This window comes from Stomoxys calcitrans, chromosome 1 (genome assembly GCF_963082655.1).
Source record: "Stomoxys calcitrans chromosome 1, idStoCalc2.1, whole genome shotgun sequence".
Classification (NCBI taxonomy): Eukaryota; Metazoa; Arthropoda; class Insecta; order Diptera; family Muscidae; genus Stomoxys; species Stomoxys calcitrans.
The window spans coordinates 73,095,027-73,167,115 of NC_081552.1; the positions used below are offsets into that span (position 1 = coordinate 73,095,027).

Sequence of the window (72,089 nt, forward strand, 5' to 3'; positions counted from 1 at the left end):
TCCACCAGCGTACAAACCACACCAAACAGTGCATTTTTCGGGATGCATGGGCAGTTCTTGAACGGCTTCTGGTTGCTCTTCACTCCAAATGCGGCAATTTTGCTTATTTACGTAGCCATTCAACCAGAAATGAGCCTCATCGCTGAACAAAATTTGTCAAAATTTGAACACATTTTGTGCTGGACGATTGTCCAATATTGTTTCGAATATCGTGATCTACAATCAGTGGAGACTTACTTACATTGGTGTAGGAATGTTTGCTGGGTAAGGAAGTTCTGCTTTAGTAATCATTCTAACTCTTATACACAATTGTTTTTTTTTTTTGCTCTTATCTCATGTCTATTGAGATGTATCTACGTGAATGCATTCCCAAGTGTAGGTGTCAAGTGATGAAACTCTATTATAGCTGTCGTTTAAGCCAGGCTGGCGATGGGTCAGTGGGGATTGCGGCGGACTACCAGCCAGTGGACTCAGGTTCGAGCCCAGTTAAGGCCATTATTTTTCTGGATTTTTTCCCTTTCTCGAGTTTTTTTTTTTTTTCTGTTCGTCGACAGACAAATGGTTTAATGAAAAGGAATTGTTTTATGTGCGGAAAAGAGATCGACCATGAACAACCGTTGGCATATTTGTTGCTTTTAAGTAATATGCTAGACTTGTTCAAGGTGAACTTGTTTGGGCTCCCGATGGATGTTCATGGATTTAATTAGCCAATCGGATTCTTTTAACGGTTTATGCACTGGATCTTCCAGTATCTCTCATTTTCGTCAAGTTTTTTTGGTTGGAGTCAGTTTCTTTTTTCCATTGGCTTCAGTTATGGTGTCAAGACTTCGAGTTTTATTAATTCTTTCCATCTTGAACATCATCTAAATCACATCGCTCCTGTGGTAAAGTTTTTAAGTAAATTGTCGAAAAGGCGTACAGACAGCCAAACAGAGCCTTTTAAAGCAGTGGAGTCCTTATTTAAGGAGATATAAAAGTGAATCTTGTATCAAACCCTAAAGGTAACGAATTTTATACGTGGTAACCAATGAAGTTTTATTTTGATCAAGGGTTTTATTTAGGTGCAATTGCCATCATTCCCGTATAGTGTCGTTATAAGGGAATCTATATTGACTCCTTCGAATTTGTGGTGGAGTTTTTTCTTAACTTGTTCGCAATTTGGGGGAAATCCCAAGAAAAAAGACGAAAACCAACCGTGATACTAGGTCTTATCCTGGTAAATCATAGGCCTTGTTGCGAGTTAACGTGTGGATCCACCTCCTTGCTAGAGTTTGGTGAGAATTTCATGAGTTAAGGGCAAACCTTTTGGTGAAAAAATTCAGCCAAGGGGCCTGAAGGAGCGGAGTAGTTTTCTATTGCTTGAGGTACTACAGCCAGTCTGGTTGCTTGACTAAACACTTACCATAATTCGAGGAGAAATTACGAAAGTTCCATACAAAGCTGTCCTTGCCTATAAAGTGCTGACTTACCCCTTTTTGAAGACATTATTTAATTGTGGTCATTATTATCTAAGTCGACAGCGAACTGCCGCCACCCATTTATTAGCAGCGCCAACTCATCGACATAACCCCTCTTGCTCACCCAATTACAACACCCACACACGACAGAGCTAAGTCTATAAATAGACGCATGGGAACGTGGAGCCCAGCTTAATCATCTCCGCATAACAGACTCCACACACGAATAACGTCATCAACAAGACGCCCTCAATTGTATCTGGCTAGTGGCTGAGTGAGCTAGCAGATACCTACTTACCGCATCAGTTATCTAAGGTCTCCGGTTCAATTCCCGAGCCGGCCAGGATGAATAATTTTTAATTAAATTAGATTAGCAGATAAGTGTAATTATTATCATATGCAAAGTTTATCATCCTATCTCATTCCTAAACAGCTAAAAGCCCAATAGAATCCACGTCCAGCGTAAAATGCTCATCGAGGCCTCGGCGATCATCGTGCTAACCTGGCTAATGGAAATGGTTAAAAAGTAAAGCCAAAAGGCTTAAAAACAAAAGTGAGTTAAAAAAATCAATTTTCATTTAAATTTTGCATATGAAAGGTTAATGTAGTAAAAAGTTAATTTTAGTCCATTATAATTATAAACTTAAAAGAAATCAATTTTGGGTCATGTCAAGGAAAATTCAATGAACTATTAATTATTACATTTCCTTCCTTTTGAACTATTTCGTCTCAGTTTGCCTGCTTGCATAAATATATATTTTTTTTTGACCGTTGAGTTTTCCCTGAGCTGACATATTTAGAATTTGAACGCGTTTGAATAATTATCCGCTTAAATTAAATAGTACGAGATTAACCCTTAGATCGTTAAATATGAACTGGAATTATAAACTTTTGGTTGTTCGTTCCAAATATTTCATATTTTATTTATATAATACTAGTTATTAAGATTTTGGCTTATATGGCATCATCTTCATGAATTTTCTTAAATATAGATATATAATCTGAAATGGATTTCTAAATTCTTTTACCTTTCCTTGGTAGTGATATAGAGATGGAGTAGATATTGCGTTTGGGGCACTGGCAATTGTTAAGGCCGCTGGTGCCATGGTAGGGTAGGGTTTGGAGGCCATGGTTCCCAGAACATCAGGGAATCGAACTAGCTTGTCGCCTATGTTTCTTTACTATAGATTACAATACCAAATTAATGGGGGAATTTCATTCTGATTTGGTTTGGTCCATTAAGTTTTCAAAGTCTAGATCCATAGTGCTTTTGTTTACTGGGAGTCTAAAATAATATTTTGTTTGTGTCCGAGATTGTGGAAATCAGGTGAATAAAGGAGGTCCGAACCCCCCCCCCCGACTGTCTTGCTAGCCTTTTTTAATGGCTCCCAGTCCTCTTTGTTTGCATAGAATTATAATTGGAAATTAAGTCAACATCTTCCACCACAATCTATTTTGTCGAAAGGCGAGTTTTAGCGACCTTCTGGGTAGTAGAAATCTTATAACGTCTTTGTGACCACAATCCGAACCCCTTTTGGACATTACATAAATAAATGGCGCCCAACGTGGGGCCGAAGTTTTTGTCTTTTTAGAATAAATTTTGCTTAATAGGGCAGAGGAATTCTATTAAGTCTGAATATAGGCCCATTTGCTTAATCAGAAATAAATTATACGATTAGAGTTCATTGTTTTAGAGGTATTGGAGACACCGTTTTATTTGGATGATTTACTGCACTCGAATACTTAATAAGACTCTCTGGATTTTCATAGATCTGCTTGTTGCGAGTCCTATGACCGAGAATCAACTTATTATCACTTTCAGTGTGTTTTTAGTGTGAATAGAAAGGTGCTGATAATATCTGGTGAAGGATCTTATTGATATTCTTGGTAAAGGATGTGGCTGGATTCTGGCATCCTGTAGGTTATAGGATATACTTTAAGGTGCTGCAGGCGTTTTAAAGTCCATGAATTACAGTTCGTGACGTTTAAGAAGTATGCTAGTTTGCTTATCTTTTACTATAGAACCTAAGGCGACTTCACGCCATAGCCCTGTTTTTTTTATTAGACGACAAGATATTGTTTTTTTTTTTTCAACTCCATTCTCGAAATCACTTACCGAAACAAGGAATGTGTTAGTATTATATTATTGAACTCATCTATTGTTTTTTTGTACCGGTTTTTAATCTGGCTCCGAGATCAGGCTTTATTTTTTCTTTACTTTTAAGCGAATATATGGTTAGAATAGACACACATTGATAGGTAGTTGACGGAATTTAAACCAGAACTGTATAAATTTCCGAATTTCGGATTTGTAATGGCGACGGCTCGTAGTCCACCACCACGACAGGACCCTTCAATGGCAGGTTTGGTAAATTCTAGTCTGACCGAGCTGAAATGTTCTATATGTGAGGAGTTTATGAATTTTGTAGTTCAAGAATGCTATAAGCTTTCGACATGTGGTCATATTTTTCATAGAGTCTGTATTGAGACGACTTTGTCGACTTCGTCGAACTGTCCGGCATGCAAATTATCATGTGAGCTTTCAGATTTGAGAAAGTATGGTACGGATCTTCCTATGAGGCCTGAGGCATTAGTGAACTCGACAGGGGCGGTCAAGAAAAAGACGGCAGGTCGCGGTAAGCCTAGGGGAGTGGCAGGAAATCGCATGGGTACGCGAAGTATAACTAGGGCTTTATTTCCTAACATGGGCCTTGGTGCTTCCGGTGTGCCTGATATGACCAATGGTGATTCTCCGGGTGATGATATCCAGGGTTCAGATCGTATGGGACGGAATCAGTTGGATGAACCTTCGGGTTCACCCATGCCAATGGTGAATAACAGACATGAGGTGGATTATGACCGGATCGGGCAGATGATTGAAGATAGACTTTCTCGAATGATGCGGAACTTGAGTGTTACACGATCTTCAGGACCAGTGCAGCAGTCTGGTCTTGGACAGTCTCCCTTGGGTTTGGATCCTTCTTCTTTGAGAGTTCCTAATTCAAATCCCAATCATTATGATCAAGGGACACATCGTAGACAGGCCAGTCTTCGTCCTCAGCCTATTCCAAATGCGGAAAAGGTGACTTCTATCATCCAGAACTGGAACGTAAAGTTCGACGGTTCCAAAGATGGTCTCACGGTTGACGAGTTTCTCTATCGGATAAGATCTCTTACAGCTTTGCATTTTGAGGGTAATTTCGATATGATATGCAGGAACCTGAATATTCTTTTAGTGGGCAAGGCTCACGAGTGGTTCTGGCGCTACCACAAGAAGGTAGACCAGATTGAGTGGACTGAATTTTGTGGCGCGTTGAAGTCACAATACAAGGATATGCGGTCCGTATATGACAGAAAGGAGGAGGTCAGGAATAGGAAGATGCGACCAGGTGAATCCTTTGATTCATACTATGACTCGATATGTTCAATCATGGATAGATTGGAGCATCCAATGGAGGAGGAGGAGCTGGTCGAGATCCTGGTACGGAATTTACGTCCGGACATCCGCCACGAGTTGCTGTATTTCCCTATCTATTCCATTGCCCAATTGAGGAAGCTCGTACAAATGCGAGAGAGCCTTCTGAGCGATGACAATTTTAGAAGAGGCCTTTCCTCAAAGACTTCTATGACTCCTCAGTTACCAGCCCGTAGGAATGTCGCTGAGGTTGATTGTGAAGAGAGGGACTTGGATATGTCGACAACCAGTGAGATGCTGGATGCCATCAACTACAGCTCTACAGTTTATAAGTGTTGGAATTGTGATGAGGTGGGGCATTTTTGGGATGACTGTGTTCGAGAGAGAAAAGTCTTTTGCTACGGTTGTGGGGCAAAGGGGGTGTATAAGCCCCAATGCGAGAAATGCGCCGCCAAGAAAGTGCTTGGTTCAAAAAACTCCCAGCGCCCGAATCCAAAGACCAATTATCCCTAGGTGCTGACTTAGGTATTCCACACAACCCTGATTTGACAACTAAAATTTCAATTCTCAGGAGAAATTCTTCTGAAAGTGATAACCGGCCTAGACTTTTACATCCAATTCGTCCATACCACCAGCGATATTTTGACTATATCCAGAGACGTAACCAGATATTTTTGGATAGATACGTTTATATTCGTACTGAGTTTTATAGCGGAAATGAGGATCAAGAGGCCAATTCCTGGAAGCTCTGGGTTCCACGGAATCTGAGAGATTCCCTCATATCACGTTTTCATGACTCGGCTATTACCGCACACGGAGGAATGTCAAAGACTCTCGACCTTATACGACGGAACTTTTATTGGCCAGGGATGGTTTCCGATACTAGGGACTTTGTTCGCAAGTGCGAGATCTGTAAAGGGACGAAACACCCCAATTTTGTTTTACGACCGGAAATGGGGAAACAAGTTATTACGACGCGACCTTTTCAGCGATTTTATATCGATATCTTGGGCCCCTATCCAAGATCGAAAGGCGGCCACATTGGGCTCTTAATAGTACTTGATCATTTGACCAAGTTTCATTGGTTATGCCCAATGAAAAAGTTCACGGCGCAGGTCATTGGAAAATTTCTTTTGTCAGACATATTCCATGTCTATGGAGTACCCGAAGTTATCGTTAGCGATAATGGTTCGCAGTTTAGGTCAAATGACTTTAATGCATTTTTGACTAAATTGGGCATTCAGCATACCTACACGGCTCTTTATTCCCCTCAGGCCAATGCATCTGAACGGGTGAATAGGTCTATGATTGCAGGAATCAGAGCATTTTTGAAGAAGGATCATAAAATGTGGGATGAACACCTTAGTTCCATAAGTTGTGCTTTACGCAACTCTGTTCATCACACCATCAAATGCTCTCCTTATTTTGCCACCTTTGGCTTCGATATGGTGACCCATGGCGATTCTTATCGATTACTGCGTAATGTCCATATGTTAGATGAATCTCATTCTACATTGAAGAGGGAAGATCAGCTGGCTTTGCTGAGGAAAGACTTGCGAGAGAATATTGCGAAGGCTCATGCCACTAATCGAGATCGGTACAACTTGAGAACTCGTCCTGTTTCCTATTCTGTAGGGCAAACCGTTTTCCGCAGGAACTTTTCACAGAGCAGTGCAGAGAAGCAGTACAGTGCGAAGTTCGCACCGGTATTTGTAAAGGCGGTAGTGAAATCCAAACTTGGGACTAATTACTATGTGTTACAAGATGTAGATGGTAATTCAAGCGGAACGTATCACGCGAAAGATATGCGTCCTTAAGTATAATTCCTGGTAATCTCCTGACCGATACGATCGAGATTACCCGGTTTGTGCTGGACGATTGTCCAATATTGTTTCGAATATCGTGATCTACAATCAGTGGAGACTTACTTACATTGGTGTAGGAATGTTTGCTGGGTAAGGAAGTTCTGCTTTAGTAATCATTCTAACTCTTATACACAATTGTTTTTTTTTTTTGCTCTTATCTCATGTCTATTGAGATGTATCTACGTGAATGCATTCCCAAGTGTAGGTGTCAAGTGATGAAACTCTATTATAGCTGTCGTTTAAGCCAGGCTGGCGATGGGTCAGTGGGGATTGCGGCGGACTACCAGCCAGTGGACTCAGGTTCGAGCCCAGTTAAGGCCATTATTTTTCTGGATTTTTTCCCTTTCTCGAGTTTTTTTTTTTTTTCTGTTCGTCGACAGACAAATGGTTTAATGAAAAGGAATTGTTTTATGTGCGGAAAAGAGATCGACCATGAACAACCGTTGGCATATTTGTTGCTTTTAAGTAATATGCTAGACTTGTTCAAGGTGAACTTGTTTGGGCTCCCGATGGATGTTCATGGATTTAATTAGCCAATCGGATTCTTTTAACGGTTTATGCACTGGATCTTCCAGTATCTCTCATTTTCGTCAAGTTTTTTTGGTTGGAGTCAGTTTCTTTTTTCCATTGGCTTCAGTTATGGTGTCAAGACTTCGAGTTTTATTAATTCTTTCCATCTTGAACATCATCTAAATCACATCGCTCCTGTGGTAAAGTTTTTAAGTAAATTGTCGAAAAGGCGTACAGACAGCCAAACAGAGCCTTTTAAAGCAGTGGAGTCCTTATTTAAGGAGATATAAAAGTGAATCTTGTATCAAACCCTAAAGGTAACGAATTTTATACGTGGTAACCAATGAAGTTTTATTTTGATCAAGGGTTTTATTTAGGTGCAATTGCCATCATTCCCGTATAGTGTCGTTATAAGGGAATCTATATTGACTCCTTCGAATTTGTGGTGGAGTTTTTTCTTAACTTGTTCGCAATTTGGGGGAAATCCCAAGAAAAAAGACGAAAACCAACCGTGATACTAGGTCTTATCCTGGTAAATCATAGGCCTTGTTGCGAGTTAACGTGTGGATCCACCTCCTTGCTAGAGTTTGGTGAGAATTTCATGAGTTAAGGGCAAACCTTTTGGTGAAAAAATTCAGCCAAGGGGCCTGAAGGAGCGGAGTAGTTTTCTATTGCTTGAGGTACTACAGCCAGTCTGGTTGCTTGACTAAACACTTACCATAATTCGAGGAGAAATTACGAAAGTTCCATACAAAGCTGTCCTTGCCTATAAAGTGCTGACTTACCCCTTTTTGAAGACATTATTTAATTGTGGTCATTATTATCTAAGTCGACAGCGAACTGCCGCCACCCATTTATTAGCAGCGCCAACTCATCGACATAACCCCTCTTGCTCACCCAATTACAACACCCACACACGACAGAGCTAAGTCTATAAATAGACGCATGGGAACGTGGAGCCCAGCTTAATCATCTCCGCATAACAGACTCCACACACGAATAACGTCATCAACAAGACGCCCTCAATTGTATCTGGCTAGTGGCTGAGTGAGCTAGCAGATACCTACTTACCGCATCAGTTATCTAAGGTCTCCGGTTCAATTCCCGAGCCGGCCAGGATGAATAATTTTTAATTAAATTAGATTAGCAGATAAGTGTAATTATTATCATATGCAAAGTTTATCATCCTATCTCATTCCTAAACAGCTAAAAGCCCAATAGAATCCACGTCCAGCGTAAAATGCTCATCGAGGCCTCGGCGATCATCGTGCTAACCTGGCTAATGGAAATGGTTAAAAAGTAAAGCCAAAAGGCTTAAAAACAAAAGTGAGTTAAAAAAATCAATTTTCATTTAAATTTTGCATATGAAAGGTTAATGTAGTAAAAAGTTAATTTTAGTCCATTATAATTATAAACTTAAAAGAAATCAATTTTGGGTCATGTCAAGGAAAATTCAATGAACTATTAATTATTACATTTCCTTCCTTTTGAACTATTTCGTCTCAGTTTGCCTGCTTGCATAAATATATATTTTTTTTTGACCGTTGAGTTTTCCCTGAGCTGACATATTTAGAATTTGAACGCGTTTGAATAATTATCCGCTTAAATTAAATAGTACGAGATTAACCCTTAGATCGTTAAATATGAACTGGAATTATAAACTTTTGGTTGTTCGTTCCAAATATTTCATATTTTATTTATATAATACTAGTTATTAAGATTTTGGCTTATATGGCATCATCTTCATGAATTTTCTTAAATATAGATATATAATCTGAAATGGATTTCTAAATTCTTTTACCTTTCCTTGGTAGTGATATAGAGATGGAGTAGATATTGCGTTTGGGGCACTGGCAATTGTTAAGGCCGCTGGTGCCATGGTAGGGTAGGGTTTGGAGGCCATGGTTCCCAGAACATCAGGGAATCGAACTAGCTTGTCGCCTATGTTTCTTTACTATAGATTACAATACCAAATTAATGGGGGAATTTCATTCTGATTTGGTTTGGTCCATTAAGTTTTCAAAGTCTAGATCCATAGTGCTTTTGTTTACTGGGAGTCTAAAATAATATTTTGTTTGTGTCCGAGATTGTGGAAATCAGGTGAATAAAGGAGGTCCGAACCCCCCCCCCCGACTGTCTTGCTAGCCCTTTTTAATGGCTCCCAGTCCTCTTTGTTTGCATAGAATTATAATTGGAAATTAAGTCAACATCTTCCACCACAATCTATTTTGTCGAAAGGCGAGTTTTAGCGACCTTCTGGGTAGTAGAAATCTTATAACGTCTTTGTGACCACAATCCGAACCCCTTTTGGACATTACAATTTCGAACCGAACACTGATTTTGGTAATAAAATTCAATGATTTGCAAGCGTTGCTCGTTGACACCATGTCTGAAATCCCACGTGATCTGTCAAATACTAATGCATGAAAATCCTAACCTCAAAAAAATCACCCTTTATTAAAGATATTGTTCTAATTTTTCACTAATTTGTGGATGAATATCTCTTTAAAATATGTGTATAAATTTTGGCCATATTTCTTGATGAAAAGACTTAAAATCCCCACACTGTAAAGATGTTTGCAAAATTTAGATTTTTAAGTAAAATGTTCGTAGAGGCCTCAATGAACCTCAAAAGTGGCGGACCCTCTCCCTTACCCAAATTTTCAGAAACGTCAGAATCTGATATCCAAATAGGTGATCAAGTGTTTGGGGGCCGCCTCTCTTCAAAAACCTCCCCCAAAGGGGACAAATTTACGACCATAGCCACATGGAGCTCATATGAAAGGTCTTTGGGAGTAAAGCACGAATCTAATATCAACATTAGGGGCCAACTGTCAAGCGGTCGTCCCACTACCATAACAAGCCCCAAATAGGACGTATTTGCTCACCAAGACAATTTGGGTCTTAAAGAAAGTGGAACTAAATATTCATAGTTTTTAAAGCCAATACCCCGACCGGACATATTTGCTGACTTTTGCAATAAGGTGTTTAAATGAGATTAGAAAACGAATTAGATATCCAATTTTGAGGCCAATGACAATATGGGTTTCGAATAAATGATATACAGATATATGAGAATAGGACCACCCCATTCCCCAAGACACCCCTAAATCGTGCATAGTTACCGATCATTACAATGTGTGGCTTAAATGAAAGGTATTGGGGGGTAGAGCAAGATTTGTACCCATTTTCGGGACCAATTTTCTGGGGTCTGCCCCTTTCGCAAAGTACCCCATTAACAGCAATTTTTTAGTGACCATCGCAATATGGGGCTCAAATAAAGGTATTTGGGAGTAGAATACGAATTTGATATCCAAATGTAGGACCCCTTTCCCAGAACACCCCCAAAGGGAAAAAATTTTTCGACCATGCCAATATGTGGCTCAAATGAAAGGTATTTGAGATTAGAAGATGAATTTGATAACCAATTTTGGGGCCATGTGTTTGGGGGACGCCTCATCCTGTAAACTCCTCTTCAGCCAATGGCAATATAGGGTTTAAATAAATGGTATTTGAGACAAGAGCACAGTGCTGATATTTTTTCAGGGCCAAGTGTCTGGGGACCACCTTACCCCCGGAAACACCCCTAAATCAGATATCATGAGATTAGCGGGCTGAAATAAAGTATTTTGAGAATGGAGTACACATTACATCCAAACTTAAGTTCGTTGACCAATAAAGATCATCGGGATTCAGATAAAGGCACTTATACTGTTAAACTGTTAGTCAAACGATATACTATTTTCGTAGCATGGTATTTCACTAAAAGATTTTTAATCGTCGAAAATAAATATTCCAAGGAAACTTTTGTTCCATATAAAGTAATTACACTTAAAATGCTAAAAATAACTCTCTAAATTAAGTCTTCTTTACAGAACAGTACGCAAAATTGATAGTGCTGGGCCAAGTTTTCTGTAGAGACAAAACAATAAAATTATTTTTTTACGAAAAAATGCCAAAAATTTACTTTTTTCACATTTTTTGATTTGTAACTCGCATAATTTTTGACTGAAGAATCGGACCTCAGCATATGTGTTGTTGTTATAGCAGTTTATTGTGTTCTATCTTTCGTCTGCTTGATTCTGTTGAGTGTCAAAAACCAGGAACTCTGCGACTAAGATGGGGTGCGTCCACAGGGATCTGTGTTTGAGTCGAGTGGGTCTGGCCGGGCAGTTAAACAGGTGACGTGTATCGTGCACGTCGGCATCAATCCTAGCTCTGTGGGAATTGAGGCAGCTGCATCTGCCGGAAATGACGATTTGGATGGTTTCTGCGATAACAGCCCACAAGGTATTGCATGGACAGCATGTAGTTATGTCTTCGCACTGGTAGGATCTCTGTATCCTGATGAAGGTGGTCCACATGAGAATTGAGGAGACAGCCCGTCGCAGTTCGGAGGGCGGCATTCTGACAGATCTGAATATTATTCCACTGCGTGTCACAAAGTTGACGAGACCACACTGGCGCTGCATAACTTACCACAGACCGGCCAATTGCTTTGTACATGGTCAACGAGGTTTCTTTGTCTGCACCCCAAGTGCCGCCAGCAAGTGACTTGAGGACCTTGTTTCTCCTTTTGACTCTATCGCAGATTGCTGTGGCATGTGGGGAGAATGTGTAAGAGCTGTCAAATGTGACGCCAAGTATTTTGGGACACTTGATGGTCGGAATCATTTCTTCATCGACCATCACAGTCAGCTCAGTATTCATCTTACGCGTATTTGTAGTGTACAATGTGGCTGAAGATTTGGTGGCGGATATCTTCAGATTTCTTGTAGCGAAATATGAGGCAAGTTCGTTGAGGTAGACGTTCAACCTAATGCCATGTTCGTACAATCGTCCGCATATGATACGATCTCTATGCCGTCTGGAGGAGGTGGGATGGAGGATAGGCAGAGGTTAAACAGAGCCGGAGATATCACCCCACCTTGGGGAACCCCCTGTTTCACTCTACGGCGTTTTGACTGCTTATCCCTAAATTCCACAAATGACTGGCGGCCACACAGATAATTCGCGACCCAACGTTTCAGGCCTGGCTGGAGGGACGTGTTGGCGATGTCCTCGAATAATTTGGCATGGCTGACCGTGTCGAATGCCTTCGATAAGTCCAGTGCCATGAGGACCGTCCTATCACATGGCCTGGGCTGATTGAAGCCATGGCAAATGTGTGCGGTGATGGTATGCAAAGCTGTTGTTGTACTGTAGCTGTTGACTGTACTGTTGTGCAGTCTTCGAAATCCATGTTGATGCGAATGGAAATTCTCCTACGAGGCTCGGGAGGAGTAATGCCTCAAGCGTCTTTGCCACTGGTGAGAGAAGGGAGATCGGTCTGTACGACTCCCCCAAACTCGGGTCTTTTCCAGGCTTCAGTAGCGGGATCACTCTGCCCATTTTCCAGACATCGGGAACTAAAAGAGTGTTCAAAGACAGGTTGAGGACAGTGGTAAGGTACTCAACTCCAGGTGAATTCAGATTCTTCAACATCAATGTGGAGATTTCGTCGGGGCCCAACGCCTTAGATGATTTGGCGCCACGGATGACATTCGTAACTTCGCCCACTGTAAATTGTGATGGCTGTTCATCGGCTCGGAGACCACGAATACGGCGAATGGCTCTCCTTGCCCTGTCTCTCTCGGGATGCACAATAAATTGACGGTTGAACAACCTGGAGCATCTCTTCGGATCAGTCACGGTTATTTCGCCAAAGGTGTCTGAGGTGCTGTCATCCCGTCTACCGGGGTTCGAGAGTGACTGAACAGTAGACCATAGTTTGCCTACACCGGTGCCTTAGTTACATTGCTCCAAGTGTTCCAGCCACAAATTCCGCTTATGTTCGTTGACTACCCTGTTTATTTCCAGATTCAGCTTGCTGATTCTGTGGTTAGCAGGGTCCATATCACGATTCCCACCACGCTCGTCTGCGAGTATCACTGCTTGCGCCGGGAAATTGTGCCGCACTTGGGGTAATCGACCGGCTGGTATAAAGCGAGCGGCTGCTGCGTTAATGATGTCTCGGAATTTCCTCTCGGCCACAAGGACATCAGAGGGGGTGGCAGTTCACTGAAGCGGCGATTGGTATACTCTCTGAAGCCAGTCCAATCGGCCTTCTTATAATTGATAAACGTCCGGCGCTCAGAGGTTATGAAGTCGGGTGGTCGGTCGATGGTGAGAATTATGGGGAGGTGGTCTGACCCCAAAGAGATGACGGCTTGCCAGGATACGTCACTCAGGAGATCAGGGGATGCAATGGAGATGTCTGGTGAGCTGCTGCACCTCCTCGTAATCCTAGTGGTGGCATTCTCATTCATCGTGCAAAACGTGGAGCTATCAATCTGCTCTGCCAAAGCTATGCCATGCTGGTCGTTACCTAGGGGAGAATGCCATGACGTGTTATGGCCAGATATCAACCCACTTATGTCGGGGTTGTAAGCCTCGCCATTAATCGGGACACAGCTACCAACCGGCAGTATATACACGTTGTATATCTCTATCTCGGCAGTATCAGACCTGACTGCTATCCCCATGCATTCCATGTAGGGGTCACTAGCGTCAAGCGCAGGCGAGATAGGTCTATACTGCACGGAATGGTGTATTACAAAGGCCAATCCCCCACCTCCATTCCTTGAGCGATCCTTACGTAGCACATTGTAACCGTGACAACTGTGCAAGCTGCAGGTGTTGGTCAGCTTTGTCTCCTGGATCGCTGCGACCAATATGCTCTTCCGACTCATAAAGTCCACGATCTCATCGATCTTGCCACGAAGTCTGTTGCAGTTTAACTGCAAGAACGATACACTTCCCGGCACTGGCGTAGCAATATTTGGGCTAGGATGCTGTCGTTGCGTAAATTGCCGTACGGTAGAGGTCGGTGGGTCACATAGTCCGACGACGAAGACGCCGAAGGCGACGACGCTTGTGACCCACTGCAGGCAATGTTCGCACAGCACCTTGCGACATAGCCAGTATGACTATACTTCCGTAGTAAAGTGAGGCCAGAGCAAGATCGGAAATGTACCCACTCCATGCACCGGTTACACCTCACCGACACCGACCGATGATGAAGGCGGTTCTGGCAAACCGAACAGAACCAGGGTCCGGGGTGCGGAGAAGGTACTCCGGGATGTGCCTCTCCCATGACGAAAAAAGACGAACACGTACACTGAGGCGGCAGCCCTTGCCGATGAGGATTCCATCGGGTCAATCCAGTGAGTACTGCTGGCTGCCATGGGATTGACAAAAAAATGGTAAATTAAATCAAATCATTTAAATCGGTTCAGAAATGTTTCCCACACATTTAGCGCTGTTTTTATACCCTCCACCATAAGATGGGGGGTATACTAATTTCGTCATTCTGTTTGTAACTACTCGAAATATTCGTCTGATACCCCATAAAGTATATATATTCTTGATCGTCGCGACATTTTATGTCGATCTAGTCATGTCCGTCCGTCCGTCTGTCTGTTGAAAGCACGCTAACTTCAATTTTTGCACAAATACTTTTTATTAGTGTAGGTCGGTGGTATTGTAAATGGGCCATATCGCTCCATGTTTTGATATAGCTGCCACATAAACCGATCTTGGGTCTTGACTTCTTGAGCCTCTTGAATGCGCAATTCTTATCCGATTGGAATGAAATTTTGCACGACGTGTTTTGTTATGATATCCAACAACTTTGCAAAGTATGTTTCAAATCGGTCCATTTTTTGATATAGCTGCCATATAAACCCATCTTGGGTCTTGACTTCTTGAGCCTCTAGAGTGCGCAATTCTTATCCGATTGGAATGAAATTTTGCAACAACTGTGCCAAGTATAGTTCAAATCGGTCTATAACCTGATATAGCTGCCATATCAACCGATCTTGGGTCTTGACTTCTTGAGCCTCTAGAGTGCGCAATTCTTATCCGACTGGAATGAAATTTTGCACGACGTGTTTTGTTATGATATCCAACAAAGTGCCGAGTGCGGTTCAAATCGGTCCATAACCTGATATAGCTGCCATATAAACCGATCTTGGGTCTTGACTTCTTGAGCCTCTAGAGTGCGCAATTCTTATCCGACTGGAATGCAATTTTGCACGACGTGTTTTGTTATGATATCCAATAATTGTGCCAAGTATGCTTCAAATCGGTCCATAACCTGATATAGCTGCCATATAAACCGATCTGGGATCTTGACTTCTTGAAATTATGTACTACGGATCTTCTCATGACCATCAACATACGTGTTTATTATGATCTGAATCGGTCTATAGCCTGATACAGCTCCCATATAAATCAATCTCTCTATTTTACTTCTTGAGTCCCCAAAGGGCGCAATTCTTATTCGAATTGGCTGACATTTTACACAGGTCTCCAACATGTAATAATATAATAATAGCAGAGCAAATCTTTTCTTATATCCTTTTTTGCCTAAAAGAGATGCCGGGAGAAGAACTCGGCAAATGCGATCCATGGTGGAGGGTATGTAAGATTCGGCCCGGCCGAACTTAGCACGCTTTTACTAGCTGATTTTTAAGCACTTCCTAGCAAAAAAAAAAAAAATTTGAAAATCGGGCCATAAATGCGCTTTTGACAGCCCGAATAAAATTTTGTAGGGCCGAGGTGACCAACTTTGAATATAAACTGGATAACACCTCAGCTATAACCATGTAAAATTTCATAAAGACATCTCTATCAGTTCCAAAATGGCAGACTTATTTTTTCCCATCCCACTGTGCGTCGTCGGCTTTTTGGCATAGACCAATGACAACGAAAATAATCTAGAGGCGTCAAATCGCACGAACAAGGCGTCCAATCGACTGGGCCATTTCTGGAGATAGCACGCTCATTGAACGAATTCTTCAATAAGTTGATTGTAACGTGTGCTGTGTAGCTTGTGGCACCGTCCTGTTGAAGACCACATGTCGTCCAGGTCCATATTTTCCAATTAAGGCCAGAAAAAGTCTGTGAGTATGGTGCAAGAGCGTTGTCCATTCACAGTTACTTTTTGTGGATGAAGTGTTGAATCGTAAAGTACATGTGGATTTTTACCTAATAAAAGCCAAAAGTGAGCATCGTCACTGAAAATTGTTTTGCTCTTAAAGTAGCGGTCACCCACTCCGAATTTCGATCGTTAATTTTTATTATGATTTGCAGACGATGTTTATTTGTGCCCTCTACCATGATAAAAACGTTGAGTTTACTCAATTAATTGACAGTAACAGTTCGATAATTAGTGTAGGAGTGTGTTCACAAATTAAATTCAAAGTTCCTATTGGAAAACCCTTTATATCCTACAATAAATCTCTACTTCTTCTTCTGTAATTGGCTATGACAGAATATTTGTTCCACTAGCCGAACGTAGAATAGCGTTCCAAGCGCCTCGATCTTCTGCGCTCATTCTAAGATCCCTGACAGCAAGTTTCGAGGTGTCTCCCACCACTTGATCTTTCCATCGGGGTTTTGGTCTTCCCGATTTGCGTGTACCACCGTCTTAGCCTTGAAAAGACTTCTTTGCTGGAGCTTCTTCATCCATTCTGACAACATGACCAAGCCAACGCAGCCGTTGTATTTTGATGCGTGTAACTATGCTATCGTCGTCATACAGCTCATACAGCTCGTGGTTCATACTTCGCCTATATTCTCCACTATCGCAAACTGGTCCATATATTTTTCGAAGAATCTTTCTCTCAAATACTCCAAGTACTGCCTCATCTGCTTTCACAAGTACCCATGCTTCAGAACCATATAACAGCACGGGAAGTATCAGTGTCTTGTAAAGTGTAATCTTCGTCTGTCGAGAGGTGGCCTTGTTTCTAAACTGCTTACTTAGTCCAAAGTAGCATCTGTTTGCCAGAATTATTCTTCGCTTAATCTCAAAACTAGTGTCATTCGTTTCGGTTACGGCGGTGCCGAGGTAGATAAAGTTACTGACTGTCTCAAAGTTGTGGTTCCCAACTTTCTCCATTTTCTTTATCTGTGCTACGTAGTCAATTTGTGCTCCAAGTTTTTCCATTAAATTTCTAAATAAGACATCTCGGTAACAACTTCATTTTGCTAACTTAATTTATTTAAGGCAAGAATTCCGATTTTTATAAATTTAGAAACGATTGTCAAAAAGATTAAATTTTATTTATGTTTTCAACTTTTCCGCTCAAATTTATATACCAACTGCTGTTGCATTGTTTTTCCGTTACAAATGTTTTCTTTGCCTTAACGGATGTTTTCAATTTCAATTGCCAAAGTAAATTGCCTGGCCAGTGGCCAAAGTTTTCGAAATATTTGCTGTAAAAAGAAAAGGAATATGATGTCATTCCAAAAAAATGGCGCAAAATCAAAATGATGCAGAGGACTTTAACAAATTGATTGGTGCAATAAACAATCAGGATTTTAGCAACCATCATTAAATGTCCCTGTAGCATCCGTCCGTCTTTCCCCCCAGTTGTTCTACACGGACCATTAAAGTTTCTTTCGTTTTAATTCCACTTACAATTTGGGGGAGTTTTTAAAAGTTTTTCTTGGACTCAATGTCCAGCATCACCAGATTTTATTGTTAAAACAATTAGCGAAGAAAAGAAGTTTTCCCTTATTCTCCCTGCCTTTTTGGGATTTTTGTTGAGTTGGGTTGCCAATTGTGTAAGGGTTTTAACTTCACTTTGGCCATGCTGCCAATTTATGACACTTGTACTTTATTGGCTTTGTTGTTTCCCTTTCTCCCGCACCCTCTTCCCAACCTATTGTAACATAGCAAAATGGTTTAAGAAAATTATAAAGTGGACAATAGAATTTACCCTTGTTTTTAGATTGTTGACTTAAAAGTTTTTTTTTTTGTTATTGGTTTGTTTTGAGAACTCCATTGTTAGTCCAACAATAACTGACAATGAGCGGGCCAAGAAATGAAATTTCCAAAGAAAGGAAAACAAGATGTAGCGGCGTAAATTCATTGCAAATCTTTTATCATTTAACACAATGAAATATAATACGACTGCTTGTGAGCTCCCTGAATTTATCGAGATATTCATCGCGGTGAGCAGCCACAAATGACCACCATAAATTTATGAACAAAAGACTTAAGCGAAAACTGTAACAGAAATCCCATAATGGGGTACTCTATAAGCGGCGTTAGTTGATTTGGTTAAAGGCGAGAATAATTATTTGGTAAAAAAAGTAGTTTGAAACATAGCGGAGGCCTAATTTCGGAGGCTTGAAGTCACTTTTGAAATCCTAGTGTAAAGTATGAATTTATAGTGAAAGCAAAGGATCAAGTGCCTTCATCATTGATCATAAATTTCGCACCATCGTTATATTAGGCTTAGCATAGCTTGGACAGCGCCGAATCCGATAAGCTGCTGAAGTAGGATGAAAAAACCGGACAAAACTCGGATGGCTACTCGAAGCAAGACTTATGTAGGAGACTTTGGATTGCCCAAACAAAGAATACATTGACGACAATGTCAATAGGATTACACCATTAGTGGTGTCTTTCGAAGATAGTTGTCCGCTTCGAGAAAATAAATTTTTATGCTACTTTAATTGGCTATGACAGAACATTTGTTCCACTAATCGAACTCAGAAAAGTTTCCAAATGCCTCGATCTTCTGTGCTTAGAAAAAATCTTGAAAATCGGACCGAACAAAATTTTGTAGGTTCGAGATGATATCTTTATCCGTTCAAAAATGGCAGAATTATTTCCACTAATTTTTTCCCATCCAACTGTGTGTCGTCATACAGCTCATGTAGTTCGTGGTTCATACTAGAGATGTGCGCGTGAATTTCGACCCAGGCTCTCGCACGCTCACGTTAAAAAAATTTACTCACTCACGACTTTTTATGTCGACTCACGTTTACGCACGCTCACAAGACGAAAACTTTACGCGCACACGACTCACGAGACAATCATGATTCAAGAGGGTCTAACGACTCATGGGACAATCACGAGTCACGGTTAAACAAATATTTTTCTATGAAGCGAATAATAATTGTTTTCCATGCCTCTCATATCATACAGCATTTGTATGTACGAAAATTAATCCGGCGTGACTTTGGTTTCGCCAAAAATAGTTTTCCCTTTTCACATTCGTTTCACCAAAAAAAATATTTAGGTGACCGCCAATTCACATAAATAATTTTTGCGAAGTCACATTTCGAAAAATTTAAACATATGTTTTGTCTGCAAAATCATGCAATTTGCAAAAATAAAGGTAAACAAAATATAGAAAGAAGAAGAAACCTTGGACTTGTAATTTGTTTAAGCATTTTTGGAAATTTCGAAATACCTCCGGCTTTCTTGTTGAGACCAAATTATAGATGTTTTTAATTTAAATCTCAATTTAGCGCACACTGAAGTGATTTTTTTTATCCAAAAACTAATGACACAAATAAAAATCAACCCAAAAGTGGTTATTCAGTGGTTATTGTGTGATTTTAAGGTGTATTTTCAGTATAAGGAGGAATTCACATTGCTTTCACCATGAAATTTTTAGTGAAATGGTTTCACAGTTTGTTTTGGTGAAATCTATCATACGGGTCACCTCATTTCACATTAGCCAAGTTCATACCCGAATGTATAAAATGTAACAGCCCTGCGTAACCAGTTATTTGATCTTTTCAGTTTTAGAAAACAGATTCGCATGTTAAAATACCGTAAGATTTGAGAGCATGCAGAAACTTTAGTTGTTCGTTTTTTTTTAAACCTTGGTCGTGATTTTCTCGTGAGTTGTGAATTTCGCTTGAGTTGTGAGTGTCGTGTGAGTCGTGGGTGTCGCGTGAGTGTCTCGTGTGTCGTGATTTTCTCGTAAGTCGTGAGCATGATTTCACTCACCCACGCACGAAGAATTGTAATTAAATCACGGTCACGCACGATCACATGATTGGATTTGGATCTGACTCACGAATCACGTGACACACTCATGACACGACAACTTACGTGCACACCTCTAGTTCATGCGACACCGATATTTTCCATTAATTCCGACTGGCCCATAAATTTTACGAAGCATCTCATGAAAGGAAATCAGCTCAACAAAAGTTCTGGATGAACAGGGAGCTTTGAAACAATAAGAACTGCGGACTCTACTACAAGGAAAGTCGTAAAAGTGCGACAGTTTATTGAGATGTGAGTTAAGAGTACATTGGAAAGATTGGCTAATCGTAACTCCTGGAACATTTTCTGCGAACAGGTCAACAGCCAAGAAGAAAAAGTTTCTCTTAAAACTGTGACGTTAGTAGACGACTTCGGAGTGAGAGCATAGTCAACGGAGGCCATGTTGTGGATTTTGATGAAGAGGCATTTTCCGTTGGATACGACGGGGCACTTGAAATATCGGTATTTAGCATCAAAGAGCTACGGACATTGTGGTAAAGAAAGCCAGCAGCCATTTAGTTGAACACAAGTTTGCGGAATATTACCGTCATTACTACAGAAGAGGGCAGATTACCTGGCGCCCCATTTTGCCGCTTTATTCACAGCGTGCCTAGGACTCGTCTATACTTCGACGGCAAGTTATGCGGTACCAAAGCCTTTCTACAAATTTACCCATGAACATTCCATTAAGGAACAGGGATGAACTTCTCACATACCAATGAGTGCTGTCCGATTAAAGTTTAAGTTCAATGATAAGGGTTCTCCTTTTTATAGCCTAGTCTGAACGGCGTGGCTCAGTGCGACACCTCTTAAGTGAATAGTTTTTAAATGTCATAATTTGCTCCTGTTCCTTAATGGTATGTTAATGGGCAAATTTGCATTACATTTGCATAGTACCTCACAAATGCCTCCAGCATTAGGAGGGGATAACCACCGTTGAAAAATATAGCGTATAGTGAATACCATGATAAAGAGTACGATACGAGCAGTGTCTGGTGATTGAGATTGCCCTGCATAAGCTAGTGCATAACCAGTAACCAGAGCAGTATTTTAGGGGCCGGGTCCTTATAGACTCGATAAGCCTTATACTAAGGAACAGGTGAATAAATTGCGAGAACAAGTAAAAACACGCTAAATTCAGCTGAGCCGAATCTTGGTTACCCACCACAATGGATATCGCGAATTATTTTGGAACAATCAAATCAGTTGTTGAGGCTTCAATGCTCTCAAGAAGTAATGAAGGGGTATCAGTTTTTAAGGGGATTTGGTGTAGTTATTGGAAAGCATAGGTGTACCTCACGTAAAAAAATTCAACCAATCGAATTGAAATTTTGGCTTCTAAGGGCGCAAGAAGTCAAATCTGTTCATCGGTTGATATGAAGGCTATATCAGATTATAAACCGATTCGAATCATTCTTGGCACGGATGTTTGATGTTGCTACATCTCAGCCTAATCGGATGAAAACTGAGGCTGCTAAAGGCTCAAGACGTCACATACAGGGATCGGATTATACGAGAGCCACCGACGTCGACAGGATTTCATTTCATTGCACATTTTTGCAGAACGAAATTTTTTAATATCCTTCTGTAACTGTGAAATGGATAAGATAGTTAAATTTTTTTTTTTTTTGGAAATTTGTGGACACTGCTTCCAGAAACTGACCAATCGGCGATGATATTTGGTCATAGGTTAGGTTAGGTTGGGTTGAAAACAGGGTGCAGATATTAATCCGCCCCATGCCACTATGGACATACACCAAAGCCAGTAATTGGCTTGTTGTGCGTTCTAAAAACTATAAAGTAACCTCTGAAAAGAAAATTTTAAGTTAGGAATTCCGTGTTACCTACAAAATTCTTAATTGTTTTCAATACCACTCCCCTAAGTTGGTTCATGTCCACCTAAGTGCTGGTATCTGTTAGACGCGAAAGCCGGGCAATGACAAAGGAAATGCTCCAACGTCTCACCATCTTCCCCGCATGCCCCACACATGGTATCCCTTGCCGCACAATGTTGCATGCGCATTCGTCGCCCACTCCCTTAACTCGGACTGCGTCGACCCGAAAGGCTTCGGGTTAACAAAGTTTATTGACGGCAGTCCTCTGGCCTTCACCGCCAAATCGTCTGCTCTTGCATTTCCCCTTACTCGTTACGGCCCGGCACCCAAACGATGCGGATTTTGCCATCCTCAGAGAAGGCGTTAATCTCCTTCTTACACTACAAGACTGTTCGTGACCTTACCGTACTGGTTGTTATTGCCCTTATGGCCTGTTTACTGTTCACACTCGACGTCCTCGCATTAGCACCACACTTCACGCATTCCGTTATCGCCCGGATCACATTTGGTCTTAAAGTGAGAGCTAAACTTTGTACTGATTGCCTAAAAAACTATTTATAGGCGAATTAGATCCTCCAAAATGTGTTTATTTAGGCGGATGTCTTAGTTTTATAGTACTAAGATATGGTATGAACTGTATGACGACGATGGCATAGTTACACGTATCAAAATACAACGGCTGCTTGGCTAGGTCCAGTTGTCCGAATGGATGAAGAGGCTCCAGCAAAGGAGTCCTTTGAAGGCAAACTCAGTGGTACATGCAAACCGAGACGACCAAAAGCCCGATGGAAAGATCAAGTGGTGGGAGACACCTCGAAACTTGGTGTCAGAGATTTTCGAAGGGGTGTAGAAGACCGAGGCGCTTGGAACGCTATTCTACGTTCGGCTAGTGGAACAAAAGTTCTGTCAATTTGTTTGCAGAGTTGAATTTCTAATGCGTGCACATAGTATGTAACTCCACCTTTAGTACTTTGATTTAATTATTCTGAATATTTTATTATGCGCTTATTTTTATACCCACTGACACTTTAAAGTATATATATATATATTCTTGATCGTTGTAAAAATCTAAGACCATATAGAAATGTCCGTCCGTCTGACCATCTATCTGTTGAAATCACGCTACAGTTTTTAAAAATTGAGATATTGAACTTTGCACAGGTTCTTTTTTGACCATAGGCATGTTATGTTCGAAAATGGGCTATATCGGACTATATCTTGATATAGCACCCATATAGACTGATCAGCCGATTTAAGATCTTAATCCCATAAAAACCACATGTATTATCCGATTTTGCTGAAATTTGGGACAGTGAGTTATGTTGGGCTACTCGACATCCTCCTTCAACTTGGCGCCGATCGGTCCAGCTTTGGATATAGCTACCATATAGACCGATCTCTCGATTTAAGGCCTTGGGCCCATAAAAGGCGCATTAATTGTCCGATTTTGCCTAAATTTGGGACAGTGAGTTGTGTTAGGCCCTTCAAGATCCTTCTTCAATTCGACCCAGATCGGTCCAGATTTGTTTATAGATGCCATATAGACCGATCTCTCGATGCCATATTTAAGGTTTTGAGCCAATAAAAGACGGATTTATTGTCTGATTACGCCGACATTTTGGGACAGTGAGTTGTGTTAAGCTCTTCAAGATTCTTCTTCAAGTTGATCAAAATCAGACCAGATTAGGATATATATGCCACATAGACCGAATTCTCGATTTAAGGTTTTGTGCCAATAATAGACGGATTTATTGTCCGATTACGCCGAAATTTGGGACAGTGAGTTGTGTTAAGCTCTTCAAGATTCTTCTTCAAGTTGATCCAGATCGGACCAGATTTGGATATAGCTGGCATATAGACCGATCTCTCGATTTAAAGTCTTGGCCCTATAAAAGGCGCATTTATAATCAGATTTCATTGAAATTTGAAACAGTGCCTTACGTTAGGCTTTTCGGCATCCATGTTGTATATGGTTCAAATCGGTCTATATTTGGATATAGCTACCAAAAAGACCAATTTTTTGATCTACAAAGTTGAACAATGGCTTGTACTTATTATACCAATCAAAGTCCGTAGCGAATTTTATCCATAGATGTGGGGCCATAAATGAAGCATTTTTCACCAGATTATTACGAGGGGTGGTTTACATATATACCCCAGGTAGTGGGTATTTAAAGTTCGGCCCGGCCGAACATAACGCCTTTTTACTTGTTTGATTCAATCTCATATTTTTTGTATTGTATTATTGGATATGTGGATATTGTCCAATTTTAGAAATTTAAATGCCTTTTATTCGCAAATATAATTTTTAGATATTTCAAATAAATTATTTTTGACATTTTTTTACGTAAAATAATCTTCATTTTGCCTTAATGACTTCTTTAAATTTTCCTTTGAACGTTATTAAAATCAATCGAAAATCCTTTTTTGCTGGAAATGAAACTTGATAAATATTTAATCCAATTAATGCTCAATATGCCCATATTTTCCACCATGTTCTTATAAGTTCTAAATTTTTTTAATGAAAGAGTGTTCTAAGAAAATGAAAAAATTCAGGCAAGGATCGCAGAACAAATGTTCACCTCCTAGTGCTGGCGACACTCGTGAGGTTATTACCATACGTAACCAGCTGAGTAAACTTCTCTAAGTGGCAAGCTTGATATGAGAGACTGACTGATATGAGAGAAGTATTTCCGCTGTTCCATAGGCGAATTTGCATTTTTACTAATTCGGTTGATAAAAATCTCGCCCATTTTAATGGGGGATATTCGACTTTTAATATTTACTTTTTGAAATTTGGGCACAGTCTGCATTTTTTCGACCAAAAAACCGTTTTCGTTAATTAGTCTTTATTGAAGAAACTTGCTTAAATTCCTTTATTTTGTCTTTTTTATACCCACCACCATAGGATGAGTGTATACTAATCTAGTCATTCCGTTTGTAACACCTCGAAATATTGATCTAGGACTTCATAAAGTATATATATTTTTGATCGTCTCGCCATTCTGAGTTGAACTAGCGATGTCCGTCCGTCTGTCGAACTCACGATAGCGGTCGAACGCTTAAAGCTAGCCGCTTGAATTTTGCACAGATACTTAATACTGATGTAGATCATTGGGGATTGCAAATAGGCAATATCGGTACAGATTTGGATATAGCCCCCATATAAACCGATCTCCCGACTTCACTTCTTGAGCGCCTGGAACTTTGCATGTAGTGTTCTGTTATGATTTCCAATGTTAAATACGGTCTAAATCGGTCACGAACATGATATAGCTCCCATATAAACCGATCTCCCGATTTGACTTCTTACAAGCCGCGATTTTTATCCGATTTAGCTGAAATTTTACATATAGTGTTCTGTTACGACTCTCAACACCTGTGCCAAGTACGGTCCAAATCGGTCAATAACCAGATAAAGCTCCCATATTTTAGCAGTATACATGGCGGTGGTTTCCCAAAATTCGGCTAGGCCGAACTTAGCACGCTTTTACTTGTCTTTTTTGAAGAGAACATACTGTAGATGCGTTTTAAGTGAAGTTTGAACAAAATATTTCAATAAAACGTGCTTCAAAATAGGCAATTTAAGAAAAATGCAAAGACCCCCTGAGTTCTCAAAATACAAAGTACAAAATGTTTGTTTTTTATACCCTCCACCATAGTACGGGGGTATACTAATTTCGTCATTCTGTTTGTAATTACTCGAAATATTCGTTTGAGACCCCATTAGGTATATATATTCTTGATCGCGGTGACATTTTATGTCGATCTAGCCATGTCCGTCCGTCCGTCTGTCTGTCTATCGAAAGCACGCTAACTTTCGAAGGAGTAAAGCAACTTCTAACAACTGTGTCAAATATGGTTCAAATCGATCCATAACCTGATAAAACTGTCATATAAGCCGATCTGGGATCTTGACTTCTTGAGCTTTCAGAGGTCGTAATTCTTATCTGATTTGGTTAATTTTGTACAACGGCTTTTGGCATGACCTTCAACATACATGTTTAATATGGTCCAAATCGGTGTATAGCCTGATATAGCTCCCATATAAAACGATATCTCTATTTTATTTCTTGAGCCCCTAAGGGGCGCAATTCTTACTTGACTTCTACTATAGTCTCCAACATTTAACTCAATTATGGTTCCAATCGGACTATAACTCGATATAGCTCTAATATAAAATCAATTCTTTCTTTTATCCTTTGTTTGCCTAAGAAGAGATATCGGGAAAAGAACTCGACAAATGCGATCTATGGTGGAGGGTATATAAGATTCGGCCCTGCCGAACTTAGCACGCCTTTACTTGTTTTACTTAATAAATCATAGCATAACTTAGATTGAAAAATAATTTTTATATGTGTATATCACTACTATGGCTCATGCATTCGGCGGTAAAAAAAATGTATTTATTTAAATAATGAACGGTAATTTTGGCACCTATATCATTTTCGCTGTCACATGAATGACTTAGCTTTAAGTAATCTAGAGATAAGAGCAATTAACCCCATTGTTTGAAAGTAGGCTGGGAGTCTCAAATTAAGTCCGATTTGAATGCAATTTGGAACATAAGAGTCATATTACACACCTACACATTTGTGTATAATTTCGTTCATACCCGACCATATTTGGATATAGCTGCCATATAGATCAATCTCCCGACTTGTGATCTGAAGCTCAAGTCATTTATTATCCGATTCCTCTAAATTTTGGAACAGTGAATTGTATAAAGCCTCGTGACATCCAAACCGAATATGGTCCAAATAAGATCTTATTTAGATATAGATGCCATATAGACCGGGACCATAATGGGTGCATTTGTTATCCGATTTCGGTGAAATTTAGATAAGAAATTTGTGTAGCGTCCTTTACACACTTTCGGAATATGGTCCAAATCAAAATTTTTTTTATATAGCTGCAGTTAGACTGATCTGCCATTTAAAGTAGACCCAAATTGTAATTACTACCCAATATCAACGAAATTTGAATGATATAGTCTAGATCGTAATATAGCTGTATAAATATATTGTATAACGATTTCTCAAGCTGAAGTGGTTGAAACTGGGACGCTTCGCTCCCTTCGTCCCAAATACATCGAAGTAGCTTAATTTAAATCATATATTTTCCAGTCGACCCATAATTCCGTCTAGGTGAGCTTCTCTGGGTGTCCCCAAATTTGGATATAACCTTCGTACTTAACTTCCAAAAACCTTTTATTTGCGTCCCATATTGACTCGGATGGCCAATATGGGTTAATTGGTGACCCCAAAATATTAGATTCCCACTTTCCAAAGACTTTCAATTTGAATCCAAAATTAAATTTGAGTTTAATATTGTCTCGATCGGCCATCCCTTTGGCGGTTTGCTTGAGGGTGGGCGCCCCTTAGCCCTACTTTTAAACATCCGATTCGTACTCCACTTCCAAATATAAAACGTTTTATTATGAAAACTGACATATTTTTTGCAGGAACTTGTGTCTAGCGTAAATAATGAAAGTGCCCTTGGCTGTCACAGAATTTATCTGCAAATATTAAAATTGCAATTGTTTTTGTTGTAAAATCATAACGGCTTGGATTATCGACACAAAGTTTAAACAGTAGTTAAAATAAAAGAAAAAATATTTATTAATAACTGAAAATCTGATGGCTTCGCCAGGATTCTAACCCAGGCGTTCAGCGTCAAAGGCGGACATGATAACCGCTGCGCTACGGTGGCCTCCCTAAGTATAGAAGAGCAAGTGGATTTTTTGTAGGTTCGTTCATTAGACCACAGCACAATATAGAATTATAGGTTTGACAACATCAATATACGAGGGTTGTCTTTTATAATTCGGGATTAAAGAACAAAAAAAAACAAATATTAAACATCGAAAATAGCTTTATTGTTTTTCAAAATATTCCCATTAAGAGTTTTAAACACCTTTCCTCTTTATTTTGTACGTACGGGAATAAAAAGAAGTCATTAGGTGCCAAGTCAGGACTATACGGCTGATGACTCATCAAATCGATGTTTTGAGTGCTTCAAAATGCAGTTATTTCGCATTTTTGGAGTATTTCTTTCGACCAATCGACACGAGCCTTTTATTGAGCGATTGACAAATTTATGTGGGAACCAAAGCGAACAAATGTTTTTGACGGTCAAACGTTCATGCAATATTGAGTATATACTGGTCCCACTAATGCCGAAATTCGTCTTGGAGTGAACTACAATACGACCTCGGTTGAATAAACCATACCATTTATAAACGCTGGTCCTTGATGGAGTTTCATAGCCAACAATTGAATAAAGTTCCTCGATGCACTGTTGTTGAGTTAGTTCACATCGAAAGGTTTAAAAAATAATCGCACGAAAATGGTCACGATTTAATTCCATTTTTTGGGCGAGATGAATTTTTTAAGTTACTGTAAACAACATAAATAGCGCTCGTATGCCAAAACGTTCTGAGTACGTATGACCTCAAAAATATCAAGCTTTGTGATAGAGCTGTCAGTTGGCAGATTGCAACACAAGGGTTGTACAATCCCGATATATAAAAGGCAACTCTCGTACAGACAATGCATGACGCGCTGTTTCTGCTCGCAAATCTTGGCAATAGCCCTCCTGCTTCTTATTACTTTGAAGCTTGCGGATGTAAATATTTACTAGCTGCTTCGAAGATGGGCACTAGAAGGCACCTTCCTTCTCCTGTCCTATGGTATCCTATTGGACTAGAGTGTCGGCAGGTTTAATTGCAGACTTCCGGCAAAACCTAAACTAAAGCATAAGTCACAAACTTTATGCTTAACTAAAGGCACCCTAAAAAATGTAATGATGTCCAAAGCACGGCGGCATTTAAAGTCGTGGACTTGTATCTCTTTAAAACAAGCAGCCAATCTCAAAAAATTAATAAAAAAAAAAATATACAACTAAACACCAAACTCAACTTTTAAAGCTTCTTGTCTTTAACCTTGATTCCAAAAAAAAAAAAAAACGAGAACATATAATGGTACAACATTCGTACATACTGAGACATAGCAAGACAAACCAAGAACAACAGCTCGATGAGACCCCACGACATAACAAACTATTCACATTATTCCCGACAATGTTGTTGCAACATTTTGTTGAATGCCACAACGACAATGGCAGCACATATGAACAACAGAAAGAAGTAATAGCAACCCAGCTACCAATGCAGTTCGAAAACCCTGAATAAAGACAGAATTAGTTGATTGTAAGCACACGCTAAATACGCTTACTCTACATTTAAGAAGAAATCGAATGGCGAAGCTCGAAAGACAACAACAATGGCATAGTTGAGCGAGTTTTTGGAAGGAATTAGTACACTCAAAAAATTATGGGTGGGTCAATCGAAGGCAGACAGATCATGTTACACGGATAGATCAAAGCTAGAGTACAGAGTGGGCCTGGGGGTTTACATTGAGAACCCAGGGACTGAGATCTGTTTTAGACTGCCTGACCATAATACTGTCCTGCAGGCGGAGATCCGGGCGATGACGGAATGCGTGAAGTGGGGTGGTGCTAATGCGAAGACGTCGAGGGTGGACATCTTTACCGACAGTAAAATTGCCGTAAGGGCAATAACAACCAGGACGGTAAGGTCACAACAGTCTTGCAGTGTAAGAAGGAGATTAATGCCTTCTCTGAGGATGGCAAAATCAACATCGTTTGGGTGCTGGGCCATAACGGAGTAAGGGGAAATGAAAGGGCAGACGATTTGACGGTGAAGGCCAGAGGACTGCCGTCAATAAACTTGGTTAACATGAAGCCTATCGGGTCAACGCAGTCCGAGTTAAGGGAGTGGGCGACGAATGCGCATGCAACATTGTGGAACAGCGAAGCGGTCGGTAGGACGGTGAAAATCCCAGATCGTGAGAAGACGAGGCTATTACTGAAAGGAAGCAAGAAGGAGGTCAGCATAACTATTGGTATCATAACGGGACACATAGGACTACGAGCTCACTTATGTAAAATCGGTGAGCCAAGTGATATCATGTGTGCGGCATGCGGGGAAGATGATGAGACGTTGGAGCATTTTCTTTGTCATTGCCCGGCTTTCGCGCCGAACAGATACCGGTACTTAGGTGGAGAAACAATATCAAGCATGAACCAATTTAGGGGAGTGGTATTGAAAACAATTAGGGATTTTGTAAGTAACACGGAATTCCTAACTTAAAATTTTTGTTTTAGAGGTTACTTTATAATTTTTAGAGCGCACAACAAGTCGATTACTGGCTTAGGTGTATGTTCATAGTGGCATGGGGCGGATTAATATCTGCACCCACTTTTCAACCTAACCTTCTTCCTGCCAATAATTTTGTTATAAAATTTGTTCCGAAAGAAAAGCATTACAAAAAATTTTCTCTGAATTCTCGTATTATAATTTTAATTAAGCCATTGCCTTTGTTTAGCGCTCAAAGCCTTTAATACAACTTCCAAAAGATGCACACAAATGACATGTGTGTGTCATGGATGCTAAGAAGTCGTATAGAAAAAAGACTATCACTACAAGGAAAATACATGCGGTGGAAAAGAACAGCTAATGTGAATGGTGTCAGACTTGTGTTAGTGTCGTGCTTACATCGTAGACATGTTTTGCTCGGTATATTTGGTATAAGTACAACCTTCCAATGTATGGCCCTTGAGTCCTCCACACCTAATACGGCCTATAAGTTATTCTAACCAAATGATGGTGTGTGTTGTAATCTCTGGCTTTCCTTTTCCATTGCAGAAATCTTCGATCATTGAGCTCGTCTCGAACAAAACGAAAAATTGTGAAATTATATGACCTTCGCCTTAACAGACAAAAAAAAAAAAAAATTACATCAGAAATGAAATGAAAATTTTTAAGGACTCGGAAACACAAACTTAAAATCCCAAAAATCACCAAGATTTATTTACATGTTTAAATAAGTATTTTAAATAAAACCATTTCGTTCTTTTTCTTGGAATTTCATAATTACAATACAGTATTTAAGACAATTGATACGAAGCTCATGGTGATTAAAGGACGAAAACTCTTGAACAAATTCGATAGTTCTGTTGACTTTGACCGTAGATTTGAGCACTGTGAAATATTATTAAAAACATTTTAAAATTTACGTTTTTATTTCTTCCAAGAAAACCTTTTTACAATGAAAAAATTTTGCGAATAGTGATTTCCTTATGTGATATACGAAAAACTTTAATGAAATACGACGAGTTGAATTGCAAAAGGTGGGTGTTAAGTTCTCGGTTCACAGTGAAATATCCATGTTTTTCACGATTGCCTTTTTGAAAAGCTTCCAAAATATTGCTGATAACAAAAGTACTTTTATTAAAATTTTATCATAAATATTGGGAATGCCCAAATGAATCAGGAACTCGTTTCGCTTCAAAATCTATTATCTACAAAAGGAATAGCAAGTAATATAACACACTTACATTTGCCGCTAGGTAATTTGACATCAATTAGTGGGCAAAGAAATAAAAAGTTTGCAACTGCAATAACATAGAGAACTCTTCGTGTTTCTGATTTTTAGTTCTACCACCTTTTCTTATTATATCTCCAACAAATTAGGAAAACTTAGGACTTATAAAGACATGATGCTAATTAAAAGCCTATACAACAATAATTGGTTTGCGATTTTTATCGGATATCTTTTCCATCAAAAACCGATTGTCCAACGATTTTAATTAGGTTCGAAGAAAGATATAAGTGACATCATTTAGGCAGAATGTAGATGGTTCCTCATAAAAATGGATTAAAATGATTTTTTTTGAAATACTTAACAATTGTTGTTGCTTAATGTTTTCAGTTTGTTTGGGTAAAATGTAATGGGAAATAAAAAGTCTTTTAAAATCAATAGACCGACACAAACAATAACCTGTTGAAATCATAAAACTTGTTTGAGGAAAAAAATGGACGCAAATGATAAAATTTCATCAAAATTTTGTTGCTGATTCGCCGAAACTTTCACTATAAAACTAAGATATTCGCAAAGACAACCTGACATTGGAGGCTTTGAAAGATTAGGATCGGCCTATAAATAGTGTGTTGGCAATCGGAGAAAAATTCAGCTCTGACTTTAAGACCAAATGTCACCACCGATTGGACAGTTCCTGATCCCAACAGCAAGCAAATTTTTGAGTTATTTTTACAAATTTCACAGTAACCTAAGAATTTTGGCAATTTTCAGTTGTGAAAAAATTTGGGGTGCCACCCCCCCAATAAAATCCTGGCTACGTCCCTGGCTCCCATATATATGTTTCGCCCAATTTGCACTGAAATGGCCATAGTAACTATAATTTTCAGCCGATCTGCACAAAATTTGGCACGGCTTGTTTTGTTCCTGATTTTAACATATCGGCAAGATTTCATTAAAATCGGTTCAGATTTGGATATAGCTCCCATACACACTAATCGCCGGATTTGCACTTATGTGGCCGTAGTAACAACAATTTTTAAATGAACTGTTCGAAAGAGTTGATTCAGAATTAGATATAGCTCTCATATACATATAACTATTGCCTGATTTTATAATTGTAGGATAGTGTATAGCCGGTTCCGCCCGACTTTTGCCTTTTCTTAAATATTTTTTTTCGAGTGTAAAATAAAATACGCAGTCTAACAAACAGAAGTAAAATCGCGTAAAGATAAAAAGGGAACAATTTGGTATGTGCAACAATACCAACTATAATACAATGAATACCTAGTTACCATTTCTTTGCCATTTAGTGGCAACAGCAGTAGTGACGACGACAACATTACCACCAAATCTGGTTGGTTTGCGTAAAAAATAAGCTCCACGAGCAAACGAACAGCGCCAACCCACGCTAAACAATCATGTTGTCGTAGAACTTGTTGTCTTATGGTTGTGTACAACAAATGTTAAAAGAGCAACAAATGAGTCAAGAGTGGTTAGATGGTTGTTGGCTTGCATTATGCCTTTGCCAATGTAAGGTAGAACAACAACATAGAACAGCAGCAGCAGCAGCACCAACAGCAGTAGTTCTGTCAGATAGGCAGATAAACAACTAGAGGCAAGCCAACGGCAAAAACATAAGTAGGAAAGGATCGAGGGAAGGACGGACAGATAGTTATACCGCCAATCAAAGGAACATGCAACATTTATTTCCACTTCTATTTATAGGTTATGTACAGCATGATTCCGCCAAATAATATGAAATAGTTTTTCCTACAAAATTTTCTAATGTCTTGGTACGCCCTTTACTCTCTAGCCTTCTTTTGGGTAAAGGTGATATGTACGCTTTTATTATACCCCCCACCATAGGGTGGGGGGTATACTAATTTCGTCATTCTCTTTGTAACTATTCGAAATATTTGTCTGAGACCCCATATATTATATATATATTCTTGATCGTCGCGACATTTTATTCTGTCCGTTCGTCCGTCTGTCTGTCGAAAGCAGGCTAACTTAAAAAGCTAGCCGCTTGAAATTTTGCACAAATACTTCTTATTAGTGTAGGTCGGTTAGTATTATAAATGGGCCATATCGGTCCATGTTTTGATATAGCTGCCATATTAACCGATCTTGAGACTTGATTTCTTGAGCCTCTAGAGTGCGCAATTCTTATCCGATTGGGATGAAAATTTGCACGACGTGTTTTGTTATGATATACAACAACTGTGCCAAGTGTGGTTCAAATTGGTTTATAACCTGATATAGCTGCCATATAAACCGATCTTGACTTCTTGAGCCTCCAGAGTGCGCAATTCTTATCCGATTGGAAAGAAATTTTGCACATAGTATATCCAACACCTGTGCCAAGTATGGTTCAAATCGGTTAATAACCTGATATAGCTGTCATGTAAACAGATCTGGGGACTTGACTTCTTGAGCTCCTATCCGATTTGGCAGAAATTTTGCAAGACTTATTTTATTCTTCTTTCAACAACTGTCAAATAAGGTTCAAATCGGTTCATAACCTGATATAGCTGCCATATAAACCGATCTGGGAACTTGACTTCTTGAGCCTCTAGAGGTCGCAATTATTATCCGATTTGCCTGAAATTTTGTACGACGGATTTCCTCATGACCATCAACATATGTGTTTATTATGGTCTGAATCGGTCTATAGCCCGATACAGCTCCCATATAAATCGATCTCTCTATTTTACTTCTTGAGCCCCCAAAGGGCGCAATTCTTATTCGAATTGGCTGACATGGGTCAGGAGACACAGGTCTCCAACATATAATTTAATTGTGGTCCAAACCGGACCATATCTTTATATCGCTCTAATAGCAGAGCAAATCTTTTCTTATATCCTTTTTTTGCCTAAGAAGAGATGTCGGGAAAAGAACTCGACAAATGCGATCCATGGTGGAGGGTAGATAAGATTCGGCGCGGCCAAACTTAGCACGCTTTTACTTGTTTTTTTTTCGTTTTGCTCAATCTCAGTCTAAGCTTCTTTTGGCTGTTTTTTCCAAGTTTAAGTCATTTTATTTTCGCAGCCTTACTGTGTATGAGCTTTGCGTTTGCCCATAGAATTCCTTAATGGCAAATAGTCGTCAATAAATTGCCATGATTTTGTGCTAATGAAGTAATTTAATGGCTTAGTTGGTTTTGTTGTTGCGGTATCAACCAACAATCGTAGACCAAGAACATCGAGTGGCAGGAGCACGATCTAAGCAACGCCCATAGCGAGTGCAACTGACCTTAAAATATTGGCAAATATTCACAATTGAATTCAATCGAAAATTCATTGCTAGCAGACAATTGTTAATTTTCCCATTAAACACAAACGATCCAAACCGTACCGTAGCGTAGAGAAAAAACGTCGGTATTTTCGAATTGATATTGGTTAAAGAACTGAGCAATAATAATAGCAAGCCCAAAGCATTATATATTCTCTTTATTGCTATCTTTTCATTTGGGGTTTAGAGCTTCATGTAACATTTCCCACTGACCCTCTCTATGTTTTTGAGTTGGATATTCCGAAAGCATTATTCTCCAAAGAAATGTTTTCAACATAAAGAGAGTATTACAACCTAAACTCTATGATTTTGGATGAGCTTTAAGTCATTGAACTTTATATCCTTCCCTTGTTTGTGCCCTATAGATAAAAGGGGTTCTGCTGTCTTATAAATAGACAGGTTGGAACAGTAATTTCAGCGAGTTCCTGAAACTTGTGGTTCCAACTGTACTTCATTCCTGTTTGACCTCTTGAGCAAGACTAGTCTCATTTTAAGCATTAACCAGTTGGGAAGTAATGGTCTCTACAAAAATTCCCAAGTGACTTCAACATTGGTAAGATGTGCTGGACAAGATTTGAATCCAAAGGATTAATGACACTATGACGCATAGGTTGGGATATTCACATATAATATTGCAGGGTTTGAACCCTAGCTAGAATGTAGAACACATTTGCATGCGTTGGTTATCTTAGCCATGCTTGTGGGTATTTTAGCCTTGTATAACTGTATAAAGAGGTGTCGCTCTGCTGAAAGCCGAATTTGAGGACTCAATGGTAGGGGTTCAGTTGACGTTAGCAAGAATTTTACTTAACGAAGTGTAATCGTAATTGGTAATCAAGTAATAATCCTCCACCATAGGATGGGAGTATACTAGCTTCGTCATTCCATTTGTAACACATCGAAATATTGGTCTAAGACCCCATAAAGTCCGTCTGTTCGTCCGTCCATCTGTCCGTCTGCGGAGAGAACGCTAACTTTAGAAGCAGTAAAGCTATGCGTTTGAAATTTTGCAGATACTTCTTATTGAATTAATACTAAAACAATGTCATATGGTATGGATGATGTAAAGTCTCATAAGGCCTTTTAATTTGTTTCAAAATTTTTATACGACTGCAACAGGATATTGTCCCGATTTTCACAATCTGTTTCAAATGCTATTAATTTCCATTAAATATTACGCAAACAAACTGAAACAAATAAAAAATATAGATATTTCGAGAAAATATATTCTGACAAATTTTTATAAATGATAACCAGCATACTGCTGAAAGGACGTGCTGAAGTTCTTCTTCGAATTTCATTAAAATCAAGCGAAAATCCTGTTTTGACCGATAGGTAACGTAAAGTTAGCATACAACTATTGCTACCACAGTTTGTTAATTTTTGGCGAAAAAACAAAGAACCAATGTTAGAACCAACAAGTAGAAACGTGCTAAGTTCGGCCGGGCCGAATCTTGGCAACTCATCACCATGGATTCTGCTAAAATTTGGGAGTTATATCTGGTTATTGACCGATTTGGACCGTACTTGGCACAGGTGTTGAGAGTCGTAACAGAACACTATATGTTAAATTTCAGCTAAATCGGATAAAAATCGCGGCTCAAGCAGTCAAATCGGGAGGGCTTAAGAAGTCAAATCGGGAGATCGGTTTATATGGGAGCTATATCATGTTCGTGACCGATTAAGACCTTACTTAACACAGTTGTTGGAAATCATAACAGAACACTACATGCAAAATTTCAGCTAAATCGGATGAAAATTGAGGCTTCCAGGCGCTCAAGAAGTGAAGTCGGGAGATCGTTTTATATGGGGGCTATATCCAAATCTGTACCGATATGGCCCATTTGCAATCCCCAACGATATACATCAATATAAAGTATCTGTGAAAAATTTCAAGCGGCTAGCTTTAAGTTAGAGTTAAATAAAAAACAACAACATTTAAATGCAAAATAAATAAAAGACTGAGCACATATTTTTGTTATTTAAGACATTCTAAAAATGTCTGTTCGACAGGTTTCCGGGAAATGTATATCAACGAGTAGTTCTAGTGTTTCCTCGCTAGACATTGTCCATACATTCTCTGAGTTCTGAATAATCGTAATAGGTTTCTAGGATGGGATGGCGCCACAATATGGGATAGGATGGAGACGAATAGAAACACGACGAAAATGAACGACGTATGAAGTCCAAATATATTCTAAACTGAAGGCCTCTACAGCCATCAGATCTGTTTTTGAGGACCTTATTAAAGATTTTCTTATAATATATTGCAAGTCTCGCTGTATTTTTGGAAATGATATACTTTTAGCTGTTTCCTGATTGCTGAAAATAGTCTTCCAATTGAAGTTTTGATTATTTATTTTACTTACCTTTCGATTGTTTTTCTAAATGAATTCCGAATTGTACTTATTGAGCTATTGCCTCCACTTGATATTCCAGCGGAAATTTGGCACTCGTCTTTAATTGCTTGTAGAGCCCTAAGCTCCTTATAAAAACCTTCCTCATTTTCGTGGTTGAGCTCCGAAAATTTTTTAGCTTAAACACACTTGCTCTCAGGTAGAAAATTCACCCTGGCATTGCAAGATTTCAATCTGCACTCATATGAAACCACATCTTTATAGGAAGACTTGCTTTGATAGATCATTTTTCGATTCAGTGGGCTAGTCGACATGTTTCTCATCGACCCATTTACCAAGACAACATATTCTCAGAACCTGTTGTATTATCCCTATGTTGCACCATTTCCACCGCAGTCCACTCAACTACTAAGGCGTAAGTAGGTATTGGTCTAAATCACGCTCCTCTGGAGCCAGTTGACCAACGTAATCACTGAAAAAAATTCCGACCATTTTACATGGAACCTACCGAACAATACCTCCCAGCCGGCCAAAATTGTAAACTTAATCAAAATACAACCGATCTTTTTATGATATTTGTTATCTACTAGCTGACCCGAGCCAGCTCCGCTGCGCCATCTTTAAACTTATATGGGACAAAAGTTTCCTTGGAATATTTGTTTTCGACAATTAAAGATCTTTTAGTAAAACACCATACTACGAAAATAGTATATCGCTTGACTAACAGTTTAACAATAAAAGTGCCTTTATCTGAATCCCATATGATCTTTATTGGTCTACGAATTTTAGTTTGGATGTAAGGTGTACTCCATTCTAAAAATACTTCATTTCAGCCCGATATTCCCATGATGTCTGATTTAGTGGTGTTTTCGGGGGAGAGGTGGTCCCCCAGATACTTGGCCCTGAAAAAACATCAGCATCGTGCTCTTCTCTCAAATACTATTTATTTTAACCCCATATTGTCATTGGCTTAAGAGGAATTTACGGGATGAGGCGTCCTCAAAACTCATGGCCCCAAAATAGGTTATCAAATTCGTTTTCTAATCTCAAATACCTTTCATTTGAGCCACATATTGGCATGGTCCAAAAATTTTTTTTGGGGGTGTTTTGGGAAACGGGTGATGCCCTAAATACATGGTCCTACATTTGGATATCAAATTCGTATTCTACTCCGAAATACTTTTATTTGAGTCCTATATTGAGATGGTCAGTAACAAATTGCTGTTTGTGGGGTATTTTGGGAAAGGGGTAGACCCTAAGAAAATTGGTTCCGAAAATGGGTATCAATTCTTGTTCTACCTTCCAATACCTTTCATTTAAGCTCCACATTGACATGGTCGGTAAATATGCCTGATTTAGTGGTGTTTTGGGGTGGTCCCCCCAAACACTAAGCCCGGAAAATATATCATATATTCTCATATATCTATATATCATTTATTTGAACCCCATATTGCCATTGCCCTCAAAATTGGATATCAAATTCGTTTTCTAATCTCATTTAAATTCCCTATTGCAAAAGTCAGCAAATTTGACCGGCTTGGGGTATTGACCTTAAAAACTATGAATATTTAGATAACCTCTCTTTAAGACCCAAATGGTCTTGGTGAGCAAATACGTCCTATTTGGGTGTTGTTATGGTGGTGGGACGTCCACAGTTGGCCCCTAATGCTGATATCAGATACGTGGTCTACACCCACATACCTTTAATTTGAGCCCCATATTTCCATAGTCGGCAAATATGACCGGCTTAGGGGGTGTTTTGGAGGATAGGCGGCCACTCAGTGAGTTGGCCTTGAAAATATATATTGGATTCGTGTTCCACTTTAAAAACTCTCTTATTTGAGCCTCATATTGCAGTAGGCAGAAAATAATTACTATTTGAGTGGTGTTGTGGGGGTGGCGTGGCCCCGTAAACACTTTTTCCGAATATTGATATCAAATTCGTGCTTTACTCCCAAAGACCTTTCATTTGAGCCCTATATTGCTATGGTTGTAAATTTGTCCCCTTTGGGGGATGTTTTTGGTGAGAGGCGGCTCCCCAAACACTTGGTCCCATATTTGGATATTAGATTCGTATTCTACATTCAAATACCTTTTATTTAAGCCCCATATTCCCATGGTCAGTAAATAAGTCCTGTTTGGGGGGTGTTTTGGGTTGGATCCCCAGAAATGTGGTCCCATATTTGAATATCAGATCGTATTCTGCTCGCAAATACCTTTCAGTTGAGTCTCATATGGCCATGATGGAGAAATTTTTCCGATTTAGGGGTGTTTTGGGGCTTGGGGTGGTCCCCCTAGCACTTGGTCCGACAATTGGATATCAGATTCGTTTCTTATCCTAAATACCTTTCTTTTGAGTCCTTTGGATACCAAATTTTTATTTTTAGGGTGCTATATGAAGCACACAAAATTTCGCTTAAATCGCACCACCCATCTCCGAGTTCTGACGTTTCTGAAAATTAGGGAAAGGGGAGGTTCCGCCCCCCTTCACATATTTAAAAATGTAGTACCTTATTATCACCACGGGGTCATTATGCACCATCTGTGAAAATTTCAAGAAAATCGTTAGCTGTTTCTGAGTCTATAAGGAACACACAAACATACAAACAAACAAACCTACAATTAAACACAAATTGATTTTTATATATAAGATTTAACAATATATAATCCTAGTGTGCTTCGCTACACCCATAAGTGTTTGCGGCCCATTTTTGACATGGTCCAAATTTGAAAATTATTTATGTGCGTTTTTAGCTCTCAAATAACTTTCATTATAATCCCATACATGTCAAATTTTTGTATAATTTTTGAATTCTACTCTTAAATATCTTTCGTTTGAGTCCCATCATGTCCCGTTCAGTGCACATGTCCATTTTGTGCATAATTATATGGTTGGCGACCCGCCTGGGAATAGATTCTAAGCTTTTATACAAGTTTCGTATTCTACTCTCTATTACCTCGATCGGCCTACATATCCGTCTGGGAGTGATTTTTGGGGTGGTGGGACTTGTCAAAAAATGTTTATACAAGTTTCGTATTTTTCTTCCAATTTCCTTGCAATTGATACCCATATTGCCCCAATCGGTGAACACGTAATTTTTGGGCGGTTTCTTGGGTTGGGGCGGGCCCCGACAAAGAACTCGAATGGTTATATCAAGTTCGTACTCTACTCTTAAATACGTTTCACTTGATAGCCATATTGTCCCCATTGGTAAACGTGTCAGTTTGTCTGGGATTTGGGGTAGGGCGTCGCCCACGTTTATTTGACGCCAAAGATTTATACCAATGTTGTGTTTTTGATATACAAAATTTCACTTAAACTGTTTGGGGTAATAACAAAGGTTTTTATGAGCTCATGGCCTTATTAAGTCTAACACATCATTCTATTCCAAATTTCAAAAAAAAAATTCATTTACAAATTTAATTGGAAATGAAAAATAATCCAATTAAAAAAATTATTAATTCAATCATGGTTTTAATTGATAATCAACCCGTTTTCAATTAAAAATGTGTTGAAGAATTTCCCCTTTCAAAACATTTTTACAAGTGAATCTAAATTTTGTGAATTAAAATTAAGAGTACGATCTCAGGTCATACGTTAAAACAAGTAAAAAGGCGTTAAGTTCGGAACTTTGGATATCCACCGACTCGGGAATATACGTAAACCACCTTTCATCAAACTCCAGTGGAAATTTTATACCTTTTGTCCCATAGCAGTTATATCAAAATATGTTCCGATTTGGAGCAAATACTTATAAGTACAAGTCATTGTTCAATTGTGTATAACAAAATATTGGTCTATCTAAAAATAAACCGATCTGAGCTACATACGACACGGATTTCGAAAAGCCTAACATAAGTCACTGTGTCAAATTTCAGTGAAATCGGATTATAAATGAGCGTTTTATGGGGCCAAAACTTTAAATCGAGATATCGGTCTATATGGCAGCTATATCCAAAACTGAACCGATTTGGCCCAAGTTTCAGAAAAATGTCGAAGGGCCTAACTCAACTCACTGTCCCAAATTTCGGCGAAATCGGACCCAAAACCTTATATTGAGAGATCGGTCTATACGGCAGCTATATTTAAATCTGGACTGATCTGGGCCATATTGCAGAAGGAAGTCGAAGGGCTTAACCTAACTCACTGTCCTGAATTTCGGCGACATCGGACAATAAATGCACCTTTTATGGGAACAAAACCTTAAATAGAGAGATCGGTCTGTATGACAGCTATATCCAAATCTTAACCTATCTGTGCCATATTGCAGGATTATGTCGAGGGGCTTAACTTAACTCACTGCCCCAAATTTCGGCGACATCGGACAATAAATGAGCATTTTATGGGCCCAAAACCTGAAATCGAGTGATCGGTCTATATGGCAGCTATATCCAAAATTGGTCCGATCTGCATCAAATTGATGAGATATATCAAAGGGCCTAACACAATTTGCTGTCCCAAATTTCAGCAAAATCAGATAATAAATGTGGCTTTTATGGGCCTAAGACCCTAACTCGGAGGATCGGTCTATATGGCAGCTATATCCAAATCTAAATCGATCAGAGCCAAATTGACGAAGGGTGTCGAAGGGCCCAACACAACTCATTGTCCCAAATTTCAGCAAAATCGGATAATAAATATGGCTTTTATGGGCCTAAGACCCTAAATCGGAGGATCGGTCTATATGGCAGCTATATCCAAATCTGGACCGATCTGGGCCAAAATGACGAAAGATGTCGAGGGGCCTAACACAACTCACTGTCCCAAATTTCAGCAAAATCAGATAATAAATGTGGCTTTTATGGGCCTAAGACCCTAAATCGGCAGATCGGTCTATATGGGGGTTATATGAAGATAAAGTCCGATATAGCCCATCTTCGAACTTAACCTGCTTATGGACAAAAAAAGAACCTGTGCAAAATTTCAGCTCAATATCTCTATTTTTGAAGACTGTAGCGTGATTTCAACAGACAGACGGACAGACGGACGGACATGTCTAGATCGTCTTAGATTTTTACGCTGATCAAGAATTTATATACTTTATAGGGTCGGAAATGGATATTTCGATGTGTTGCAAACGGAATGACAAAATGAGTATACCCCCATCCTTCGGTGGTGGGTATAAAAAATGGATTCTACCTTGAAAAATTTGTCAAGATAATTTCCCATTTCTTAGAGATATATTTCTATTTAGGAGAACCTTCTTTTTTGGAGACCTTCCCCTTACCTTAATTTTTTAGAATCGCCAGATCTCAGAGATGGGTGGTGCGAAATTTTGTGTGCTCTCATATAGTACCCTAAAAACAAAAATTTGGTATCCAAATTTCAGATGGGGTACCTATGGGGGCTGCCCCACCCTTAAACCCACCGAACATATATTTAGACCAATCACGACAATATGGGACTGATATCTGATATCCAATTGTCGGACCAAGTGCTAGGGGGACCAACCCAAAACACCCCGGACATATTTACCGACCATGGCAATATGGGACTCAAATGAAAGGTATTTGTGAGTAGAATACGAATCTGATATCCAAATGTGGGACCACGTTTCTGGGGGTCCACCCCATCCCCAAACAGGACTTATTTACTGACCATGAGAATATGGGGCTTAAATAAAAGGTATTTGTGTGTAAAATTAGAGTCTGATATCCAAATATGGGACCAAGTGTTTGGGGTCCGCCTCTCCCCAAAAACATCCCCCAAAGGGGACAAATTTACGACCATTGCAATATGGGGCTCAAATGAAAGATCTTTGGGAGTAAAGCTCGACTCTGATATCAATATTTGGGAAAGTGTCTATGGGGCCACGCCACCCCCACAACACCACTTAAATAGTAAGTATTTGCTGACTATTGCAATATGAAGCTCAAATAAGAGGGTTTTTAAAGTGGAATACGAATCCGATATATATTTCAAGGCCAACTCACTGAGTTGCCGTCCATCCCACAAAACACCCCCTAAGCCGGTCATATTTGCCGACTATGGAAATATGGTGCTCAAATTAAAGGTATGTGGGAGTAGACCACGTATCTGATATCAACATTAGGGGCCAACTGTCTAGAGGACGTCCCACCACCATATCAACCCCCAAATAGGACGTATTTGCCAACCAAGACAATTTGGGTCTTAAAGAGAGGTTATCTAAATATTCATAGTTTTTAAGGTCAATACCCCAAGCCGGTCAAATTTGCTGACTTTTGCAATAGGGAGTTTAAATGAGATTAGAAAACGAATTTGATATCCAAATTTGAGTGCAATGGCAATATGGGGTTCAAATAAGTGATATATAGATATATGAGAAGAGAGCACGTTGCTGATATATTTTCCGGGCTTAGTGTTTGGGGGACCACCCCAATCTCCAAAACACCCCTATTTACCGACCATGTCAATGTGGAGCTTAAATGAAAGGTATTGGAAGTTAGAACAAGAATTGATACCCATTTTCGGAACCAATTTTCTTAGGGTCTACCCCTTTCCCAAAATACCTCACAAACATCAATTTGTTACTGACCATAGCAATATGGGACGCAAATAGAGGTATTTGGGAGTAGAATACGAATTTGATATCAAAATATAGGACCATGTATTTAGGGCATCACCCCTTCTCCAAAACACGCCCCAAAGGGTAAAAATTTTTCGACCATGCCTATATGTGGCTCAAAGGAAAGGTATTAGAGATTAGAAAACGAATTTGATAACCTATTTTGGGGCCATGTGTCCTCCTCTTAAGCCAATGGCAATATGGGGTTTAAATAAATGGTATTTGAGAGAAGAGCACGATGCTGATATTGTTTCAGGGCCAAGTATCTGGGGACCACCTCTCCCCCGAAAACACCACTAAATCGGACATCATGAGAATATCGGGCTGAAATGAAATATTTTAAGAATGGAGCATACCTTACATCCAAACTTAAATTCGTAGACCAATAAAGATCATATGGGATTCAGATAAAGGCACTTTTATTGTTAAACTGTTAGTCAAGTTAGCATGGTATTTCACTAAAAGATCTTTAATTGTCGAAAATAAATATTCCAAGGAAACTTTTATTCCATATAAAGTTTTTACGCAGCGAAGCGGGCCCGGGTCAGCTAGTAGGACAATAAGTGCGGCTGGTATGGGCTTAAGACCCTTAATCTGTAGGCCGGTCTATTTGGCAGCTATATCAGGGAAAGGACTAAATATGAATCTGTTCCAAGTTTTATCTTAATATCTCAATACTGAAATCGAAATGGGCCGTCCATCGTGCAAACCCTTAAAATTGAATGTAAATCTTACGAAATTTGGTAGAAAAGTCGAAAGCGGCAACACTGCAGTGGACTACATAGTGTCCAACATCTTTGAACTTTCTCGTACGCCCCTGAGACAATTTTTTATTCCTTGTGAACAAGAAGATTTCAGTCCTCTCTCTGGGTTAACATTGAGACCCCTAGATCCAGCCTAGAAGTATGCCAACGCCAAGGCCCTTTCGGCTTTTCTGTATAGCTGAAGTGGATCCCTATCCCTTATAAGTATTATAACATCGTCTGCGTAGCAGACATGATCAAATCCCTCCGCAGTCAGTATCCACAATAGGTTATTTATGGTGGTCACTATAGGAGTGGCGATAAAATGCCTCCTGTGGCATGGCTTGTGAAACTTTCTCCCACAAATTATCCACCTGTTTCTTAACATATGGTTTATCCAGTCTCTAGGGACCCTGTCCACCCGGTACTGCTCTAAGGATTGAATGTCAATGCTTACCCCCAATGTGTACGTCTTGGCATTGAAGCATTCTTCTATTTTATCCACAACCTCGATCTGGACAGTCTACACTGACATGCACTTGATATGGTATCCAAAATACTTTTCACGGTTTTATGTAGAAGGGCCAATAGGTCTGCAAGCCTATGGAGTCGCGTAACATGCCTTGCAGGGGTTGGGTATAAATATCACCTTTGCCTCCTGCCAGGGTTTCGGAGTATATGCAAGTCCTATGCACGCTGTGAAAATAGCGATCAGATAAGGCGCCATATAGTCGGTCTCCTTCTTTAGCAATGCCAGAAATATTCGATCAGGTCCGGGTGACTTAAATAGTGTGGAGGAAGCCTTGAGCAACTCCAAAAATTCTGTAATGATAAGCCTTCGATCAACCTCATTATTCCAAGAGTCCGGCGTAGCTGTGAGTCCTGCCGTATCCTGTTAAAATTGCATTTTCATTAAAAGCCTCTGTTGTCTCTGCTCTTACTCCCATGTCGTCCAATATCATTTGAGTTTGGCCATGGGTTTTTGAGAGAAATTTTTCAACTTGGCGTTGTCATTAATGCCGTTTGTGCCCTCTGGGGACCTCTTTCCCAATGTCATCCAGTGTTTTTCATGGACTGCAACTTATTTTAATTTATGCTATGGAAATCTTATTCTAACTCGAAATTTTCTACATCTTATATATAAAAATCAATTTGTGTTTGTTTGTTTGTAGGTTTGTTTGTTTGTATGTTTGTGTGTTCCTTATAGACTCAGACACGGCTGAACCGATTTTCTTGAAATTTTCACAGATGGTGCATAATGACCCCGTGGTGAAAATAGGGTACTACATTTTTTGATATCTGAAGGCGGGCGGACCCTCCCCCTTACCCTAATTCCAGAAATGCGAGATCTCGGAGATGGGTGGTGCGATTTAAGCGAAATTTTGTGTGCTCTCATATAGTACCCTAAAAATAAAAATTTGGTATCCAAATTTCGGATGGGATACCTAGGGGGGCCGCCCCACCCTAAAACCTACCAAGTATATATTTAGACCAATCACGGCAATATGGGACTCAAATGAAAGGTATTTAGGATAAGAAATCGTATCTGATATCCAATTGTCGGACCAAGTGCTAGGGGGACGACCCCAAGCCCCAAAACACCCCTAAATCGGACATATTTACCGACCATGGCAATAAGAGACTCAAATGAAAGGTATTTGTGAGTAGAATACGAATACGATATCCAAATGTGGGACCACGTTTCTGGGGGCCCATTCCTTCCCCAAACAGGACTTATTTACTGACCATGGGAATATGGGGCTTAAATAAATGGTATTTGAGTGTAGAATTAGAATCTGAAATTCAAATATGAAACCAGAGTTTTTTGGGGGCCACCTCTCCCCAAAAAACTCCCCCAAAGGGGACACATTTACCACCATAGCCACATGGGGCTCAAATGAAAGGTCTTTGGGAGTATAGGACAAATCTGATATCAATATTCGGGAAAAGTACCTATGGGGCCACACCACCCCCACAACACCACCCAACCCCCAAAATACCCCTAAATCGGACATATTTACCGATCATGGCAATATGGGACTCAAATGAAAGGTATTTGCGAGTAGAATACGAATCTGATATCCAAATGTGGGACCACGTTTCTGGGGGTGGACCCCTTCCCCAAAACACCCCCCCAAACAGGACTTATTTACTGGCCATGGGAATATGGGGCTTAAATAAAAGGTATTTGAGTGTAGAATACGAATCTTGTATCCAAATATGGGACCAAGTGTTTGGGGGGCCGCCTCTCCCCGAAAACATCCCCCAAAGGGGACGACCATAGCAATATGGGGCTCAAATGAAAGGTCTTTGGGAGTAAAGAACGAATCTGATATCAACATTCGGGAAAAGTGTCTATGGGGCCACCCCATCCTCAAAACACCACCCAAATAGTAAGCAATATGAGGCTCAAATAAGAGGGTTTTTAAAGTGGAACACGAATATGATATATATTTTCAAGGCCAACTCACTGAGTGGCCGCCCATCCCCCAAAACCCCCCTAAAGCCGGTTATGTTTGGCGACTATGGAAATATGTGGCTCAAATTAAAGGTATGTGGAAGTAGACCACGTATCTGATATCAACATTAGGGGCTAACTGTCTAGCGGACGTCCCACCACCATAACAACACCCAAATAGGACGTATTTGCTCACCAAGACAATTTGGTTCTTAAAGAGAGTGGAACTAAATATTCATAGTTTTTAGGGCCAATACCGCAAACCGGACATATTTGCTGACTTTTGCAATAAGGAGTTTAAATGAGATTAGAAAACAAATCTGATATCCAATTTTGAGGGCAATGACAATATGGGGTTCAAATAAATGATACATAGATATATGAGAATAGAGCACATTGCTGATATATTTTCAGAGCTTAGAATTTGGGGGACCACTCCACTCCCCAAAGAATGTGGGCCTAAATGAAAGGTATTGGGGGTAGAGCAAGAATTGATACCCATTTCGGAACCAATTTTCTGGGGGTCTACCCCTTTCCCAAAATAGCCCACAAACAGCAATTTTTTAGTGACCATCGCAATATGGGGCTCAAATAAAGGTATTTGGGAGTAGAATACAAATTTGATATTCAAATGTAGGACCATGTGTTTAGGGCATCACCCCTTTAACAAAACACCCCCAAAGGGAAAAAAATTTTCGGCCTTGCCAATATGTGGCTCAAATAAAAGGTATTAGAGATTAGAAAACTAATTTGATAACCAATTTTGGGGCCATGTGTTTGGGGGACGCCTCATCCTGTAAACTCCTCTTAAGCCAATGGCAATATGGGGTTTAAATAAATGGTATTTGAGAGAAGAGCACGATGCTGATATTTTCTCAGGGCCAAGCATCTGGCTCCCCCCGAAAACACCACTAAATCAGACATCATGAGAATATCGGTCTGAAATTAAGTATTTTAAGAATGAGGTACACCTTACATCCAAACTTTAATTCGTTGGCCAATAAAAATCATATGGGATTCAGATAAAGGCACTTATATTGTTAAACTGTTAGTCAAGTTAGCATGGTATTTCACTAAAAGCTCTTTAATTGTCGAAAATAAATATTCCAAGGAAACCTTTGTCTCATATAAAGTAAAAGAAGGCGTAGCGGAGCGGGCCCGGGTCAGCTAGTAATTGAAATGTTTCCTCATATTGCACCTTAAAGTATTCATCTGTGAGAAATTCAATTAACTGTCAAAAGCCATCACACCTTCAAACTTCCATTTGCGATAAAAGAAGAAGAAACTATTCGCTGGAATGTAGGCCAAGTATATTAAGCACTTCTGTAGTCCTCATAACTTTTTCCATGTTCCATCCGCCCACTCCATTTCGTTCGTAATTATTGTTGCATCCCCAGAACGTGCAACAGAAGGGACAATGACTAATTCATAGCTGGGCTCTTTTTGCCTCTTTAAATTCCATACGGAGGAGCTTGCATTTGACCCATGAATAGGGGGCATTTGAAGTGGGGAAAAAACTAGCAACAAAGGGGAGAAAACAAAATGAATTTGGAGCATACTTGTCTGAGTACTCTTGTGTTGTGCTAATTCAATTTGCGAGCACGTCCTTATGCCAATGATGGCAACCATGGTATGAGTACATAGATGCATGTTAGGATTTACGGTACTATCCTGAAATGGCCAATGTGTTATGACATATCCCATGATGTTAGTTATGATTGTGAAAATACTCTCACATGCCTCATCTGGACTCTGTGCTCATGTCCTGCTATGGCATGCAGACCCCTAAACAAGTCTATGGCAGTCTATTAACAAAATTTTTTCATTTTTATTTATCCCATGGCATATGCCCATCATTTTCGAAATGTAGGAGACGCCCTTGGGGTGGGGGAGTCAGCGGTCTGATGCAGGAAAGTGCTATATTTGATGTTCCTGTTCATGCCCAAGTTAACTGTCCTCTAAATAACAGAGCTTCTGTTTTTCTTGTCACATTGGGTCTAAACAAATACAGGCAAATGCACAGAACTATCAACACCATTGGCATGCTCCCAAGCCAGGACACTTATCCGCACGTTCTGTTTAAGCCTGGGCCTCGTTTATCACTGCATTTGAGGTCATGCAACATATTTTCAAAGCAACACCCAACAAGGATAGAAAACACTAAACAGGACACCAATCGAGAAAAAAACAAAACAGGCAAAAGATGAGTCTAAAGTATTTGCAATATTTCCGTTTTTATTGCACAAAGTAACTGTTACAGTCTAAATTTATAGATACTGGCTGGCTAACACTGTTGTTTGTGAAATACTTTGCAACAGAGCCAGGGATCCAAGGATAGAGTCGCCAGACAGACACTGCGAATGCCATTGCTGCAGTGGTTATGTGGCAGTGTGGAAGAGAAAAATGGTAGCCTCAGCAGAGAAATGCCTGCTGTGTTAACAACCCATTACAAGTTCCATATGATGGCTCTGCAATATTTATGTTTCACTGGTACACTCGGAAAAAACTGTTAGCTAAAAAAAATCTACTACTCAAAACTGTTCCATATCTATTACATAATATATTTTTCTGCAAAACCAATTTATATCTAACAAGTAAAAGCGTGCTAAGTTCGGTCGGGCCGAATCTTATATACCTTCCACCATTGATCGCATTTGTCGAGTTCTTTTCACGGCATCTATTCTAAGGCAAAAAAGGATATAAGAAAAGATTTGCTCTGCTATTAAAGCGATATCAAGATATGGTCCGGTTTGGACCACAATTAAATTATATGTTGAAGACCTGTGTAAAACGTCATGTCTCATTACCCTAATTTAAAAACAAGTAAAAAGGCATTAAGATCAGCCGGGTCGAACTTTGGTTTACATATATACCCACCACCTCGGGTGTATATGTAAACCCACTTTCTTCACAATCCTCTGAAAATTGGATAACTTATGCACACAAATTGAGTGGTCTAACATATATAAGTCACTATTGAATTTTGTATTTCAAATTTCAACAAAATCGGAATATCGGTCTATATGACAGCTATATCTAAATACAGTCCGATCTTTATCATATTTGGGTCAGATGGCGGGTGGTCTAAAACTACTTACTGTTTCAAATTTCAGCGAAATCGGATTAAAAATAAAGCTTTCATGGCCTTCATACTCTTTATCAGGGGATCGGTCTGTATGGCAGCTATATCTACATATAGTCCGATCCGAACCATATTTAGGACGGATGTCGGGAAGCCTTAAGCTACTCACTGTTTCAAATTTCAGCGAAATCGGATAAAAAATAAAGCATTTAGGGGCATTAGACCCTTTATCGGCAGATCGGTCTATAAAACAGCCATATCTGAATATAGTCCGAACTCAACCACATTGAGCTCGGATATCGGGAGGCCCAAAACAACTCACTGTTTCAAATTTCAGCGAAATCGGGTAATAAATAAAGCTTTTATGGGTTTCAGACCCTTTATTTGGAGATCGGTCTATATGGCAGCATATCTAAATATAGTCCGATTAAATCCACATTTGGGTCCTATGCTAAGAGACGTAAAACGATTCACTGATTCAAATTTTAGCGAAATCGGTTAAATAATAATGCTTTTATGGGTTTCAGACCCTTTATTTGGAGATCGATCTATATGGCAGCTATATCTAAATATAGTCCGATTTAATACATATTTAGTTCAGATTTCGGGAGGCTTAAAATAACCCACTGTTTCAAAACTACTAATATATCTAATAATATCTAATATATATCTAAATATAGTCCGATCTAAACCATATTTGGGTCCTCTGTTGAGAGGCCTAAAACTACTCACCATTCCAAATATCAGCGAAATCTGTTATAAAATAAAGCTTTCATGGGCTTCAGACCCTTAATTGGGAGATTGGACTATATGGCAGCTATATATAGATATAGCCCGATCAGAAACATATGTAGGTCAGATGTCGGGCGGCTTAAATTAGCCCACTGGTTTAAATTTCAGCGAAATTGGGTAATATGTAAAGCATTTAGGTGCATTAAATCTTTTATCGGCAGATCTGTCTATATAGCAGCTTTATCCAAATATGGTCCGATTTGGCCCGTTCAAGAACTTAACTAGCGTGCATCAAAAAGACGCATCTTTGCCAAATTTCGGCTCAATACCTCAAACTGTGAAGCCTGTAGAGTGATTACAACTGACGGACGGACAGACACATAGACATCGTTTAATCGCCTTAGAATTTTACAACGATCCGATATATAAACCCTTTGTAGGGTCGGAAATTGATATTTCGATGTGTTGCAAACGGAATTGCTAAATGAATATAACCCCTATCCTACGGTGGTGGGTATACGAAAGAGATCTCGGAGATTGGTAATGCGATTCGTTCGAAGTTTTGTTGGTATATTACAATCATGTAAAACAAAACATGGTTCAAATTGTTGTGGTCGACCTCGGGGGAAACCCAAAACCCCGCAAATATATATATATATATATAGACCAATCACGACAAAATAGGGCTCAACGAAAGGTGCTTGACAGAAAACAAGTAAAGAGGCGTTAAGTTCGGCCGGACCTAAGTTTGAATACCCACCACCTAGGGTATGCATGAAAACCCCCTATCGCAATAATCCGGTAAAAAATTCATAATGTATTGCCCCACATTTATGGACAAAATTCGGCACGGACATTGATTGGTCCAATAAGTACACTTCATTGTTCAATGAAAAAGATAAAAAATTGGTCTTTTTGGTAGCTTGATTCCAATATATACCGATCTGAACCATATAAGACATGGATGGCGAAAAGCCTAACATAAGTCACTGTGTCAAATTTCATCGCAATCAGATTATAAATGCGACTTTTATGGGGCCAAGAACTTAAATCGAGAGATCGGTCTATATGACAGCTATATCCAAATCTGAACTGATCTGGGCCAAATCGAAGAGCCCAACACAACTCACTGTCCTAAATTTCGGCGATATCGGACAATAAATGCGACTTTTATGGGCCCAAAACCTCAAATCGAGAGATCGGTCTATATGGCATCTATTTCCAAATCTGGACCGATCTGGGTCAAATTGAAGTAAAATTTTGAAGGGCCAAACACAACTCACTGTCCCAAACTTCATCGACATCAGACAATAAATGCGTCTTTTATGGGTCCAAGACTTTAAATCGAGAGATCGGTCTAAATAAATTGCAGCTATATCCAAATCTGGACCGATCTGACCCAAATTACAGAAAGATGTCGAGGAGCCTAATACAACTCACTGAGACTTTCAATCGTGAGATCGGTCTTAATGGCAGCTTTATCCAAATCGGGACCGATCGGTGCCAAATAGAAGAAGGATTTCGAGTGGCCTAGCGTAACTCACTGTCTCAAATTTCAACAAAAATCTTATAATATTTGTGGCTTTTATGGGCCTAAGACCTTAAATCGGCGGATCGGTCTATATGGGTGTTCTATCCAAATGTGGACCGATCTGAGTCAAATTGAAGAAGGATCTTGCCTCACAACTCACAGTCCCAAATTTAGGCAAAATCGGACAATAAATGGGAGATCGGTCTATATGGCAGCTATATCCAAATCTGGACCGATTGGCGCCAAATTGAAGAAGAATGTCGAGTGGCCTAACATAAATCGGCGGATCCGTCTACATGGGTGCTACATCAAGATATATTCCGATATAGCCCATCTTCGAACTTAACCTGCCTATTGACAAAAAAGAACCTGTGCAAAGTTTCAGCTCAATATTTCAATTTTTAAAGACTGTAGCGTGATTTCAACCGATAGACTGTCAGACGGACGGACATTTCTATATGGTCTTAGATTTTTACGACGATCAAGAATATACATATATAATTTATAGGGTCGGAAATGGATATTTCGATGTGTTGCAAATGAAATGACAAAATCATTCATACTCATATTTGGGACAAAGACCCTGGGGCCCACTCCACCCTCAAAGAGAACTTATTTACCGATCATGCCAATATGGGGCTCATACAAAATGTATTTGAGAGTGAAGCAAGAAGCTTATATTTACTTTATGGGTTAAGAGTCTGGGTGGCCACCCCACCCCCAAAATTCCCAGTAAAGAGGAAATATTTACCAAGGTGGTATTATGGGACTCAAAAGAAAGACATTTGGGAGTAAAGTGAAATTTTGCCCATGAACCGAGCAGGGGCAAACTTCTCACACATCAATGAGTGCTTTCCGATTCAAGTTTAAACTCAATGATAAGGGACCTTTTTTTAGCCAATTCTGAAAGGTGTGTAGCGGTGCGAAAGCTCATTGGGGAGAATTTACATGATCATGCATGGCTTGGTACCACGCAAATTTCTCAAGCATTAAGTAGGCATAATCGCCGCTTAATTTTTTTCCGATGTTCTCGCCAGGACTCGAACGTAGGCGTTCAGCGTCATAGGCGGACTTGGGCTCCAGTGGCACGAATTCGATATCCATATTCAGTGTGAAGTATCCCCATCCTAAAAAGAATTTAGAGAGTTAAAGAAGGCGCAGCGGAGGGGCCCGGTTCGGCTAGTAAACAATAAAAGGGAATTGTATGTTATATTGGGTCATGAAGCCTGTTATTGACTGCACACAGTGGAACGAGAAGGGGCAAAATGAAAATTTATCTGTCATGGCACGGGATAATTGTAAGCACCACACAGGTTAGAACTTTCAGCATCTTCAAAGCAAGCAGACTTTCGGACCCTCTCAGATTTTTAACATCATTTGAACGTTGTATTCCAGTGGCGGGCACTTTAACACATTTGCACTTATTTCCAAGCCCATGGGCTTGCTTTGGTCTTGCTGTTAATACCTCTCCCAACACTGTTGTAAAAACCTCTGCTTTACCCATTTTAATTTCCTACAATAATATGCCTCTAGCACTTCAGAAATGGTGAATTATTTAAAATTTTTCTTATTCCACAGTTAAGAAGAAAGAACTGGTGGAATTTTTTCCACCCATGCACAAGGTGAGGACCAGTAGGACCATATTAGACCAAGGCCTTCAATCCATTATTGATACTGGAATATACATTGAGGCTATTTTAAGATGCTAAGGAGGTTTTTACACCAAGTCACGAAAACAAGGTATAGAATGTTATTGTGGCAGACAACAGTATTCGTTGGAGACGACCAACTTTGCCCAAAGTAGGAGTAGCAAAAATAATCTCGACTCCGAACAAAGAAGTAAAAAATGTTTTTTTTTTTAATTTTGTCATTCCGTTTGCAACACATCGAAATATCCATTTCCGACCCTATCAAGTATATACATTTTTGATCGTCGTAAAAATCTAAGGCGATGTATCCATGTCCGTCCATCCGTCTGTCTATCCTACCGTCTGTCTGTTGAAATCACGCTCCAGTCTTTTAAAATTTTGATATTGAGCTGAAACTTTGCCGGCAAGTTAAGTTCGAAGATGGGCTATATCGGACTATATCTTGATATAGCACCCATATAGACCGATCCGACGATTTAAGGTCTAAGGTCTATAAAAGCCACATATATTATCAGATTTTGCTGAAGTTCGGGCCAGTGAGTTGTATTAGGCCACTCGACATCCTTCTTCAATTTGGCTCCAGTCGGTCCAGATTTGGATATAGCTGGATATAGCGATCTCTCGATTTGAGGTCTTGGGCGCATAAACGGCGCTTTTACTGTATGATTTTGCCTAAATTTAGGACAGTGAATTGTGTTAGGCTTCCAAATCCTTCTTCAATTTGACCCAGATCGGTTCAGATTAGTATATAGCCTTTAGACCGATCTCTAGATTTAAGGTTTTGGGTTCATAAAAAGCTCATTAATTGTCCGATGTCGCCGAAATTTGGGACAGTGAGTTGTGTAAGGCTCTTCGAGATTTTTCTGCAATTTGGTCCAGATCGGTCCAGATTTGGATTTAGATCGATCTCTCAATTTAGGGCCATAAATTTAGCTATAAAAGCCGCATTTATTGTTCCATTTCACCGAAATTTGTGTTAGGCTCTTCGACATATCTTTGCAATTTGACCTGGATCGGTCCAGATTCGAATATAGATGTCATTCGGACCGATCTCTCGATTTAAGGTTTTGGACCCATAAAAGGCGCATTTATTGTCCGATTTTGCCGAAATTTGGGACAGTAATTTGTGTTAGGGCCTTCGACATCCTTCTTCAATTTGGCACAAATCGGTCTTGATTTTAATATAGCTGCCATACAGATCGATCTCTCGGTTTAAAATCTTGGGCCCATAAAAGACATATTTATTGTCCGAGTTTGCCTAAATTTGGGACAGTAAATTGTGTTGGGCCCTTCAAGATTCTTCTATAATTTGACCCAGATCGGTCCAGATTTGGATATAGATGCCATACGGACCGATCTCTCGATTAAGAGTTTTGGGTCCATAAAAGGCGCATTTATAGTCCGATTTCGCCGAAATTTGGGACAGTGAGTTGTGTTAGGCCCTTTGATGTGGCCAATATCGGTTCAGATTTGGATTTAGCTGTCATATAAACCGATGTCTTGATTTAAAGTCTAAGCCCTATAAAGGGAGCATTTATAATCCGATTGCGCTGAAATTTGACTCAGTGACTTATGTTAAGCTTTTCGACAATCAATGTCCGTTCTGAATTTGGGCCATAAATTTGGGGAGATATATTATAAATTTTTCACCGTGGTTTGTATATAAACCCAAGGTGGTGACTATCCAAAGTTCGGCCCGGCCAAAGTTAACGCCTATTTACTTGTTTTATGAATAAAAAATAAAATTTTTCATTTCTTTTCTCTTTCGAGACGAGCTTAATATCGAAGAATTTTTCTATGCAATGGAAAAGTAAAGCCAGAAGATACAACAACACCAACCATAGCGTGGCGCGTTTCGACCTCTTGGTTAAGGAAGGTCATCTTCTTTTAGGTGTTAAGGCTTCAATGGCCCAATATTGTTAGGTTGTACTTATGTCGAATTCGTTCCGAAAACGCCTCTTTGATATAAGTACCACACTGAACTAGCTCGACACCTTGTCTGCTAGATGTTCTTTTTCTAATGCATTTGCTTGTGTGTAGTGTGCTTGACAACGGTAGCGGCTCTCGCTGTTGCTCCGAGTTTCGTTGGATCTTGACTTTTTGAGCCTCTTGAGTGCGCATGTTCTAACCTATTTTGCTGAAATTTGGCACAAGGAGTATTGTTTTGACAACTGTTCTAAGTATGGTTCAAATAGGTTCGTAGTCTGACATAGCTGTTTATATGCCGATCTTCAGAATTGATTTCTTTAGCCTCCAGAAGGCGCAATTACCACCCGATTTGGTTGAAATATTGCATGTAACGTTTTGCTATGACAATCGTGCCAATTATGGTTCAAATAGGTCCTCAACATGATATAGCTCCCATATAAACCTATCGTCCAATTTAGTTTCTTGAACTTCTAACAGGATCAAATATTATCCGATTTGGCAGAAATTTTGCGCAATGACTACTCCTTTGACATCTAATATACGTGCTAAGTATGGGCTGAATTCGTCTATAATCTGATATAGCTCCCATATAAACTGATCTGATCTCCCGTTTGCACTCCCGAAACAGTCCATAACCTGACATAGCTCAAATCTCCCGTTTGCACTTCTCGAATCAGTCCATAACCTGATATAGCTCAAATAACATAGCAATTAATTTACATTGTTTACTTATAAAGAGATATCGGGCAAAGAACTGGACAAATGCGATCCTTTATGGAGGGTTTAAAATATTTCGCCGGCCGATCTTAGCACGCTTTTACTTGTTATGCCCTCCACCATAGGATGGAGGTATACTTATTTCAATATTCCGTTTGTAACTCATCGAAACATTGATCTGAGACCTAACAGAGTATATTGACGTTCAAAGTTGATTTAGCCATTTTCGTCGGTTTATCATTATGATTGATAGGCTGTTTTGGGGTGAGTTCCGCAAATTATATAGCCTATTCCTCCTTCCTGACCATATTCGAAATCTACTCCCGAACACCTTTCATTCAAGTCCCATATTGTCATTATCGTCCAAAATGTCTATTTGAAGGAGCTTTGGTGTCGGGCAGTCCCCTAGGTACTTGGACCCAAATTTTGATATCAAATTTGTATTCTACTCCCGAATGCCTTTCATTTGAGTCCCATATCGTCATCATGTTCCAAAAGCCTATTTCATACTAATCTCGTCATTCCATTTGTAATACCTCGAAATATTCGTCTAAGGCCCCATAAAGTATGTATATTCTTGACCCTTTCGATGTTCTGAGTCGATCTAGCCATTTCCGCCCGTCTATCGAAATCACGTTAGAGGTCGAACGCGAAAAGCTAGCTGCTTAAAATTTTACAAAGATACTTAATATCGATGTAGGTCGTTGGGAATTAGAAATGGGCAATATCGGTTCAGATTTATATATAGCTCCCATATAAACCGATCTTCAGATTTGACTTCTTGAGCCCCTGGAAGCCGCAATTTTTAGCCGATTTGGCTGAAATTTTGTGTTCTGTTAGTTCTGTTATGTTCTGTTATCACATCTACTACTGTGACAAGTGCGGTCCAAATCGGTCAAGAACCTGATATAGCTCTCATATCAATCAATCTCCAGATTTGAATTTTTGAGCCCCAATTTTTGTCCGAATTGGCGGAAATTTTGCATGCGGTGTTCAGTTATGACTTCCAACAACTGTGCTAAGTACGAACAAATTCGGTCTATAACCTGGTATAGCTCCCATATAAACCGATCTCCCTATTTGACTTCCTGATCCTTTACAGCCGCATTTTTTGTCCGATTTGGCTGAAATTTTGCACAAAGTGTTTTGTTATAACTTCCAACAACTGTGCTGAGCACGGTCCAAGTCGAACTGTAACCTGATATAGCTCCGATCTCCCAATTTGACTTCTGGAGCCCCTGCAAACCGCAATTTTTGTCCGATTTGGCAGAAATTTTGCAGTTGGTCTTTTATGACTACCAACAACTGTGCTGAGTACGGTCTAAGTCGAACTGTAACCTGATATAGCTCCCATATAAACCGATCTCGCGATTTGAGTTCTGGAGCCCCAAACCGCATTTTTTGTCCGATTTGGCACAAACTTCGCAGTTGTTTTTCTTTATGACTTCCAACAACTGTGCTGAACACGGTCCAAGTCAAATTGTAACCTGATATAGCTCCAATAAAAACCGATCTCCGGATTTGACTTCTTAGGTCCTTCAAGCCGCAACTTTTGTCCGATTTGGCTAAAATTTTGCCTGTAGTGTTTTGTTGTGACTTCCACCAACTGTGCCAATTACGGCCAAAACCAGTGTATAACCTGATATAGCTCCCATGTAAACCCTTCTCTCGATCATCCAAGTTCGGTTCCTAGAAGCTTAAATTTTTGCTGGTTTGACAGAAGTTTGATATGTAGAATAAAATTATGCCCACAACTTATTTTGTATAAATTTTAAGCAGAATCCATGGTGGTGAGTTCCCAGGATTCGGTACGGCCGAACTTAACACGCTTTTATTTGTTTCAGTTTTGATTTTACCACAAATCAACATCTCTTATGTGATGAAGGAGAGGAATGCTTGCCTTATATTTGTTATACCCTCCATCATAGTTTGGGGTATACTAATATCGTCATTCTGTTTGTAACTCCTCGAAATATTAGTCTAAAACCCCATAAGGTATATATTTTCTTCGTCATCATGACATTTTAAATCGATCTAGCCATGTTCGTACCTCTATCTGTCGAAATCACGCTCAAGGGAGTGAAGGTAGCCGTATGAAATTTTGCACAAATACAAAAATTGTGCCTATAGGGGGCGCAATTCTTATTCGATTCAGGCGAAATTTTGCATGAGGTGTTTTTTTATGACTTCCAGCAGCTGTGCTATGTATGGCTTATATCGGTCCATAACCTGATATAGCTACCATATAAACCAATCTTGTGTCTTGACGTCTTGAGCCTCTAGAGGGCCCAATTCTTATCCGATTTAGTTAAAATTTTAAAATTTTAGAAACTGTGCCAAATATAATTTAAATCGGTTCATAACCTGATATAGCTATCATATAAACCGATCTTGGATCTTGACTTCTTGAGCCTCTAGACAGTGCAATTATTATCCGATTTGGCTGAAATTTTGTATGGCGGCTTCTCCCATGGCCTACAACATAGTGACAAATATGGTCTGAATCGGTCTATAGCCTGATACATCTCCCACATAAACCGATCTCCCTATTATACTTCTTGAGCCCCTAAAGGACGCAATGCATATTGGCTGAAATTTTGCACAATGACTTCTACTACCTTCTCCAATATTTAATCCAATTATGGTCCGAATCGGACCGTAACTTGATATGGCTCCAATAGCTTAGCAATTCTTTTCTTTTATCCTTTGTTTGCCAAAAAATAGATACCGGGAAAATAACTCGCCAAATGCGATCTAGGGTGGAGGGTATATAAGATTCGGCCCGGCCGAACTTATCAATTTTTTACTTATTAGGAACGAACTTATACAGAGATAGTATAAGTTCGTACATTCCAGATGCAAATACATAAATTATTGTTGTTTATGCTGAAAATATTTGGCTTGTTTCCTTTACCTATACCCTCCTTTAAGCTTGTTCAAGTGGCTGGATGCAGAAGGAGACGCTTTCATGGTTTTACAACCTACCTTGAAGCTTGCTCGCTGGCTTCGATCATAGGGCGATCCTTCCCATTCTTCTACTTGGCCTTTTTCGCTCAGCCGCTTGGTCGAAATATTTCTTAAGAACATTCTCCCTTTCTACACCTCTCTCAGAAGCTTGTTCGCCTAGGTCGGATATAGAGAGAGACTTTTAATATAAAAGCGACGCCTCGCAGTAACTTCAGTTCATTTTCCCAAAACACTCGCTACCTAAGTCTCATACCGCAGCCACCGCGCATCTCTCACCCTCTGTCTTTCAGGTAATTATCGGCTATGTATAGCAAAATCACACTAAAGACATGCATTGATATTAGAAAGAAGTAAAGACGGGCTAAAGTCGAGCACAGCCGACCTTTTGATACCCTACATCATATTGGGTATGCAGGCTAAATCGTCGAAACTAAAATTTGATTAAATTTAAAAAGGAGAATTTCGACTAAAATCTAGACAACTTGTGGGAGTCATAGAAGAAATCGGTGTGCAAAACTTTGAGAAGATGGTTTGATAAATGCGTTAGCAAATGCCTTCAAAGTAAAAATCGAGAGATACATTTCTATGGGAGCTATATCTTAATCTGAACAGATTTCTATGAAAATTAACACTGATCAGGAGAGTTATAAGAGAAACCTCAGTGAGGAGCGGTTAACAAATGACCAAATTATTGCAATTAAATATATATATATGGAAGCTCTATGTAAATCTTTACAGCTTTTAACCAAAATCGGCGTACAATGTTTAAATCATAGAAAAGGAGAGTTTGCAAAATTTGGAGAAAAGGCTTTAAATGTGAAAATCTGTTGATACATATATATGGGAGCTATATCTGAATATAAACCGATTTCTATGAAATTCATCAAGAATACCGGACGTCATAGGGGATTCTTCTGTGCCAAATTTTATGTGAATCGGTTAAGAAATGACCCCAATCGGACGAACATATATATGGGAGCTTTATCCAAATCTGAACTGATTTCTAACAAAATTCGCACGTTTTGTAGTAGTCGAAGAAGAAGAGAGGGTAGTGCAAAGTTTTGAGAAGATCGGTTGATAAATGTGACTGTAAAAACTCTAGAAGTGAAAGTCGGGCGATAGATATGTATGGGAGCTACATATACCCTAATCTGAACCGATTTTTCCCAATTTTAATAGGTTTCGTCTCTAGGACAAAGAAGAGGCCCTTAATACATAAGAAGTCGATCGGCTGAAAATTGCGACCTGCACTTTGTACACAAAATAACACGTACAGACAGTCAGACGCACAAAGCTAAATCGAATCAGAAAGTTATTCTGAGTCGATCGGTATACTTATCAATGGGGGAAGCTCTCTGCCTTCTGGGTGTTACAAACAAATTCATTTGGTCGTAATACCTTGTACCACAGTAATGCTATAGGGTATAAAAACCCTAATCACCAGTGTTTTAGTTATTTTTTTTTTTACACCATGCTCTCATCAGGATAGGCTCTCATCCGCACCACAACATTAATCCTTTTATCGTTTGCGAGGGTGGGAAAAAAGCGGAATCCGGATAGGGATTGAACGAATCGAAGGGATTCTTAGTCTAACGGTGTACTTAATGTATTGAACTCATGCAATGTAATGAACACTTGTAAGTAGTTTTAACATGGTTGGACACGTAACACATGTTACCAGCAAATGTTCTGCAACGCGTTATTACTTTATTTTATGCACTGTACCATAGAGGTAGTGTTTTTGTTTAAATTCTTAACATTTTAATTATAATTTTATAATTTCAATTAAAATTATTTATCTGTGCCTTTTGATGTTCATCTTTACATCTATATCATAGCCTGTAGTTCTCTTATCTCCAACCATGCATCACGGATTTTCTTATTTAAACATTATTGCAATGGCAATTAAAATTAAAATTTTATAACACACAGTCAATGAACTTGGATAAGAACATACATCAATTACTAGCTTATCGAATTTAATCTCACTTGTGCACTTTCTGTGCAAATCCCTCAAGTCATTTATCGTAATTACATTTAATGGCATTAAATTTTCGCAATGTGACATGATATTGCCGGCTTATGGAGTTTAATAATTTAACGAGTAGTTAAAGATAGATTTGAAAAGTATCTGTCTGCCTAAGAGTCTCCCTATACCCCACTGCCAGCACAGCTTTATTCAACTTTTGCCCCTAAAGATATGCTACATTTGCTAAACTTAAACAACATCCGTTGGTTTTATTTCCGTTCTTTCGTTCATTCGCCAATCCTCATGCAGACCCATCCATCCATTTCCACCTACTTGATTTTTCATCTGATGTTGTTGGGGGCAGGCGATGAAGAAGGCTGTGATGATTATGTAGTTGTTGTGCGTATCTTATGTTGTTGGGTTGCTCTTCGCATTTATTCCCACTCGAATTTCGGTATTGCTTTTAATTTATGTTTAACACAATGATTTATTTGGGTTGTTCATTTAGCGGCACGTCGGTGTGGCAGTGGCAGCGGTTACATAGGGTCATAGTAGTTTGTTGCCTTTTTTAATGTTTTCGTTTCGTTTTTTTTTGTTTTTCTTTTGCCGAGAGGTTTTCCGTTTTTATATAACTTAATAACAAATGTGTTTATACAGAAACTCGGAAAAAGGTAAAAAGTCAAAGGGGATGGTAGGGGGAGGAATAAATCGCAAAATTCATTAATAATGACTTTTTCGGTCAGCTTTAATGGCTGGTGTTTTATTTGCGGCTTTTGTTCGCAATTTCAATGGCCCTTCATTTGCCTGCGTGCCTTTTTTCTCATAGAAATTATTGGACTAGAACTCATTTGTTTGTTCATTCACTCTTCCATTCACCAATGACGTTTCCATTATGTCGCTCCCCAACAAAGGTCCATTGTGGCCAAAGCGATGCCATAGCAGTGTAAACTAGTGTTAAATGTTTCCGTTTCCGCTTGAATTCATACAGTTTTATGTTTTCATTTGTCGGCACTGTTGGTTATTTTCATGCTTTATTAATGTCCATAATTGATGGGAATTTTAATAATAAATTTAATTTATTGTATTTAATTGATAGCGGCTGTTGTTTTTTAAGTTTTTGTTTGTGTTATCAAAACGAATGATTACGGCATTAATTGAATTGTGGGTGGTGTTATTTTAAACAAAATCAATTATTGACAACGAAAAAATAATTTGAAACCGAAAACATAGCAGCGCATTCAAATTCAATATTATATTTAATTTATTAGCTTAATAATAAAAAAAAAATGCTCCAACTATATTAAATTTCCGAGGAAGGCTTTGACAAAAATCAAATATTGCCAAAATTACACTTTTATCCAAAATATTCATTAGATCAGCCCAGCATCACTGGTTTAGAGTGTAAATATGGGAGAAACGGTTTTGAGTGCCTCTAATTTGGAATGTTGGTGTCTCAATCATCGCAATTGAGTAGCTGGCTTAACACACGTTAAACTAGAAACGTAGAGTCGGAAAATCCCGCAACAGAATTAAGGATCATGATTCGCGAATCTGCACCTTGATTGCTCGAACTCATTCATTCGCATTCCGTGCCGGGATAACTATGAGTACCATATAGGATTGAGCTTAGAACTCCGATCTGTGTGCTGTTCATCGTTGTCATGGGAAGTTCAGCTGTGAGCTACCGGGCGTACCCACAAGTTGCGGATGGTGGAATGCTCCCTAGGCATACGCAGTAGCTGCAAATGCAGTCACGGACAATCAGTGGTATCGAACGGAGAGTCTCGGTTAGTGCCCGGGCGCCACTAGTTATTACTTAAATAATAAGTGCCTGTGGTGCTCGACATGGCATGGAGAGTTAAATAAATTATGGTCATGACGACAATAGATACCACCGCATGGAAATATGTGCAGACAACAATGACTCTATGAATAGATTGTACAGTATACGCACTACTGATGTATTGGAAAGTACAAAGTCGACATCAACGTCTTACAGGAAGTGCTATGGTTTAAGAGAGGTGTCGCACGAATTCCGAAAGGTGACACATTGTACTATGAGTTTGTTGTTAGTCGAAAACTGAAACACATTATCTTCAGATTTACTCTGGTGGATGAGAAACTGCGCTGAAAAAATTTGTCCCAAAATTTAAGAATTTTCCTGTTTCAAATTTTGATTGCTGCTGATTGGGACAGTGAGTTAAGTTATGCCCCTTGACATACTTCTGCAATATGGTACAGATCGGTCCAGATTTGGATATAGCTGCCATGTAGACCGATCTCTCGATTTAAAGTCTTGGCCCCATAAATGGCGCATTTATAGTCCGATTTCACTGAAATATGACACAACGACTTATGTTAGGCTTTTCAAATCTGTGTCGTAAATGGTTCAGATCGGTTTATTTTTAGATATAGCTACTAAAAAGACCAATATTTTGTTATACACAATTGAACAATGACTTGTACTTATTAGTATTTGGTCCAAATCGGAACATATTTCGATATAACTGCTATGGGACATAAGGTATGTAATTTTCACCGGATTTTGATGGAAGGTGGTTTACATATATACCCGAGGTGGTGGGTAACCAAAGTTCGGCCCGGCCGAACTTAACGCCTTTTTACTTGTTATTCCACTCCTGGTACGATTTCCCCATTTCATATTTGGTACAACTTATCGTATAAGACATCGATCATTTTTAACAATTTACCCTTCTTCCTTCACCGTAAAAGCAAATAAGCTATTTCGTACTTTTTGGTACCAAAATGTATGATTTGTTAAAAATTACTTAGTCAACTAACATATATTTCTTAGTAGAATCTACATGTTAATTTTCAGAGCATTAGTTCAATCCGTGAAGATAATATGAAATGGTACCAAATACGGTACTAAACGTACGTTTCTTCCGTTTCCATTACTATTTCGCATATTTTGTCTATATACCCCCTTTATTTTGCAACAACAATCATTTAAGCCAAATTTCGAAGTTCTAGCTCTACCCGTTCACCTTATGCAATATGCACCTATCTCGTACCTTTTTGGTACTTTTTTGATTCTAAATGTCCAAAAAAATGTTTGGCATCTCACTTTTGGTTGCCATAGTGTACCCAAAATTCCAAAATTCAAAGCTATAGCTCAATCAACAAACAAGGTTTCAAAAACTACCAATTGCGGTACTAAACGTAGCATTTTCCCACTTCCGGTACTATTTTGGGAAAATTTTTCATCATTTTTCGATTCGATCTTTAATTTGAGCGTTTGGTAAAAAGCCACCATTTCGTACTATAAGTATCTTACTTTACTTTAATTGGCTACGACAGAATATTTTTTCCATTAACCGAACGTAGAATAGCATTCCAAGCGCCTCGATTTTCTGCGCTCATTCTAAAATCTATGACACCAAGTTTCAAGGTGTCTCCCACAACTTGATCTTTCCATCGGGCTTTTGGTCTTCCCGGTTTGAGGTGGTACAGTGTTTGCCTTCAAAATACTTCTTTGCTGGAGCTTCATCCATTCTGACAACAAGACCTAGCCAACGAAGCCGTTGTATTTTGATGCGTGCAACTATGCTATCGTCGTCATACAGCTCGTGGTTCATAGTTCGCCTATATTAATTAACGCAAACTGTTTCATATATTTTACGTAGAATCTTTCTCTCAAATACTCCAAACACTGCCTCATCTGCTTTCACAAGTACCCATTCTCAGAACCATATAACAGCACGGGTAGTATCAGTGTCTTGTATAGCGTCTGTCGAAAGGTGGCCTTGTTTCTAAACTCTTACTTAGTCCAAAGTAGCATCTGTCTGCCAGTATTATTTTTCGCTTAATATCAAAACTGGTTTCGTTCGTTGCGGTTGCGGCGGTGCCGAGGTAGATAAAGTTACTGACTGTCTCAAAGTTGTGGTTCCCAACTTTCTCCATTTTCTCTATCTGCTCGGTTGTGCAAGGCTTTTTGGGAGTTGAAACCATCCATTTCGTCTTATCTCCATTTACTGCCAGACTAATTTTTAATGACTCTCTTTCGTTTCTTCCAAAGGCTGCAGTTACTACTTCCGGTGACCGACCTATGATATCGATGTCGTCGGCATAGGCGAGTAGCATGTGTTCTCTTGTGATAAGTGTGCCATATCTATTCACATCTGCATTTCGTGTAATCTTCTCCAGCAGGATATTAAAGAGATCACACGACAGGCTGTCTCCTTGTCTGAAACCTCGTTTGGTATTAAATGGTCTGAAACCTCGTTTGGTATTAAATGAAGTGCCATCCTGCAGAGTCTTATTAATTTTGCAGGGATACCAAACTCAGACATGGCTTGAAATAACAACAAAGAGATGGTAGGTGTTGATTTGTCCTTCTCGGGTCTTTTCCAGGATTTGGCGCAGTGTGAATATCTGGTCCAGGGTGGATTTACCAGGTCTAAAGCCGCATTGATAGGGCCCAAATATCTTATTGACTTGAGAATCTTGTATGCGATGGGGAGGAGACTTATTCCTATGTAATTGGCGCATTCCGTCTTGTCTCCTTTCTTGTGTACGGGACATAGTATGCTGAGGTTGCAATCATCTGTTATGCGTTCTTCTAGCCAGATTGCGCAGATAAGCTGGTGCATACGCCTTATCAGCGTGTCGGCTCCGGTCTTAAATAGTTCGGCGGGTAACCCGTCGGCTTCAGCTGCCTTGTTGTTCTTTAGTCGGGTCACTGCTACTTGGACCTCATTCCGACTAGGAGGTAAACATTCTATACCATCATCAGGGATTGGTTCTGCGGTATCCTCTTCGCCGCCAAGATCGGACACTAGCAGTTGGGTGAAATGTTCTTTCCATATCCTCAGCATGTTATCTGTGTCAGTTACCAGATTTCCTTCTTTGTCTCTGCAGGAGGACGTGCCTGCACCAAAACCATCGGTTTGATGTTTAATTCTTTGGTAGAATTTCCGGAATTCATTCTGACTCCTGTACATCTCAATTCGCCCACACTCACGTCTTTCCATTTCCTTTTTTTTCTGCGGAATAGACGTTTTTCCTCTCTCCTTTTCTCCCGATACCTCTCCTTCATATGGAGCGTTGCTACTGATTGCAGGGTTGCTCTATATGCCGCATTCTTGGCTTCAGTAGCATATCGACACTCTTGGTAGTACCACGCGTTTCTTGGAGGAGGCTTTCGGTACCTAAGTACGGATTTCGCTTCATTTTCATGGAGTAGGCAATAGTTTGCCACTGCGCCATTATATCATCGGAATAAGGAGTGTTTTCATGAAGCAGTTGGGTCAGTCGAGTTGAGTATGCCGCTGCCATTTGTTGTGTATGCAGCTTTTCAATGTCCAGCTTCCGTGCAATGTCAGATCGTATTTTCCTCGCCATGTTCAAACGGGTGCGAATCTTTGCTGCAACAAGGTAATGATCCGAATCTATATTCGCTCCACGGAACGATCGTACATCTAACACGCTGGATGAATGCGTTCCATCTATCACAACGTGATCAATTTGGTTTCTCGTGTTTTGATCGGGTGACAGCCATGTGGCTTTGTGGATATTTGTATGTTGAAATCTGGTACTACTAACTACCAACTGTTTTTTGCCGCGGCGAAATATATCACCCTCAACCCATTACTGAACGTTATCTCGTGGAGGCTAAACTTTCCGAATGTTGGACCAAAAAGGTCTTCCTTCCCTATTTTCGCATTAAAATCTCCCAGAACGATTTTAATATCATGGGCGGGGCAGCGGTCATATTCTCTCTCTAGGAGCTCGTAGAAAATATCATTCGTCTGTTTGTCTTTGTCTTCCGTCGGGGCTTGGGCACAAATAAGGCTGATGTTGAAGAATTTGGCTTTTATGCGGATTGTGGCTAGCCTCTCATCCACCGGAGTAAAGCTTCGACTAACCACAAATCCGCAGCCAAATTCATGCCTCGTGTTATGGCAGCTATAGTATAGTTCGTCACCGTTTGGTGTTGTAGTGACGCCATTCCCAGTCCATCGCACTTCCTGTAAGGTGGTAAAATCTGCCTTGTACTTCTCTTATACATCCGCCAACGGGTATACTGCACCTTCTCTACAAAGAGTGCGGATATTCCATGTGCAGATCCGCAAATCATGGTCCTTTTTTCATTTGCGTGGGTCGTCAATCAAACGATAACGGAATCGAGGGTCAGGAGTAATGGGCTTTTGCATTTAAAAATTTTTATTGAAATTTGTCTATAGAAAAAAGTTTAGGAAAATTTTGTTTGGGACAGATAAGCATAATAAAAGACATTAAAAATGTTTATGCAAAATTAAAATTTTGGTTTTAAAAAAATAATCTCGAGGTAAGGTTGCCTTAAGAGAGTTTTTCTCCGAAAGTTAGCCCATAAAAAATTCATTTAAATGTAGTCTTTAGAAAAAATTTAATACGTTTTTTTTATAGAAATTTTTTTCTTTAAAAAAATTTTACAGAAATTTTGCTTAAAAAAAATAATTTCGAGGATACTACGCTGAAATTTTGTTTCGAGAACTAAGAACTTCTACACTAAGAATTTGATTACAATTTTGTCCTTAAGAAAAATTATTTTAATTCGACCCTGGCCTCAGGAATATGTTGTCTTTGTAGAATATTATAAATATGAAATGTTGCCATTATTATACCCTCCACCATAAGATGGGGGTATACTAATTTCGTCATTCTGTTTGTAACTACTCGAAATATTCGTCTGAGACCCCATAAAGTATATATATTCTTGATCGTCGCGAAATTTTATGTCGATCTAGCCATGTCCGTCCGTCTGTCCGTACGTCCGTCCGTCCGTCCGTCCGTCTGTCTGTCGAAAGCACGCTAACTTCCGAAGGAGTAAAGCTAGCCGCTTGAAAATTTGCACAAATACTTCTCATTAGTGTAGGTCGGTTGGTATTGTAAATGGGCCATATCGGTCCATGTTTTGATATAGCTGCCATATAAACCGATCTTGGGTCTTGACTTCTTGAGCCTCTAGAGTGCGCAATTTTTATCTGATTGGAATGCAATTTTGCACGACGTGTTTTGTTATTATATCCAACAACTGTGCCAAGTATTGTTCAAATCGGTCCATAACCTGATATAGCTGCCATATACACCGATCTGGGGTTTTGACTTCTTGAGCCTCTAGAGTGCGCAATTCTTATCCGATTGGAATGAAATTTTGCACGACGTGTTTTGTTACGATATCCAACAACTGTGCCAAGTATGGTTCAAATCGGTCCATAACCTTATATAGCTGTCAATAAACCGATCTTGGGTCTTGACTTCTTGAGCCTCTAGAGGGCGCAATTCTTATCCAATTTGAATGAATTTTGGCACGTAGTATTTTGTTATAATATCCAACAACTGTGCTAAATATGGTTCAAATCGGTTAATAACCTGATATAGCTGCCATATAAACCGATCTGGGATCGGCTGGACTTCTTGAGCCTCTAGAGGTCGCAATTATTATCCGATTTGCCTGAAATTTTGTACGACGGATTCTCTCATGACCATTAACATACGTGTTTATTATGGTCTGAATCGGTATATAGCCCGATACAGCTCGCATATAAATTGATCTTTCTATTTTACTTCCTGAGCCCACAAAGGGCGCAATTCTTATTCGAATTGGCTGAAATTTTACACAGGTCTCCAACATATAATTTAATTGTGGTCCAAACCGGACCGGATCTTGATATCGCTATAATAGCAGAGCAAATCTTTTCTTATATCCTTTTTTTGCCTAAGAAGAGATGCCGGGAAAAGAAATCGACAAATGCGATCCATGCTGGAGGGTATATAAGATTCGGCCCGGCCGAACTTAGCACGCTTTTACTTGTTTTTATAATGACAAACTTTGAAATTATTAATTTGAGTAATTAATGAAATTTTTGTTTAAAATAAATTTTATTTAAATTTTTTTTTTGCAAAATCATTTCCGGGGGGCTTGGGTCCGAGGGCCAATCTACGGTCTTGACTTCTTGAGCTTCTAGAGGGCGCTATTCTTATCCGATTTGGTGTGAGGTGCATGGTGCATTTTGCATGAGGTGTTCTGTTATGAATTCCAACAATTGTGCTAAGTATGGTTTAAATCAGTCTATAACCTGATATAGATTCTTGAGCCCTTACAAGCCGCAATTTTTGTGCGATTTGGCTTAAATTACCTAAATTACCTGTGCTAAATACGGTCCAAATAAGTCCATAACCTAATATAGCTCTCATGTAAACCGGTCTCTCGATCATCCTTGTTCGTTTCCTAGAAGCTTTATTTTTTTGTTGGTTTGACAGAAGTTTGGTATGTTGAATAAAATAATGCCCTTCAACTAAATTTATTTTGTATACATTTTTAGCAGAATCCATGGTGGTGGGTTCCCAAGATGTTGTTGTTACTACGGCCATATAAGTGCAAATCAGGCGATACATATATATGGGAGCTATTGGGTTGCCCAAAAAGTAATTGCGGATTTTTCATATAGTCGGCGTTGACAAATTTTTTCACAGCTTGTGACTCTGTTATTGCATTTTTTCTTCTGTCAGTTATCAGCTGTTACTTTTAGCTTGCTTTAGAAAAAAAGTGTAAAAAAGTATATTTGATTAAAGTTCATTCTAAGTTTTATTAAAAATGCATTTACTTTCTTTTAAAAAATCCGCAATGACTTTTTGGGCAACCCAATATATATATTATCCGGTATATATATATATATTATCCAAAGTTCGGCCCGGCCGAACTTAACGAATGCAACATCTGTTGGAAGTTGCATTGATGGCTTCGAACGCTAGACAACAGCAACGGCTCACGCTGTTGCTCCGTGTGCCCAGCTTTGAATCCCGGCCGGGCTCTACCGATTTTTTTTTCTTTTTTAAGTTTTTTGCATGCTATGGCGAAGATCATAAATTTTTACAATTAATCGGAGATTTTCTTTGCAAATGGAAAAGGAAAGCCAGAGACAGCAACACACACCAACCACTAAGGGGCGCGTTTCGTCTTTGGTTAGAAAACTTTTCATAATATGGTTGAAAAGTTTTCTAACCAAGGACGAAACGAGCGAAACGCGCAAAATGGTGTGATGGCTTCAAGGTTTTTTTGAAAAATTTTTGAATTAATTAATTTTTTAATTGAAACTTTCAAAAAAATCAATCACGATCATAATGAAAAAAAGTTCATATTTAATTAAAAATATGATTGAATCAATTATTATTTTTAATTGAAAATTTCAAAAATTTCAATCACGATCGTAATTGAAAAAGAAATCCGGATTCAAGTAAAAATGATTGATTCAATAAATTTTTTAAATAAGAAAGTTTTTATTTTCAATTAAATTTTTAATTGGAAAAAATTTCGTGATATATTTTACTGTGTACCCTTTAAAATAAAAAATCCTTAATATGATGAAATTTTTTTTCACCAAAGGGAATGTTTCCTCAAATAGTTGGAATATTAATTATATTTATATGAAGTTTGCTAATCTTTAAGATTAGGACCAAAATGATTTCAGTGTAGCCACAATCCGCATAAAAGCCCAATTGTTTTACATCGGCTTATTTGTGTCCATGGTCCGACGGATGACAATGACGAATAGGCAAAGGATATTTTGTATGAGTGTCTACAGAGAACAAATGAACATTTCCCCGCGCATGCCACTAAAATCATGCTAGGGGACGTTAATGCAAAGTTAGGAAGGAAGAAGAAACATCCGATAAGGGATTGAGGTTAATAGACTTATCCGTGGCAAAGAACACTGTAGTTAGCAGCACCAGATTTCAATATTTTAAAATTCACAAGGCCATGTAGTTGTTGTAATAGACGGAAGGCATTGATCCAGCGTATCCGTATTAGATCTACGATCGGTCCGAGGGTCGAACATATATTCCAAATATTTCATAGTTGCTGCAAGAGATCGCACCCATCTAAGCGTGGCGAGGAACGTACGACACGAGATTGGGATTGGACAACCCTTGTGCTGCTATTTGCCGACTGACAGCTCTATCGCAAAGCTTGACATTTTTATGGTTACACCTACTTAAAACGTTTTGACATACGAGCGCTATTTGTGTTGTTTACAAAGATTCATCTCGCCCAAAAAATGCAATTATATCGTGAACATTTTCGTACGATTATTTTTTACAACTTTCGACGTGGATTAACTTAAAAACAGTGCATCGATGAACTTAATTCAATTTTTGGCGATGAAGCTGCATCAAGGACCAGTACTTATCGATGGTATGGAGAATTCAACCGAGGTCGTAGTTCACTCCAAGACGAATTTCGTGAAGGTCTTCCAAAATCAGTTGTTGTTCCAAAAACCATTAATGTTGTGATCCATTGATATTGCAAGATCGTTATGTGATCTATCGTGAGATTGAGATTTCCTTAGGCATTGGTGGGACCACCAAACATTCAATATTGCATGAACATTTGGCCGTCAAAAAAATTTGTTCGCGTTAAATTCCACACAATTTATCAATAGCTCAAAAAAGGCTCGTGTCGATTGGTCGAAAGAAATGTTCAAAACTACGAAACAACTGCATTTTTGAGCACTCAAAATATCGATTTGATGAGTTGTCTGTCGCATAGTCCTGACTTGGCAAGGAATGTTTTTTTTTTTTTTTATTCCAATACATAAAAAATAAAATGAGAGGTCAACGTTTTTCGACACCTGAAATAGCGGTTGATGAGTTCAGAATGCATGTTTTAGAGATACCTCAATCAGAGTGGCAAAAGTGCTTCGGCAATTGGTTCAAACGCATGCAAAAGTGTGCAGATCTTAATGGGAATATTTTGAAAAACAATAAAGCGGTTTTCGATGATTAA

General features: G+C 39.3%; 1 protein-coding gene across 1 annotated transcript; it reads left to right on the forward strand.

The window, feature by feature from the left end:
• The first annotated feature begins 5,966 nt into the window (after positions 1-5,966).
• On the forward strand, positions 5,967-32,702 carry LOC131996036 (uncharacterized). The gene is made up of 2 exons (XM_059365462.1): positions 5,967-6,645; positions 32,638-32,702. Exons 1-2 carry the CDS (start codon positions 5,967-5,969, stop codon positions 32,700-32,702), a joined length of 744 nt encoding a protein of 247 aa, XP_059221445.1.
• Positions 32,703-72,089: the final 39,387 nt, after the last annotated feature.

Coding starts and splice junctions, on each gene's coding strand:
- LOC131996036 (XM_059365462.1), top strand. CDS start 5,967: ATGAAAAAGTTCACGGCGCAGGTCATTGGAAAATTTCTTTTGTCAGAC. Junction 6,646..32,637: donor TGTGTTACAAGATGTAGATG/GTAATTCAAGCG, acceptor TTTGCCATTTAG/TGGCAACAGCAGTAGTGACG.